Source organism: Zootoca vivipara, chromosome 12 (assembly GCF_965207765.1).
Source record: "Zootoca vivipara chromosome 12, rZooViv2.hap1.1, whole genome shotgun sequence".
Taxonomy (NCBI): domain Eukaryota; kingdom Metazoa; phylum Chordata; class Lepidosauria; order Squamata; family Lacertidae; genus Zootoca; species Zootoca vivipara.
This window is the reverse complement of record NC_142595.1, coordinates 17,395,228-17,466,268: the sequence shown is the minus strand read 5'-3', so window position 1 is coordinate 17,466,268 and position 71,041 is coordinate 17,395,228. Positions and strand designations below refer to the sequence as shown.

The window sequence follows — 71,041 nt, the reverse complement described above, 5'->3', positions numbered from 1 at the left end:
GAGAATGCGGCCCTCTGACTGAAAAGCATTCCCCGCTCCTCGAGGAAACCAATACTGAGCTAAGTGAACCAAGAACCAGATATGCTACCCAGCAGCCTCCAACATTCCTAAATTACCGAGTTTCTTCTTTTGCCGTTTCTGTGTTTTTATTATGTTGGTTTTAATAATTTTGATGTTTGGTTGGAGTTGTTCGTCTCTGTTGCTTCGTTTGTTTTGCCCTCTGGCACTTTTCTCTTCCGCTGTTTACTGTGGAATGACCCTCCCCCCCTTTCCCCCCCCTCTCCTTTCTTCCACAAATATTAGTACTCGAGCTCTACAGAGAGCCTGTAGGCTCTCAAAAGCTGTGTTGGTAACCACATCAGAAAAAGCAGCGTCAAACACCACTCTGAGTAGCTGCTGGGAGAGGGGTTGCTCTCAGAATTCCCAAGGAGACACAAACCAGCAATTGAATGCAGTCGAAGCAGGAGAGGTGCCGCATCCTCTCTGCATTCTGTTCTGCCTGTATTGTATTGCACCTGTGGCAGGGAAGCCTCTGGCACCAATCGGCTGAGCTGATCCACAGAATGCTCCCAACCAAGCTATTCAGAATGTTTGCAATCCAAATTCTTTGAGGAAAGGGAAGCACGTTAGCTTGACTCGGGTGGAAGCCTAATGGAAGTTGCACAAAGAAGGTAGTCCTGCCGGGTGCAGTTTCTGTTCTTGCTGCAGCGTTGTCACTTGGAAAGGTCTAAGGAAGGCAATGTCAGTGAAGAAGCAGGGAGGCATGCAATAAATTTGACACACTGGCGATGTATGTTAGTTCTTCAAATGCAGAATTCTACTTGCTGTTTTTATCTTTACTTTCGGCCCACAAGGACTCCCGGCAAGTGTATGAAATACTGTAGGCCCTAAAAGACGCGTTTTGACATTCCCAAAATGCCCCGATGTAGGCAAAATTCCTGGAAATGTAAACTTCTACCAGGTGGTACATTCAAGCCAAATATGAGGACTCTTGACTCCTTGCTGCCCATCCTACCTCACTGGGTTGTTGTGATGGTTAAAGGGTATGCCAATTAGAGCTCTCGGGAGAAAGGTCAGGGTATTTTTAAATGTCATCTATAATAGCTGTTAATAATTTTCTAATTTCTGACTGTGTTTTTAGGATAAAGAATGCTTTATATATTTTACCACCATCCTCCTGCTCCCTCCCTGCAGCTCTTCATCAACTGGCCAATGCGCTAAAAATGGCCATAGTCTTGAGCCTGCCCAGCAGCAAATGCCCCGTATACTTTGTGCAATGCTGCTGCTTCTTCCATGCATAAAACTTTCCCTGCTGGTTACATAACCAGTGCTTGCATCTCTCCCCCCCCCACTCCCTTTCAATGCTAATGAAGTCACATTAAGGAAAGTGGGGTTTTCAATGTGATCTTCCTCCTTCAGATTAGATGGGAGAACAAAGGTTTCTTTCTTTCTTTTTTGCCATTAACGATGTTTATTCTTTGCAAAGGGGGTAGATCAAAAGGGTACACACCAACCCAAATTATAATGTGCATTGTCTGCTCTGTGCAACTTAAATTCTGCTTCCAAGTCGGCAGCTTTTTGTGTTGTCGTTGCTTTTTATATTATTTTTAAAATGCGGAATTAGCCAGAGCATCTTGCTAGTACACTGGGCAGCGTTCTGTCCATTGCATGAGTGAATAACATCTTAGTGTGGTTTAGCTGCCTTCGGAGAATCTTGATTTTGTGGCTGCATAGTTAATTTCTCAGAGATCGCAGAGCACCCAGGAAGACATTAAATTCCAATATTAACAGCATGCTTTGCTCTCGCTTTTTCTTTTTCTTTTTGCAAAGAATGCATCATCCCTGTGATTCAGGGATGCTTTCCTTGTTGGGGGGGGGGTCCCTTGCTGTTGCAAGAGATTCCCTGCCTCCTTTCTATGCATTATACAGGCTATAATTTACAGTTCTAGGGAGCTGCAGCTAATGGTTTTGGCTAGCAAGGATCAAATCAAAGCCCTCCCCGCAAAAGCTAGCAGCATCCAGCCACTTACCTGCCCCCTGTTTCTAGAAAGGGAAAATAATAGCCTTGTGCTTTCATCACTCAACAGCTTCCTACCCTATGCCAGGTCGCTCTAACTGCTGCAGTTGTTAATGCCAAAGTACCCTATTCATGTAAACGACAGGTAAGCGGCTCTCTCGAGAACAAACATGCAGCCTGAGCTACCAGGTAAAAAAATCCAGCTTATTATCCATGCACAGGAGCAAACTCGGATGAATTTCCTGGCTCTCGTTGAGTCCATAGCTCAGAAATTTCCTTTCCCTTCCCCTCAGCGCACATACTTTTTGTCTCTCTTTCTTTTGAAAATACTTTTTTAAACAAATGCCCCTGTTGTCTTTTTGATAGAATTTCACATCATTTACAGTAGTGCTTCTCAAGTTGTCTGATTCGGTGGGCCATTGATTCCCACCCCTTCCAGTGCGCCAGGGATTGCTATCATACTTGGTCCCTGAAGCATCCCACACAACCTGGGCTATGGTGGTCACCCAGGAGTGGCAACTGATGGCTCACAGTCCAGCACTGCTGCACAAGCTACCAGTTAGAGTAAGGTAAAAGGTAAAGGACCCCTGGATGGTAAAGTCCAGTCGAAGGCGACTATGGGGTTGCGGCGCTCATCTCACCTCAGGCCAAGATGAGTTGGCGTTTGTCCACAGACAGCTTTCCGGGTCATGTAGCCAGCATGATTAAACTGCTTCTGGTGCGATGGAACACCGTGACGGAAACCAGAGCACACAGAAACACCGTTTACCTTCCCACCGCAGCGGTGCCTATTTATCTACTTGCGCTGGTGTGCTTTTGAACTGCTATAGGTAGGCAGGAGCTGGGACAGAGCAATGGGAGCTTACCCCGTCATGGGAATTTGAACCGGCGACCTTCTGATCGACAAGCCCAAGAGGCTCAGTGGTTTAGACCACAGTGCCACCCACTTAGCACTTATTCTTCACAGTAGGGCTCTGTTCCGATGGCATGAAGTAGTCGCGACAAACCGGTAGATCCCTATCTGCTGCAGCCTTCATCTGCCTTCACAGCTGTTGTAACATAATAATAATAATAATAATAATAATAATAATAATAATAATTTATTATTTATACCCCGCCCATCTGGCCGGGTTCCCCCAGCCACTCTGGGCGGCTTCCAACAAAATATCAAAATACAGAAATCCATCGGACATTAAAAGCTTCCCTGAACAGGGCTGCCTTGAGATGCCTTCTAAAGGTCTGGTAGTTGTTGTTCTCTTTGACCTCTAGTGGGAGGGCATTCCACAGGGTGGGTGCCACTACCGAGAAGGCCCTCTGCCTGGTTCCCTGTAACTTGGCTTCTCGTAGCGAGGGAACCGCCAGAAGGCCCTCGGCGCTGGACCTCAGAGCTTGTTGCCACCCACCTGTTCTGCCGTTGAGAACTTCTTGGATCATTCTTTGTCTAGCTCCTTCCCTTTGACCTTACCACCTTGGGTGACTCTGCTGGGAGTACGAGATTCCCGACGGCTTCACTCACAAGGGTCATAGGAACATGCAAGCCCACTCACCACGACAAGGTGATGATCCAGCGAGTATTGTCAGTGTAGACAATACTGAGCTAGATTGATCGATGCTCTGACTTTCTATAAGACAGCTTACTGTGTTTCACATTTCCTGGTACCTGCTGACCAGCGCAGGCAATTGTACCAGGCAGGAGATGACTGAGAGAAGGGGCAGTTCTAGGCTTCATAGGAGAGGCTGGCCCCTTTAAGACTTCCCACTTTTTCAGAAAGGGAAGAGGACCCTGGGAAGGGGTAGCCTGGCTCTGGTGCAGCTTTTACAAAGCAAAAGAAAGGAGCACCAAACTTGTGGAAGCAAAAGTCCGATTAGACTGAGCTACTGATGATCCTGCGAGGAGCTGTCCGCGGTACTGCAGCACCCAGAGTGGGAAGAGACCAGAGCATCCCGAAAGGAGTGATTCGGCAGAACCCTGGACAGGAACACTTCACCCAGCCAAAGGTTTCTTTGCAGGCCCCATTTGTAAATACTACTGCCCTGGCTATTCTCATGTAATAGTAATAGTGCCTTCCATAGGGTCGCCCTTGGAAACCACTCAGAAACTTCAAAATAGGCACAGCATTCCATTGCCTCCCTCTGAACAGGGCTAAGCTGGCAAGAGACGCGGGTGGCACTGTGGGTTAAACCACAGAGCCTAGGGCTTGCCGATCAGTAGGTTGGCGGTTTGAATCCCCGTCCCATTGCTCAGTCCCAGCTCCTGCCAACCTAGCAGTTCGAAAGCATGTCAAAGTGCAAGTAGATAAATAGGTACCGCTCTGGCGGGAAGGTAAACGGTGTTTCCGTGCGCTGCTCTGGTTTGCCAGAAGCGGCTTTGTCATGCTGGCCACATGACCTGGAAGCTGTACGTCGGCTCCCTCGGCCAGTAAAGCGAGATGAGCGCCACAACCCCAGAGTCGTCCGCGACTGGACCTAATGGTCAGGGGTCCCTTTACCTTTAAGCTGGCAAGGACGTATTGCACCAGTGCTGAAATGTCTGCATCAGTTACCAGTTGGTTTCCAAAGTGCTGATTTTGGACTATAAGGCCCCAATGAGTCCTGGGCCCTGCCTATCTCAGGAAATGCCATCTGCTAGATAAGCCCTCCTGTATTGATTGACACTGCTCTGCTCCAGGCCCCGTTGTTCTGGGAACTGTTGCAATTATTTCCAATCTACAGTAGGGGCTTCTTGGTTGTGGCTCCACAGCTGCAGAATTACACTCTCCTGAGGGGTGCATCTATGTTCTTGGTTTGGATTCCAAGACAAGTGAAAACCTTTTTTTTTCCCACCAGACATTCAGCATATAATTGGAAGTATGTGTTTTGCTTCATATGTATGTAGAATGTTTTTATATGTATCAAATTATTATTTGCTCTATTTTGCATAAGCTGCATAGCAATTTGCATTAAAGTGAAACTGAAATGTGGTCAAAACCTAACTGTGCGTTGTTGTTTCTTACTTGAGATGATGTCAGGGACTGGACTGAGGGGGACGAGACTGAGGCGGAATGGTGGAGACCGCCCCCCCCTCCTCCTCCTGAACCTTCCAGAGAAGAGGAAGTCAGTATTGAATTGCAGCAGTGGTTTGAGGAAGGTCACAGCTCAGAGACAGGTGAACAGAAGAGTTGGGAGGTGTTGGGAGAAGAGAAGGGGGAGACAGAGACAGAGCAGCCAGCTCACGTTATTACTGGGGAGAGCATTTCTGACCCCCCTTCTCCCAGAACCCGGCGTGCGTTGAAAGTGGAAGAGCGAAGGACTCAAAGACAATTAGCCCCTGGCGGCCACCATAAGGGGAAGTGCTGTTGCTAGGAAGGGAGGGGAAAGGAACTCTGTTGGAGCAATGCCAGGAACCTAAGAGGCAGCGTCAGAGCAGAGGCCTCTGGCTGTGAATATTGAATAAAGACTCTGTAAGAACTTCCTTGGCTGTCTGCCGTGGGAGGGGAGAGAATCAGAATTCACTGAAACCTGACAGGTGATGTCTTCCCTGATTGGAGGAGGAAAAGGTGTGTCTAGCCAATGGGGGCCTCCAGAAACAGCGTGCCCAGCCAATGGGTCTCCTGGACCAGAAGCCTTGTTGGGTTCAGTACCACAACAGAATGAAGGGTGGAAGAGGCTGCCTTTCTAAAGAACCCTTCTGTTTAAAGAAGCTTCTGTTTAAATAGAGGAAGAGCAGAATTTTCTTGCTCCGGTGAGCAGGCCTAAAACCAGTGGCTTTAGGGAAGCAGGTTTTGGCAATGCATCAGGAGAAACTCAACTCTGCTAACCCTCTTGAGATCAGAGGTGACCATTGTTCTCCATTTGTCTTCCACTCCTTTTCCCAGTACCCCTGCTTTTCTCTCTCTCCCCGCCCGCCCCCCCAATTGTCATGGTTCTTATTTAGATGGACAGCACGTTCACCAGGAAAGACGGGAAACATTTCTTTTTATTTGTCAGCTCGGTGCTTGACAAATGACAATTCGAAGATAAAGGGAGCAGAGTCCTGCCAAATCCCGACCGCAAGTTTCCCTTGCCACATGTTAATAGCTGGCTCCTAAACCAAAACCTCATTTCTTTGCCCAGGGTTTGCTTACGATACACAATCAAAAGGATGCTGGCTTGGTTGTCGCTTAACTTGCATGCCAGAGATAACAGCCAAGCGACCAATGGCAGGAAAGGAGGCAGAATAGTTCTGGAGCCAAGCGGAGGATTAAAAAGCTGGATTTCCCCCACTGGGAAAGATACCCATGTGGGTGCAGCTTAGAGAGGGAAGGCTGATCCCAGAAGGATGGGAAATCGCCCCTGCTCAGCGGAGTCTACTTGCAGCCTTGCACTTTGGGCTCGCTTCTTCTCCCCAGACACCCTCCATATGCAAAACGGATCGAAGGCAGCCAAATTGTGCGCCAAAGCCTATGCATATGTGGCACATCACCAGAGCCAGCTTCGGTGTGTAAGGAGGACCAGCTGGTGCCTGCCTTCTGACGGTGGCAACAAGAGACGGCAAACGGCAACGAAAGGTGGCAAACGGCAATAGTGCTTTGGTGAAGGGATGGTCCATTGTTCAGTATCTTTGTGTCCAAGAGCAAGCCAGCAGTAAATCACACTGCTCAAAGTTGGAGTTAACTCTTTATGAGCAAAACCACAATCGACTGAGTGTCAGGCCTAATGAGGATAGCAACTCCTCTCCGGTAGGTCCTACCCTATGCATCAGTTGCCAAGACTGAAAGTCCTCACCTCCTCCCAGCCATCAAGGTCCCCTCCTCTCCAGGGCTTTCCCCCAGTAACTGGAGACTGTGTCTGCAAGCAGTCAACCTCTCATCCACCCTTTTCATGCTTCTTCTTCTTTTGTGAGACAACGCAGGGAAGGGAGATTTCAGTGGTGGCTTCTGGTCCCTTGCTGGGAGCTACCATTTTACCTTCCCACAATGCCTCAGTGGAACAAGGCCAGGAACCAGCATTTTCTGATTTTATAGTTTAAAGCAACTATTATTTGCATTGCACTGTGTTTCTTGTACACTGCTTACCGTAGAGAAGATTGTAATTTATCTGTACTGTATATAAATTGTCTATTGGGACACAGGTGGTGCTGTGGTCTAGTCACTGAGCCTCTTGGGCTTGCCGATCGGAAGGTCGGCGGTTCAAATCCTCACGACGGGGTGAGCTCTGTCCCTGCTCCTGCCAACCTAGCAGTTCGGAAGCACGTCAAAGTGCAAGTAGATAAATAGGTACCGCTCCAGCAGGAAGGTAAACAGCATTTCCATGTGCTGCTCTCGTTCTGCCAGAAACGGCTTAGTCATGCTGACCACATGACCTAGAAAAACTGTCTGCGGACAAATGTCGGCTCCCTCGGCCAGTTAAGCGAAATGAGCGCTGCAACCCCAGAGTCGTTCACGACTGGACTTAACTGTCAGGGGTCCTTTACCTTTACCTTTAAAATTGTCTAAATAATAAATACCTTATTTTTCCGTGTATAAGATGACCCCTATTTTTTTATCCCAAAATTAAGAAATTAAGTTGTTTAGCTTTTGGGGTGTGTGGGGGGGAGGTCACTTCCGCCAATCGCTCACCCACCTACCCGCCACTGCTGATTGCTTGCCACAGCCACCAATTGTCTGCCTGCTCACTGCCACCAACAGCCCACCTGCCCACTTGCCACAGCTGCCAATTGCCTGCCCAATTGCAGCAGCCGCAGCCAATCGCCAGCAAGCCTTGCCGCAGCCACCAATCAACCGCCCAATTGCCGCTGCCAATCTCCTGCTTGCTGCTGCCATTAAGCGCACATCTCCCCCACTGCATTCGCTATCCGTGTACAAGACGACACCCAATTTTTGCCTAATTTTTTAAAGCAAAAAAACATCGTCTTATACACGGGAAAATGCGGTAACTATGCTGCTCTGCTTCCCACCACATTTCCACGGTCAATCCTTGCCACTGGTTTTAACCTTCAAAGCCCTATGTGGCTTGCTTGGAGCCTGCAAAGCTATCAAGAAAGAGAAGCAGGAATAGATGGTTTTTTAAAGCCTGTTTCAAAAAAACAGATCAAAGAGGCCAATCAAACTGCAGTAGTTTAATTTCATAGAAGTGGAGGCATTGCTGAAAAGCCACTCCTCCTCTCATGCCCACAAGCCTAATTGACCTTATGGGTGAGAATAGGAGGGACTTCAAAGCTGATCTCAACACACAGGCTAAGTGCTGTTCCACTTATATTGCCTCTCTGTTTATATCCTGTTTTGGTTTCTTCATTATTATCCATGCCTTTTAAACATTTATTACCCTTACAATCAAATTACACCAAGTTCGAAAATCAGCAACAGGGATACAATACACACAATAAACAAGTAAGGGGGGGGGCGGACCTCTCCAATGAGGAATAGATTCTGGTCAAAGATTTGTCTTGAGATTTACCATTCCAAAACACTGCAAATAAGAGCCATCTTTCAAGAAACCTGCTTGTCTGCTGTATGGCTGTTCTAGAATAGGCTAATTTTGATTGTGCGATGGGTCTAAACCACTGAGCCTCTTGGGCTTGCCAATCAGAAGGTCGGCAGTTCGAATCCTTGCAGTGAAGTGAGCTCCCATCGCTCTGTCCCAGCTCCTGCCAACCTAGCACTTTGAAAACACGCCAGTGCAAGTAGATAAAGAGGTACCACTGCGGCGGGAAGGTAAACGGCAATTCCGTGCGCTCTGGTTTCCGTCGTGCTGTTCCTTTGCGCCAGAAGTGGTTTAGTCATGCTGGCGACATGCCCCGGAAATCTGTCTGTGGACAAACGCCGGCTCTCTTGGCCTGAAAGCGAGATGAGCGCCGCAACCCCATAGTCGCCTTTGACTGGACATAACTGCCCAGGGGTCTTTTACCTTTTACCTGTGACTGACAGAGTAAATGAATGAATAAACAGTAGTCAGAAAGACCACAGTACAGCTCACTCTTCCTTGCTCATTTTTAAGGATAATTACTGGTTTTAATGAGGTGTTCTTGCTCCTCTGAGCTGTGAGCTCCCTAATATCCACAACCACCAGGGTCACTTTGAACAGCATGGTTCCCTGCACAACAGCTATGGGATAATATGTTTGCTATGGTGCGATGTGGCTTTTCCTGCATGTAGGTGTCCATAGGAAATTATCTTGTGTGAACCCTTCACCTCTCTGCTAAGAGGTTGGCGTTTTCCACAAATTTCTTCTCATAATCGTTGAATTTTCCCCAATCTTTATCGACTTTGTATTCAGATATCCCTTTAGTTTCTCCTGTTTTCCTTGCCATATTTTGATATCCTATTAATTTGATTTGCCAATCCTCTATCTTTGGTATTTGTGCACTCTTCCATTTCTTTGCTATGAGAGGTCTGGCAGATGCAGCTGCATACATAATTAAACACTTATCCCCTTCCCTAATCTCCTCACTTAATATTCCTAACAAAAACAATTCTGGATTTTTTTTTAAAAAAAGAATATTTCAATATTCTCTTTAACTCTATATAGATGTTTTCCCAATATTTCTTAATTTACAAGTCCACCAGTAGTATAAACCAGGCATCCCCAACCTTTGGCCCTCCAGATGTTTTGGACTACAGTTCCCCACCATCCCTGACCTCTGGTCCTGTTAGCTAGGGATCATGGGAGTTGTAGGCCAAAACATCTGGAGGGACGCAGGTTGGGGATGCCTGGTATAAACAATCAAAATATCCAAAAAGGCATACAAAAATTCTTCTGAGAAATCAATGTCGAAATAGAGAATAGGCTGGAAGTCACACAGCGGGGTGGGGGGGGTGTAGGGTGAAGGGTGAGAGGGAATTGTTTATTTTGATTTGTGTGGTAGTGTTTTTTTCTTTGTATTTTGTTGTATTATTATTTGTATTATTATTATTATTATTTGTATATTTATTTATTTATTTATTTATTTATTTATTATGTTTTGGAATTATATTTCTTTATTTCTTTTTTCTGTTGTATTATGAAAATTCAAAATAAAAATATTTTTAAAAAAATTAAAATAAAATAAAAAGGAAATTATCTTGTGTGAAGGTGGTCCAAAATCCCAAGCAAATCCAGCAACACCAGGAACTGGGAGACATGAAGAAGCAACAGTGCAACAGCCAAGCTAGCCTACTCAGAAGTAAGTCCTACAGAATTCAAGAAGGGTTAGGACTGCGGCCCAAGTTCTAACCAATCATGTCCTTAAACAATCAGCACTGGCATTTGTGGGGATTTAAAGCATTCCAGCTTTTAGATTACCAATATACAGTACTGTATATGAAATCAGTTTTCACGGTTGATGTCAGCATATTTTATTCTCCCGTTGCTGGATGTGTGATTGTTAACATCAGATGTCTGTGTTTACATTCCATGCTTGGAAAGTGTGAGAACGGAAGCCATTTCTATCTCTTCCGCTGTATTGTACTACCGTATTGTACTCTCTCTCTCTCTCTCTCTCTCTCTCTCTCTCTCTCTCTCTCTCTTGGAGAAGATGTGAGAGGATGCCATGATTGTTTTGTCCTGTAATATATTGCTTAATAAAAATTACTTAGAATGCCACACCTCAGAGCCACAGCGTTCCTGCTTTACTCTGCTGTTTGAGTGTGCATATAGCTTTGGATTTCATTTAACAAAATTTACATGCCACTTGATCGTAGTCAAACCTCTAAGCAGTTTAAAGTTATCATGAAGGCTTGGGTGATATTTTGGGTGGGAATTTTAAATGGAGTGTTTGCCATTTATTTCTGGTTTGGGGGCCCACATGAGCCCCCAAACTTCAGGAAACTTCTGTGCAAGGAAATTGGGACGTTTGGTGCCAATCAGGTTGACTTGTATTAATTGTGCTGCATTTGAAGAAACTGCTGGGCGTATTCAGGAAACACGAGGTTGAGTTACAAGAGCTTGAGTTTCAGACCAGATATTATTATTATTATTATTATTATTATTATTATTATTATTATTATTATTATTATTGCAATCTCCCCCAAACAAAGTGGTTTTCATTATTATGTCCAGACAGACTTGCACTATAATAAAATGCAAAAATAAAATATTAAAACTGGAGGAAGAAAAAACAACAACAACAGCCACCGGAATGAAAATCATAACCTTGAACCATTTTGGAAGAACTATTCTCTTGAGTGGCCAGTGATGAAAAAAACCTAAGAATGATCCCCTGTACATATCTGCAGCTGTTCAGCATTTGATTTCTTTCAGTTTATTATTTCAGGACATGATGTTCAGCTCTATACGACGTGCTCTCGGTTTATTTCTTTCCAATTCTCATCATCAGAGAATTGATCTAGGCTAGGAAGCCTTAATTTCCCTTCTTCCTTCCTCTTTAAGCAGATACATTGGCGTCCCGCTGAATTGCATTGAACAGTGACTCACAATTTAAACCATGTTCCTTTCCAGCACAGAGAAAGTCAAGTCTTAATTTAATGGGTCCACCCCTCCAATCAAGTAAATTAATAAAAAATACTTAACTATTTAACGTGTCAACATGAATAGAAGTTATTAACATTGCAGTTGTTGTATAAGGGATTATGATGATGATCGGAATGTAATTGAAATCAATAAGATTTTGGAACGCAGAAATAAAGACAACTGTCAAACCATCAATTCCAGCATGCGGGGGGCACTTTATCTAAATTACATAATTCAGTATTTGAACGATTGGTATTAATAATTGTATTATAAATTGGTATTGTTATAAAGGGGCTATTATTGGATTGTAATTGAAAACTAATAAAGATTATTATAATATATATATACAGTGGTACCTTGGTTCTCAAACTTAATCTGTTCTGGAAGTCCGTTCCAAAACCAAAGCGTTCCAAAACCAGGGTGCACTTTCCCATAGAAAGTAATGCAAAACGATTAATCTGTTCCCGACTTTTAAAAGCAACCCCTAAAACAGCAAGTTAACATGAATTTCACTATCTAACTAGACCAGGCATAGGCAACCTTGGCTTTCCAGATGTTTTGGAACTACAACTCCCATGATCCCTGACCACTGGCCCTGTTAGCTAGGGATCATGGGAGTTGTAGTTCCAAAACATCTGGAGAGCCAAGGTTGCCTATGCCTGAACTAGACCATTGATCCATCAAATGAAAGCAATAATCAATGTACTGTACTATAAAATAAATAAGACAGTATTGTAGGTGATAAAAATTAAAAGTAATTTTTTCCTCTTACCTGCATTGATGATAGTTTGGATGTGGCTTTTATCCATTTCCGCAGTCACACAATCAATCAATCAATCAGTAGCTGAAATGGGTTCCGAAGTGTTCGAAAACCAAGGCACAGCTTCTGATTGGTGCAGGAGCCCTGGAAACAATAGCCAACAACCGCATTGGATGTTCAGCTTCCGAAAAACATCCGAAAACCGGAAAACTTACTTCCAGGTTTTGGGCATTTGAGAACCAAGGCATTTGGGAACCAAGGTACCACTGTACTTAATTGAGGTTCTGCCCCCTCTAACATAAAGGCTGCCCAAACCAACATAAATCCTGGCTAAACCCATGGGTCCTCTTCTCAATGTTAAGTCTCAGGCCTGGAATATGCAAAATAATAAGAGTGCTCTGGAGTTGGGGGGGGGGGAGAGCCATTCTCTTGTTCCTGAGCAAATGCAAAAAAAAAAAAAAAACTCCACACACTGATGGGATGAAGGCATTGCTTTTCAGACAGAAGCAAGCTTGAGGCCCCTCGCTTTTGCTTTCCTTGATTTCGATCCAGAAAACTCTGGTGCAAATCAGGACTAGATGCTCAAAGGGGCAGATAAGAACAGGTGTTGACGGGAAGCAAAAAACGCTCCCTGTGAGCTAAAATGGAAAGGTGGCAGAGGGCAGATGAAGAGTGGAGGCAGGAATGAGCTTTGCAGCCTTGTCACCTGTATCCAAGCTGTTCTTCTGATTAGGAAATTGACAGATGTTGGCGCCAAGTAATTGAGCGTGCGGAAGAGCACAAAGGATACCGTAGGTGGAAGCCACAGTGCAACTCGGCTCTAATGAGATGTGCATCTCCTTTGTCCAACTTCTCCCCCACACCTCTGGCTCCAGAAAGTGCTCTGGTTTGAATTGAGCACTCCACAAAAAGGGACGTGAGTCCCAAAATGGCAAGGCACTTTTCAGAGAGCTTGACAGCAGAAAGCCTCCGGTTCTCAGCATGTTCGGTTCCTTACAATTCATCCGATCCTATATCGCTGTTATAGCGTTCCCTCTAGAGAGGAACAAGCTTGATTTGCAAAGAAATTAGATTGAAAACAAGTCGCTGGGAATCCTAGCCGATTCCACACTCCAGGGACCTCTCTGGCTGGCAATCAGGAACAGTATTTTGGGGGAGGTGAGTGTGGGGTTTAACAGGGGGGGGGGAGTATTGAATATTAATTAAGATCTGGTTTTACAGTTTTAGGCTGAGGAAAAAGGAGGGGCTGTGTTTCCTGCCCTCCCAACATATGGCAAGAGAAATAACTAGAGTCACAGCAAAAGACAGTGTCAGAATAATAACTCGATTCTGAGCAAGATTGTTTCATGGGCTTGGTTGCTGTAAGTTCTCTTTCGACCCATATATTGCACACTTATGTCACAGAGGAATGAAAATGGGACAGTATGCCCAGACAGACACAGCAGGGGTGCGTGCACCTATTATTCAGGTAGCCATAACATTGATGAGCCACTCTTCTGTTTACAACACTCAAAGCAATTTACATCCACTGAATCACAGCGAATGAGAGGAAGCAGAGCAGGTACCTAACATTTGTCTCCCACAGTAATTCGCGCTACCGGTTCCCTCTCCTACCTCCTTGATGAAGTCCAGACTTTGGCCTTTAGTGTGTGTTGGGGGGAACAACCAGTTACCGGGAAAATGTGGGGTCACCAACTTGCAGAATCAGACAGAAAGAAGATCATAGAATCATAGAATCATAGAATCATAGAGTTGGAAGAGACCACAAGGGCCATCCAGTCCAACCCCCTGCCAAGCAGGAAACACCATCAAAGCATTCCTGACAGATGGCTGTCAAGCCTCTGCTTAAAGACCTCCAAAGAAGGAGACTCCACCACACTCCTTGGCAGCAAATTCCACTGCCGAACAGCTCTTACTGTCAGGAAGTTCTTCCTAATGTTTAGGTGGAATTTTCTTTCTTGTAGTTTGAATCCGTTGCTCCGTGTCCGCTTCTCTGGAGCAGCAGAAAACAACCGTTCTCCCTCCTCTATATGACATCCTTTTATATATTTGAACATGGTTATCATATCACCCCTTAACCTTCTCTTCTCCAGGCTAAACATACCCAGCTCCCTAAGCCGTTCCTCATAAGGCATCGTTTCCAGGCCTTTGACCATTTTGGTTGCCCTCTTCTGGACACGTTCCAGCTTATCAGTATCCTTCTTGAACTGTGGTGCCCAGAACTGGACACAATACTCCAGGTGAGGTCTGACCAGAGCAGAATACAGTGGTACTATTACTTCCCTTGATCTAGATGCTATACTCCTATTGATGCAGCCCAGAATTGCATTGGCTTTTTTAGCTGCTGCATCACACTGCTGACTCATGTCAAGTTTGTGGTTAAGATGCTTAACCCCTCCCACCCTTGCGGATTCTCCCACGCAAATGCTTAACCCCTCCCTCCCACCCACGCCGATCCTCCGCCCTGCAAATGCCCTTTCGATTTCTTCCTTCGAGACAGGTTCCTAAAGTGGCTGGGGACTGGGAATGACATTGGAAGGGGCATTTGCAAAAGAGAACTGGAGAGCCTGGGTGCTAACCACACCTGCTCGCCTGTGAGTTCTCCCCAGGAAATGGCCCTTCCATGTTCAGCTTATCTGTGTGAACAAAATAAAAAAAAAATTCCTTCCAGCAGCACCTTAGAGACCAAGTAAGTTTGTCATTGGTATGAGCTTTCGTGTGCATGCGCACTTCTTCAGATACACTGAAACAGAGGTCAGTGTACCTGTAGCTTAGCTGTGTGAGTTTGGGAACATGCATTTGCAGAGATAGAATAGGCCCTATGGCACAAGGCCAGGTTATGCCTGCATTGCATGCAACACCTAAGCTCACTCTTATGAGCCAAAATGGAAGAGCTACAGAATCCAGTGCATTTATTTATTAAAACAGAACAGTGCAACAAAGAGACTAACAATTAACTTATAAAAATAGCACTCTGGAGCCATCTCCAAAAGCTAGAAAAGGGAGGTGTAAACTTGCAATAAACAATGGACTTACACACCATTTCCCCGCCCCCCCCCCAAGCAAGACTTCATAAAGATCAGCTGGTTAATGCTCTATGTTGGCATGCTTTAAAGTAGGGAAGTGAGCTATCAATATGATAAATTATTTCCCCCCCCCAATCTTTATAGAAAGATGTACCAGAGTTCAAAGCCTCTTTGAAAACCCTGCTTTCATGTGTTTGATTTGCAAAAGAAAGCGCTTCTTCCCAGAGTGCTAACTTGTGGAATTCATTGCCTCAGGATGTGACGACAGCCAGCAGCTTAAGAGTGGTTTTAAAGGAGATTCGAGGAACTGGTGGAAGAGAAGTCTATTCCCCCGTCACTTCTGGGCATGCTGGCTAAATAGAACCTGCATGTTCCGAAGCAGAATGCTGCAAAATGCAAGTGGCTGGGGGGCAAATGGTGTGTGTGAGAGAGAGCTGCCAGTGTTTTCCCATGTTTGTGGGCTTCCAGAACACCTTTGGGAACAGAATGCCAGGTTTCTTTGTGTATTTTTTTTTAGAGTGCTGTATATCCAGCCCTGAGTCTTCCCACTCAAGGTGATGCACATTCCTAATGGTAAGAGCTGTTTGACAGCAGAACTGCCTGCCACAGGAGGCGGGAGGCTCTCCTTTGCTGTTTTAAACAGAGGCAAGATGGGTGTCTGTCAACAAGGACCAGTTGTAACTACGCACCCTGCATGGATGCAGACCCTGCATTGAGCAAAGGGGCTGACGAGGAGACCTGCAAAGTCCTGCTCCAGCTCTACATACCTGTACCTGAGGCCTCAGGTGGCCCTTGCTCCCGTTAGGAAGCAGACCCCGACTCGCTTTGCTTCAACAAAGCGGTTATCCCGGATGCCCTCGGGCAAGAGACCTTCCACTAGATCCAGAACTAGTGCTGTTCTCCCACTCTGCTCATGCTCAGAGGCACTCCCTCGCGAGGCTGAGACCCTTGGGTCTCCCATTCAAGCCTAGACATCTATATCCTCCGGCACGACCCCCACCACCTCCTATCAATCTTTCCTTCTTTTGGGGGAAGCCCCTTTTTTGGGGGGGGAAATCTGGAGGAGATGGGAGGAGCCGCGGGTCCCGCCCCCTCTCACCTCACCAGCCCAGGCGTCAGTCTCCGCTGCTCTGCGTCTGCGGGGAGGGGAGGGAAGAGAGAGACCTCAATCCGAATTAATTCCTTCCAACTCCCCTCGACCCCTTTCTTACGCGGGACTTGAGCCACTCCCCCCTGGAAGCGCCCGCCTCCCGCGCTCAGCCGGCAGCTCCTTGCAGCAGCAGCTGCCGGCACCGTCCGAAGGGGCTCCTTTTCCCAGCTCGGGGGGCGCGGGGAGTCGCCGCAAAGACCGGGACGCGGGCAGGCAGACGCGGGAGATGCTCGTTGCGCGCAGGAGCCTCCGGCAGAGGCGCGCGGAGAGGAATGTTGAAGGTGTTCCGGCGGCCGCCAGGCGGCGTCGCGGCGACACCCTCCCCGCCCGCTCCGCTTTCCTGCACGTTTAGCAAAAACCTGGGACTTCTCCGAGCAGCCGCCTCCGAGCTGCTAGCCCGCCTGCTCGCCCTCGCCGCCGCCGCCGCAACAGCAGCCCAGTTTCTGGATGCGCTGGAGAATTAAGGACCTCCGCAGAGGTTTAAGTTTCCTGATCCCAGCGCGCTGGGGGAAGGAGCTTGGAGAGAAGAAAGGGAAAAGGTGGGGGTGGCAGAGAGAGAGAGAGAGAGAGAGAGAGAGAGAGAGAGAGAGAGAGAGAGAGAGAGAGAGAGAGAGAGAGAGAGAGAGAGAGAGAGAGGACTCTGCAAAGCCTCTTCTCCTCCTTCCCTTTCCTCCATCCCTCCGGATCGCCGCTGCCCAGGCAGCTCAAGCCCGCGGGATCCAAGAAGACAGCCTACCGCGCTCGCTCCCCCGCCCCTGCAAAAAGAGGCACCGCTCCCAACGCGTCGGGGAGGCTCCGTCCTTTGCCGAGAACGTGGCGAGTTCCCTCCGAGGTAGGTGGCGGGACGACGGGGCTTGTTCCCGGAGCGGGGCGCAGGGACCCGCTTCCAGGGGGGCGGGGCTGCTTTTCCCATTTAAAACAAAAGGATCCCGCTCCGGATCCAGCCAGGGATCCCTCGAGGGCAGCCCGTGTGGACCACACATCCCAACCCAAGGCTGTGAAGCCACGTGTGCGTGGGGGGGCCAGTTCTCATCATCCCCCAAGAGAGCCCCGGAGGACCCTCGCCAGCAGCGGCAGAAAGGTCTGCAGAAGTCGAAATCGGTTCCTGCTGGTAGAACCGGTGCCCATCCAAACCCCCGGGGTGACCATCAGTGCCCTGCCAGGCCAGCCCGGACCTTGGTGCTGCCACCCGCATCTTGCGAGAACCCTTCCCCCCTCTCCCAGTGTGCAAACGGACCACCCAAACTCAGCCAGCATCCTGCCATCCGTCATGACCAGCATGCAAAAGTGACCACCTTAGCAGCCAACCCAACTCGGGCTCTCTTGTCTGGCCATCGGGGTCCAGCTTCTGCTACCCAGCACAGCTTACAGGTCCAGAACCAGCTCACGGAAAGTGGGTTCCCCTGCCAACACCAGCCCAGAAATCCTCCAGCCTCGCCCGCCACAGCGCTCAGCCCAGACCATGCAGTGAGCAAGCCGGCTCCCAGCAAACTGAGAAGATAATCCAGAAAAGAGGAGACAAGCCTAAGTCCTGGGTGTGCAGCGGAGACGGACGCCTAGTCCGATTTTTCCTCTCCGGTGCAGGTGAGGAGGACGTGCCGAGCCGACAGGGCAAGCTCCCCTCCTCAGCACCAGAATGTCAGTGGTGCGCCGGAAGTTCGGCGACGAATACCAGGCTGTGGTGGGCACGGCGGCACGGCGGAAGCGCCAGCGCTTTGTGGACAAGAACGGCCGCTGCAACGTCCAGCATGGCAACCTGGGCAGCGAGAACAGCCGCTACTTGACAGACCTCTTCACCACCCTGGTGGACCTCAAGTGGCGCTGGAACCTGCTCATCTTCCTGCTGACCTACACGGTGGCCTGGCTGGTCATGGCCTCCATGTGGTGGGGGATCGCCTACTTGCGAGGAGACCTGGACATGCACCACGGGCACAGCCCCGGGCACAACCCCTGCGTGGCCAACGTCTACAACTTCCCCTCGGCCTTCCTCTTCTTCATCGAGACGGAGGCGACCATCGGCTACGGGCACCGATACATCACAGAGCGCTGCCCAGAGGGCATCGTGCTCTTCCTCTTCCAGTCGCTACTGGGCTCCGTGGTGGACGCCTTCCTCATTGGCTGCATGTTCATCAAGATGTCCCAGCCCAAGAAGAGGGCCGAGACCCTCATGTTCAGCCGCGCCGCGGTCATCTCCAAGCGAGACGGGAAGCTGTGCCTCATGTTCCGCGTGGGGAACCTGCGCAACAGCCACATGGTCTCGGCCCAGATCCGCTGCAAACTTATCAAGGTGAGTCGTTTCCTCCATGAGATCCCACCTTCACAGGAAAGAGGTGGCACTCACGTCCCGGGAAGCTAGAGAGCTGGATTTCGATGTGGGAGAGGCCTAGATTCAAATCTCACTTCTGGGCTCCTGGGCCCATGCCCTCGGTCTCAGTTCACTCATCTGTGAAATGGGAACATTAAGAATCATGTGATGAGCTTACTGTGAGCATAATTTAAAGGCCTTTGTGGATTAAAGTTGCCTTGTAGAAGATGCATAATAGCAGGCGCTGAACAGAGAGGGGGGAAAGAGGTTCCAAGGAGGATGAGCAGGTAGGATTGGGAGTTTGTGGAAAAGGCTCCAAAGAGGATGCCGAAATGGCTTATCCCGTGTCACGTGCTAGAGATTTTGCACAATTCTTTTCAGGTTAAGGAGACATTTAAACCTGGAGGTTTGGAGTAAGCAGGTAGGCAAGCCTAAAGTCAGACTACAAACAGTTTCTTACATTCAGTATCTTCACATCTTCCTCTCCCCCACCCCAACCGCCACCCCACATCCCTTAAAAACAATAATCTCAAAATCAATATCGTCTAAGGAAGTGGGTGTGGGAGGCGAATCAAATGAGAAGATAAGCAATCTGGAATTTTGGAAGCATGTTTGCGTTAGAGGGCCAGACAACTTTGCTCCCGAGTGGGCATATCAATTTTGTTAGCAAATGAACAAATAAAATAAAAACCAGGAGGATTTACTGGTGAATTCCCCCCCCCCCACGCTGCAGTTGGATTTGTGCATGACTCTATCTGAGGGAGGGCTCAGACCAGGAGCCTATTTTCAACGCCCATCCTGAAACATGAGAAATCAAGGTAGATGCAAAAGCGTATTATAAGCCTATTTGCAAATGACCTTAGCTTTCTACTTAGCTTACCTAGCTCAGTCAATCTTCAGTCAGAGCGTGAGACTCTGACTCTCAGGGTCGTGGGTTCAATCCCCAGGTTGGGCAAAAGATTCCTGCATTGCAGGGGGTTGGACTAGATGACCCTCATGGCCCCTTCCAACTCTGCAATTCTATTCTTCTACCAAGCAACCTTGGCCGGCACCTGCACCTGCCCTAGTGCACTGCTGAGTAAACGGCCAACCACTGACCTCACCAATCCATCACACGGTTGGAGAAAATAGGTTGATTCCAGATGCCATCAAGGACCATCTGTTTATGCAGCAAAGATCACCACTTTGAACCCTGAGTCACCATGATGCAATGGCCAAGGCAGCAGCAAGCCAGAGGTGGAGGGAATCCTATGAAAAGCAGATGTGTTGGTCCATTAAAAAAAACTGATCTGAAACTGCTTTGGGGAGGGGAATTGCCAGTGAAGTCCTTTCTCAGGATTCCAACCCGGCAGGGGAAAAGGTCACAGTTGCTTTGCAGTGAAGGGTCAGAAGAACCGATGGTTCTTTCATATGGCTCAGGTTGAGAGCCTGGCAAAGGACCAGCAAACATCAGGGGTGAATGCTGGAGAGGAGGCTAAGAGGTCTCATAGCAGAGTGTTTGGAAAGCAGAGCTAGATAAGGCAAGGCAAGCGACAAACACAGGGAGGAGGTTGAGAAGTGAGATCCTGAGCAGCACGGTTCCTCCCCCCTCCCCCCCCATGCGATGCATAACAAACACAGAAGCTCACGCTCATGGAAAGCTGTGGCGATAGTCAACAGCACGGGACGGGCAGAAATCGAGATAAATGCAGGAAATTAGCAAGTGAAGCCTTGGCATTCACTCCCAGAGACCAGCCAGAGGAAAAGGATAGTGGTGGCTGTCTCCATTTTGCCCTAGCTGTAAGCTACCATGGGGCATCTGGCTAGCTAGCCTCTGTATCAGAGACAGTGCGCAGGGTTTGATGGAGATTAGATAGATAGATAGATAGATAGATAGATAGATAGATAGATAGATAGATAGATAGAGTGCTTTTTTCTTTAAAAAAATGTTTAGGTACTCTCATTTTCCTACTCATATTGAAATACTGCCCCTCAATGAGGCCAAACTCAGATTCACAAAATGTTTAGGAGTATGCATACCCCTGTGTCCCCCCGCCCCAGAAAAAAAGCACTGGATAGATAGATAGATACCCTGTTTCTCATATTTTAAGACATACCCATAAAATAAGCCATAGCAGGATTTTTAAGCATTCAAGGAATATAAGCCATACCCCGAAAATAAGACATAGTGATAGGCACAGCAGCAATGCCGGCCGCAGCAGGAGGAGGAGGAAAAAAATAAGACATCCCTTGAAAATAAGCCATAGTGTGTTTTTTTGAGGAAAAAATAAATATAAGACATGTCTTATAATATGAGAAACACGGTAGATAGATAGATAGATAGATAGATTAAGGTTACCAGATGTCCCTGTTTCCCGGGGACAGTCCCCCAACAAAATCCATTGTCCCCGGATTCATTGAAAAAAAATTGGTAACCTTAAGATAGATGATAGATAGATAGATCTCACCGTGAATAAGAATTCAATATGTTCTTACATTTCGTCTCTCTTCCAACTCTTAGAAAACAAAAGGGTGGTCCTTTTCGAGGATCACTTTAATCAGTGCACAATATATTATTTCAATGTAGGCAAATGCTTCCATGCAAAAATAAACTACATACTGTACTGCATGTCTGTTACTGTTATTGCCTTGTTTTGTTCTTACTGTAATCCAATGTTCGCTCTTCCTAAATCTACACTGTATCACTGAAAGCCAAAACCTGTCAGGGATAGGTTCTCCTTTCAGCAGACAATAAATCAGATGCCGCTTTAAACAAAAGCATCGGCAAAAACTCTGGCTTCTCTCAATTTAACATAATTTGCTGCCGTCTTAGCAGCTCTAATATCCCCAATTCTGAACAACCTAGTTTCCGCCAGGGATTTTAACATCTTTCCAGAGAGTCTTGTCAATCATATTTTAGCTGCAACCAGGAAATATGGAATAATGCCCTGAAACTCCCTCCTTTACATAATCTTGAAAAACTCCCCCAACAACAGGGCCTCTGAAGTACCTAAAAGATTATAACCTATCACGAAATGAATAATCCATAAGATTTCTGCATGGACATCTCCACCACATATGAAAAACAATCTTCCCTTTTCTTCTACAATGTTTTTGTCAAAATTCTCTTCTCAATCCTATAACCTTATTTAATTTCTTGGGTGGGGGGTGTATAATGCCACTTAAAAATCACTGGGTAGTAAGATTTGTCCGGTGACAAATAAAAAAATTCCAGACCATTATTCCAAATATAATGCCAGGCATTCTCATTAATACAAACCAAGTTCCTTTCCTTGTCATTCTATACAGCAGGCATAGGCAAACTCAGCCCTCCAGATGTTTTGGGACTACAACTCCCATCATCCCTGACCACTGGTCCTGTTAGCTAGGGATGATGGGAGCTGTAGTCCCAAAACATCTGGAGGGCCGAGTTTGCCTATGCCTGCTATACAGCTTTTTAGGATTTGTATTACACACGTTTTCTTTCAACACGTTTCTTAAGAAGCTGTTCTTGACCTCCTTAAAATCACTGTTGCATATTTTCTCGGAAACATAATGGATATGATCTAGGCTGCAATCCTACGCACGCTTACCTGGGAGTAGATCTCAATGAGCTAAGTGGGAATTGCTGCTGGGTAGACATACGCAGAGAGTACACCCTAAGTTTAGCTGTACTTAGGTCCCCCTGAAATCAATGGAAACAAATAGTCACCCTTTAAGTCCCATTGATTTGAATAGCTCAGTTGGTTAGAGCACAGTGCTGTTAATGCCAATGTTGCAGGTTCTATCCCCGTATGGGACAGCTGCATATTCTTGTATTTCAATGGGGTTGGACTAGATGATCCTCAGGGTCCCTTCCAACTGTACTATTCTATGATTCTATAAAATGTTGATCGGTAATGTCTATTATTTCAGTGGGAACCATGTGCAACTGGCTTAGGTTGCAGCCCCAACCCTACTTGCCAGGTAGTAACACTCGTTTAATTCAAGAGAACTTACTTCTGAGTAGGCACAGTTAGGATTACGCTGAGCCTTGCCTTAATTTTTAAGAACCAATACAATTAGCAGTCTAGCCTCACTTCTGATCAAATCCTTTCATTTTATAGCAGGGGTCAGCAGCCTTTTTCAGCCGTGGGCCGGTCCACCGTCTCTCAGACCATGTGGGGCCGGAGTATTTTTTTTGGGGGGGGGGATGAACAAATTCCTATGCCCCACAAATAATAATATATTATTTATACCCCGCCCATCTGGCTGGGTTTCCCCAGCCACTCTGGGCGGCTTCCAACCGAATATTAAAAACAGTACAGCATCAAACATTAAAAACTTCCCTAAACAGGGCCGCCTTCAGCTGTCTTCTGAAACTACAATAGTTACTTATTGCCTTGACATTGCCTTGAAATAAGCCAGAGATGCATTTTAAATAAAAGCACACATTCTACTCATGTAAAAACACCAGGCAGGCCCCACAAATAACCCAGAGATGCATTTTAAATAAAAGCACACATTCTACTCATGTAAAAACACCAGGCAGGCCCCACAAATAACCCAGAGATGCATTTTAAATAAAAGGACACATTCTACTCATGTAAAACCACGGTGATTCCCGGACCGTCCGCAGGCCGGATTTAGAAGGCGATTGGGCCAGATCCGTCCCCTGGGCCTTAGGTTGCCTACCCCTGTTTTATAGGCATCCCTCTTCTTCTTTTTCATTTGGTAAAGTAAAAGAGGTATGCACCACAGTATGGGAAACCAGTACAAAAAGAAAGAAGGAAAAAAGGGCGCAGAAAAGATTAAAATTTACTCCCAAGTTCCTAAAGGGTTTCACTAAGAAGATACGTCAGTGTGTGATACAGAGTGAGCAATCGTCTCCTTCTTTCAGCTGATTATTGAAGGTTCTCAAGGGGAGCTTGGGGTGTTGATTTAATTCTTTTCGCCACAGTTCCCCTTTCCCAATAAACCCACTAAGCAATCAGACCCTCCAAATGTCCCAATTTTCCAGGGACAGTCCCAGATTTACAGAAGCTATCCTCGTTTCTGATTTGATTTACATCATAAGCCACCCTGGTTTCTCAATTGATCCTGGAGTGTCCCTATTTTCATCAGAGAAATGTTGTTGGAGGATATGGAGTCATATGACCCCTGAGCCAAGGAGATAAGTAACTAATAACTATAGAACCTTTAGAAGACAGCTTGTAGGCAGCCCTTTATAAGGAAGGTTTTTATATACAGTGGTACCTCGGTTTATGAACATAATTGGTTCCGGAAGTCTGTTCATAAACTGAAGTGTTCATAAACTGAAGCGAACTTTCCCATTGAAAGTAATGGAAAGTGGATTAATCTGTTCCAGACAGTCTGCGGAGTACTTAAACTGAAGCGTTCATAAACTGAAGCGAACTTTCCCATTGAAAGTAATGGAAAGTGGATTAATCCGTTCCAGACGGGTCCGCGGTGTTTGTAAACCAAAAATTCGTAAACTGAGGTGTTCCTAAACCGAGGTTCCACTGTACGTATGTTGGAAGCTGCTCAAGTTGGCCAGGGCAACCCAGTCAGATGGGCAGAGTATAAATAATAACGTTGTTGTTGAATCGGACAGCCCTATTTTCATTGCAGAAACATTGGAGGGTATGCTAACTGCAATTGGCAAGCATTGTAACATACTAGGTAAGCCCAGATCTGCTTTACTTATGGCTTCACTAGGAAGAACCTAGCAATGTATTCTTCTACAATGCCGATCCGGCCGCACAAAATCCAAAACTAGCTCTGGAGTGCGTTCTTGCACCGGTGGCTGGCATTTAGGGGAAATCTGCAGCTAGCCAGCCCTTGTTCCTCTTGGCAAGAGCTCAGCCTGCTGCTGGAGCCGCAGCCGCAGGAGTAGGAAGTGCCTCAAGCTGTCGCCCCGCATTCCTCTGCTGTCTTCGCAAGTTCCTGCATCCGCGGAACAAGCCGTTCTCTGACATGGCCCAAGTCCAAAACCCAGGCACTTTGACTATCAAAGGCAGTCGCTGCTGGACCGCTGAGCGATGGGAGACTTTCGACAGATCATACCAACAGAAGGGCGCGTGTGGGTCATCCTGGCAGCCAGCCCTTAAAAGCTGGCATCTTGGCACTTCTGCCAGCCTTGATTCTGAAGGTCATAAAAGGGGCAGCGTGCATTACTTTCTAAAGAGCTGCTGCTGCTGTCTTGTCGCAACACTTGAGCCCCCTGGGAAATGTCTGCTTTGATTTCATTTCAAAAAGTCAAGTCTCTAGTCCCCGCAGTATAACAGAACCTGTGCCTTCGTATAGTTTCAGAAGAGTTCCAGGAGGACTCTGGAAGCCCTGAGATGTAATATAAAATGGGGATCAGCCTCAGGGTTTGCTAGGGTTTAGCTGTGGGTTATGTTTCCGAGTGTTTCTGAGCACGTGTATGTTGCCATTCTGCCACCTCTGTGTTACCATAGCCAGCCCCCACACATCTGGGGTGATCAAGTAAGCAGGGTTTAATTTCTATTAATAATTTTTAAAAACAGAGGCACTCATTAAAAACAGAGGGACCCATTCAGGATACAACCTCTTCCTTCAAACCACTGTCTCCAATTCTGAACATGAGATACTGCCGTTGAGGGGGGATTTTACTTTGCACATGCTCAGAGGCAGCATGGGGAAAGTGGATATTCCCCCGCACCCTTCCTTGTTCCTAATCTGAGAACTAGCGATCACCCAATGAAATACATGGACGTCGAGTTCAGGACATACCCGTAGGAAGCACTTCAGGGCTCGCAAAACTGGTGGGAATCTGCTGCCGCAAGAGGTGGCCACAGCCAGTGGCTTGGATGGCTTTCAAAAGGAGATTCAACAATACATTCATTGAAGCTGCAAGTCTATCAGCTGTTGGAGTTAGCCATAGTTGAGTGGAAACTCCAGCTCCAGAAGCTGTCTACCTTTGAAGCTACCTGCTGATGGAGAACAAGGCAGGAGAGGTTTGTTTGTGTGGGAAACAGGAGATGGTCCTAAACAGACCTCTGGGAGCTTCTCCTTACTCTTCAGAGAGGACGAGGTTGCAAGCCCCAAGCTGGAAGTGAAGTGAGATGATATAGACTCTGGTGCTGCTGTTCCTTCCAAATTATTAATATTATTCCAAGTATTTATTGCTATTCATTATTATTATTTAAGATGGTAAAGCATAGTGCTTCTGCAAGCCAGCCAGACCCTTTTCCTTAGGGCTTTCTCCTTCCAAGTCTTCTCAGCACCGCAGCCAACTTCTAAAGGCCTTACTCTGCCCCCCTCAATAAAATATTTGAGAGGTCTCAGCCCCCCAAAGGTGATGGACATTCTTTGCCATTAAAATGGTGTCTGTCTGTGTGCCGCATTATGTGATTATGTGGGGCGGGGCTTACCTCGCCCCCTCTTTTTAATTCAAGTTGGCACCCCTACTTCCATGGCTATAGCCAGGATTTATGGGGGGGGGACACTCACCTGTCACCACCCTCTGTCTGTCTCTTGTCTTGCAGATTCATGGGCCTAGCCAGGGTTTTTGTTAGGGAGGCAGCAGCCAAAGTTGTCCAGCTTTTTCTAGATCACCCCCTAAAATAGTTGTTGAACTTTCTGGGGAAATCACAGGTAAAAAATACCCCCACTGCGGGAAGAAAGCTTTCATAAGGGGGAGGGGGGGCAGAACCTCAATTAATTGGGTACTTTCAATGCTTTTCAATAATTTTCGTGTTTGGGCCCATGAGCAGTTTTGGACTGAAATGTCTCAACAGTTGTTTTATCTTCCTCAGAAAAACTATATTTCTACAATTTCTACTTTTAGTTTAAGTATTGTTATTTATTGACTTGGTTTAGGGGAGGGCAGCTGTGCCCACCCTGGCTACGCCCATGCCTACTTCTCAGTGGGACCCAGGCCTATTCTGCGTGCGACCCCACCCCTCCAACCTGCTCCTGCCCAGCCTCCAAAACCCCGAAGGATCCTACTAGCCTCGCCGGGCACAACTCAGCTCCGGGCGAGAGCGGCGTGCCATCGGGCTTCCTCCTTCCCGGGCCACGTGCGGCTGAGCGAAGGCGGCGGCACCTCGCCGCTTCTCCCGCACCTGATTAGAGAAGCAGCTCCGTCCGCCGACTGAGCGAGCCCGGCCGGGAGATAAGGCTTATCGCGCCACCCGCCTTCGGGCTTCTCGCCATCCCTATCTCCGATAAGGAAGGCCGGCTGGTCCACGTGCGCCTGCTTCCTCCGGAGCGAGGCGGGGAGAAGCCGAGACCTTGCCGCGTTAGGAAGCAACCCCGCCATAACGCCGCTGCGCGCAAAAGGAATCTGGCGCGTAAAAACGCGCACCGACATTGCGCGCGCCGCAGGGATCTCCGCGCAACGTGCCGCGCCGGGAGCAGAGAACAGGGGGGGGGGGTTCTAGGGAACGGGCAGCTCTAGGGCTTGAGTCATTTGCAAGCTTCTGGGGCTGGAGGGGGAAATGGGGGGGGGAGAGAGAGAGAGAAATGAAGAAAGCACTCGCTTCTCAAAATTAAAATGACACCCATGCAGGGGTGCCTACTTGAATAAAACATTGCGAAGGGGGCGGATAAGCCCCATCCCGCATAACCGATCACAAGACACACACCATTTGAATGGCAATGCTCATAAACTTTGGGGCGCCCTCAAGTATTTTATTGGGGGGGCGGGCAAGGGACTTCGGCCCCCTAGGAGTTGGCTCCTATGGTTGCAGCCAACTAAATTAGACTCTGAGTAGACCCGTTTGAGTTAATGGGTCTGAGTAAGTCATGCCTCTTAATTGCAGTGGGTCTGCTCTGAGTATGACTGAATGGATGCCACTATTAATATCAGCATGTATGGTATGGTACTGTTTCTTGACGAAGCAGGATTGGCACTCATGCCCAAATCACTAATGTGGAAATTATTGAATCAGTGCAATTGGAGAGTATGCCTGTCTGCTGCAGACCCTCCAAGTGTCCCTATTTTCCGGGGACGGTCCCAGATTATTTACAGATGCTGTCCCAGTTTCTGATTTGATCCTGGAATGTCCTGCTTTTCCTTAGGACGTCTCTGTTTTCATCAGAGAAATGCTGGAGGGTATGGAGTTATGCGACCCCTCCCCCCAAACCAAGGGGATAAGTAATTATACAGTCTTTAAAATATGTCTGAAGGCAGCTCTGTATAGGGAAGCTTTTACAAAAGATTTGTTTTATTGTGTTTTTATATATGTTGGAAGCTGCCCAGAGTGGCTGGGGCAACCCATTCAAATGGGCTGGGTATAAAATTATTATTATTATTATTATTATTATCATTATTATCATTATTATTATTGAATACGACAGGTCCCTATTTTCTTTTCTTAATTCAAAAAACAATTATTCAAAAGTTATAATACAATACATTTTCAATCAATATATCCCCTCCACAGACACCTCTGTGATGATGGTGGCATTAAAATACTCTGCTCTTCTTCAATAAAAGAGAAAAGGGGAGACCAGATTGTGTCAAAGGTATCCTTTTTGGAGATTCCTTTGATTAGTCGCCGATGGTATGTGAGGCGTTCTATTAAAAGGCTCAGAACCCCTTACCTCAAGGACCGCCTCTTTCCATATAAACCTACCCAGACCCTGAGATCATCTTCTGAGGCCCTCCTTCGTGTGCCTCCTCGAGAGGTCCGGAGGGTTGCAACATGAGAAAGGGCCTTCTCTGCAGTGGCTCCCCATCTGTGGAATGCTCTCCCCAGGGAAGTTCACCTGACACCTTCATTATACACCTTTAAGCACCAGGGAAAAACTTTTTAAGCAGGTCTTTGGTTGATCCAATTTATATCCTATGCCCTTTTAAAATGTGTTTTTTTTGTGGGGAGAGAGGTATTGGGTTGCTGTTTTCATTTTCATTAGGTATTTTGTGGTTTTATATCTTGATTTTATTCTGTGAACCACCCTGAGACCCCCCGGGTATAGGACGGTACTGTATATAAATTCAAACAACAACAACAACATCAAGCCAATTTTCATCAGAGGAATGTTGGAGGGGATGTGACCCTCTCAGATCCAAGAGGCCTTCCCTTTTGAAAACCTAGATCACTGAAATCGGATTTAATTACGGGAAATAATCAGAAGCTCTGGCAACAACACTTCAGCCATCACCTCCTCCTAGAGGTGCCAAAGCCTTATTAACTCGCTTGTCAGAACACACACACAGAAATGCCCTTGTCTGCTGGCTGGGTCTGACGGCATTATAGTCCAAAATATCCAGAGGGCACTGGCTTTCTGAAGTCTTCTTTATACCACATTCTCACTCCTTTTCTTCTTCTCATGCCTCGTTCACCGTGCCTTACTCATTGCTCTGTTCCTCAGGGCCAAATTGCCCGCGATGCTGAGTCACGCAGAGTTTTCTTCTCCTCAATGTTTCCATTTCCCCCCCCCCTTTTTACAAAAGGCACTTTCTTGGAGGCTGCAGTTTTCCACAGATTTGAAGAGAAAGGTTGGGCCCCTTCACCCCTCAGGTTCCCCAGCCGCGCCACCATGCTGAAAATGGCCTCCGCTAACCTGATTTTCCTCCTACAGGCAAACAGATGCAGGTATCTGTGCAGCTGCATTTTGTTAACGTGGGGAAGGAAATATAATGCTTACTCACCCACTGTGAGCCTCAAAGCATTTCCTGAACTATCCTAGCATTGCCGTATCCAATGCCTAGGCTGCCCTCTGCTTCTCCTCCTTCTCCTCCACGGGACTCGGGACTCGTTTTGCCAAAATATTCACAAGTCGTGTTACAACTTCTTAAAGGTAAAGGGACCCCTGACCATTAGGTCCAGTCATGACCGACTCTGGGGTTGCGGCGCTCATCTCGCGTTATTGGCCGAGGGAGCCGGCGTGCAGCTTCCAGGTCATGTGGCCAGCATGACTAAGCCGCTTCCGGCGAACCAGAGCAGCGCACGGAAACGCCATTTACCTTCCTGCCGGAGCGGTAGCTACCGGTATTTATCTGCTTGCACTTTGACATGCTTTCGAACTGCTAGGTTGGGAGGAGCAGGGACCGAACAATGGGAGCTTACCCCATCACAGGGATTCGAACCGCCGACCTTCTGATTGGCAAGGCCTAGGCTCTGTGGTTTAACCCACATCTTTCTTAGCACCCCTCATTGGGGGAATTTGAAAGCTGAAAAATTCAACGCTCCATAATCCAGCCAGGCTGGTGAGAGGGATGTTTTCTGGCGAGAGTCTCAAGGGCCAGACTGAGCTCTGGAGGGCTGTCATTTCTGCCCTGCCCTGAGCTTCCTCATTCCTGTGCTAGATAGCTTTAAACATCCTCTGATTAGTCACATTGCTCAGAAAGGGGTTTTCTTTTTTCTTTATTTACCGTATTTCTTTTTTCGGCGTTGCATTATTATAGACCCGATCCTATGGAGCCATTCACACAAAACGACGCTTAATAATTTCCTTTCCTCCATTTCCAATTCTCATTTGGGGGTGTGTGTGTGTCAGGCCAATGTCCCATCTAGTCCAGCATCCTGTTCTCACAATGACTCGCCAGATGGCTGTAGGAAACCAACAAGCAAGAGCCTTCTCCCCCTCCTGCAGTTTCAGAAGCAATGCTGCCAGAGAGCATTGCCGTCACGGCCAGTAGGCCTCGCTTGCCATCCCTTCTGCAGCTTGAACCTCTCCGCTCCTGTCTTATTGTCAGCCTCAAATGAACCATGCTTTCTGGGAGCCTTTCCAAAAGCCCTTTGACCGCCCAGTTCCCTCGGCGGGGCAGGGTGTGCATGCGCAACATGGGTCAGGAATAATATTATTAAAGGAGCCTTGCCCATTCGGGCACAGAACATCACATTCGGTTAGCAGGCGAATTGCACCGTGATTTTTGAGCAGGAGAGAGGATTGACATGTTGGCTCATAAAGATGACAGTGAGCAAATCAGGGGACACATGTCTGGCTAATTCAGGTCGGCAAGGCATGCTGGTGCTTTCCTGGCAAAGGGAAGGAAAATGGAGAGGCGTTTGGGGAGCAGATTGCAGTGTTTGGGTGCGTCCAGAACAGACGCTTTAAGGTCCACAAGATGCTTTTTTGTTTATTTGATCAAATGTCTTGCAAGCGGGGGGGGGTGGGTTTCCAGCCCAAACTCACCGGTACCTGGTTCCGGCACCTCTCAGGTGGATGCCATTGCCATTATAAGAGAACAAGGGAGGCGTTCAGGGTGACGTTTCGGCACCCTGAAAAACAGCGCCGCTTGCAAGGAATCTCGTATATCACAGCTGTCGTTCTGCACGTTCATTTTCATTTGATTTCTCTCTTCCCTTTTTAAGATGATTCAGCCCATATCTGCTTCCGACACCTTGCTAATTCCCCATCCCTCCGCTAATTACCAGTAATGCACCAGACAGCCGCAATGTCTGCCTTTCCCCCCAGCAGCCACCACAGTCCAGAAAATTGCTTCTAGCCACGCAAACACGTGTGTTGTAATTCCTTCCCTGGGGGTGGTTGGGAGTGGGGAAGGGGCAGGGCAGGGCAGGCATCCAATCAGGTTCTTCCAGGCAGCCTTGTCCATGATAATATCACGATGGTTCTAAGTGATGCCCCCTGCAATATTGTTTGTGCCTGCGAAAGTTTCGGAGCAGACATAACTGCCCTGAGAATTCCTGCCGAAATCCCCTAACGTTTTAAAGCCACAAATGTTAGAATCATAGAATCGTAGAGTTGGAAGAGATCACAAGGGCCATCCAGTCCAACCCCCTGCCGAGCAGGAAACACCATCAAAGCATTCTTGACATATGCCTGCCAAGCCTCTGCTTAAAGACCTCCAAAGAAGGAGACTCCACCACACTCCTTGGTAGCAAATTCCACTGCCGAACAGCTCTTACTGTCAGGAAGTTCTTTCTAATGTTTAGGTGGAATCTTCTTTCTTGTTATAGGGTTGTTGGTTTTTTGCAAGGGGTTAGAGTTAGGTCTTTTCTTTTCTTTTTGTCCTGCTTTTGTTTGTTGCCCTACAGCTCAAGAAGATCCCTTCCCATGGCAATAATGTGGTATTGCATGAGAAGCATTGCAGGACAACTAATGAAGTGGAGTGATGTGTGGACATAGAATTATAGAATAGGAAGGGACCCCGAGGGACATCTAGCCCAGCCCCCAGGAATGCAGGAATCATTTGGCCCAACGTGGGGCTCAAACCCACAACCCTGAGATTACAAGGCTCATATTCTACAGACTGAGCTATCTGCTACAGGCCAGTGTAAATCCACCACTATTCCTCTATGAATGTGTCCATGACGTGCCAAAACAAAAGAGAGAGCAGAATCACCCATCCAGAAATAACAATTCCAGAACTGTTGCTTTTCCTAGTGATGGAAAACAAATATTGCAACACTTAATCCAGGCATAGGCAAACTCGGCCCTCCAGATGTTTTGAGACTACAATTCCCATCATCCACTGGTCCTGTTAGCTAGGGGTGATGGGAGTTGTAGTCCCAAACCATCTTAATCAGCACAGCTGGGTGTCCTTCCCTACGGTACTTTATTTCCATTCTTCAGTCACAGAGAAGCTTACAGGTGATGGTGTGCCGGGAGACAAAGGCAGCCCCTGCCCTGAGGCCTGCAATTTAAAAAGACACGACACAAAAGGAAAATGGATTGGAAGGGAGAAGGAAATCAAGCAGGGGTTTTAGAAATGCGGTTTGGCAGATTGTGGTGGCCAGGATTAAGTTAGTAAATCATATGGATGTTCTTCAGCTAGCAGGCAGGTCCCGTGCTGACAGGCAACGGCCTTGGGTGACCAGGAATTAGAGCTAACCACCATATATATTTCCCACAATGCCTCCCCCTGTAGCATTGCGACTGCAGGCAGTTGTGGAATGTTAAAATGGCAGTTCCGAGGCTCACCATGGAAGAAGGTATTGAAGAGGCAGGCATAATGGAAGTTGTAATCATACTAATTATCATCATCATCTGACTGGGTTGCCCCTACCATTCTGGGTGGCTCCCAACAAAATATTAAAAATACAATAAATCATCAAACACTAAAAACTTCCCTATACAGGGCTGCCTTCAAATATCTTCTAAAAGTCAGATGGTTGTTTATTTCCTTGACATCTGATGGGAGGGCGTTCCACAGGGCAGGCACCACCACCGAGAAGGCCCTCTGCCCGGTTCCCTGTAACCTCACTTCTTGCAGTGAGGGAACCGCCAAAAGGTTCTCGGAGCTGGACCCCAGTGTCTGGGCTGAACAATGGGGGTGGAGACGCTCCTTCAGGTATATTGGGCTGAGGCCGTTTAGGGCATTAAAGGTCAGCACCAACACTTTGAATTGTGCTCGGAAACATACTGGGAGCCAATGTAGGTCTTTCAGGACCGCTGTTATGTGGTCTCGGCAGCCACTCCCAATCACCAGTCCAGCTGCCGCATTCTGGATTAGTTGTAGCTTCCTGGTCACCTTCAAAGGTAGCCCCACGTAGAGCGCATTGCAGTAGTCCAAGCAGGAGATAACTAGAGCATGCACCACTCTGGCAAGACAGTCCGTGGGCAGGTAGGGTCTCAGTCTCCGTACCAGATGGAGCTGGTAGACAGCTGCCCTGGACACCAAATTGACCTCCTCTGTTCTCACCGGCCACTGGCACACAGCTCAGAATGATTCCCCCTCACCCCTTTTGGAGGGAGAAACCCAGACCAGTCCTCTGGCTGATTGGGCTCTTCCGCCATGAAGGTGTGGATTACCATTGATTTGCCTGAGAGAGTCTTGCACCCTGATCTCACCCAGACCCAGGTTCAGCTCACCCCACTCAAAATCCCCTCCCTCTCTCTCAGCTTAAATTCCAATGGAGTGTCCGCAGCTTGCAAGGTGCTCCATTCAGGCACCCCGAGAAAGTTCCTATCATTTTGCTGCTGTAAGATTTGCTCTCGACTCAGTGGGACTTCTCTCTCGCTCTCGCTCTCTTTAGTCACGACAGACGCCAGAAGGTGAATTCCTGCCACTAGACCAATGCGAGCTCGATGTTGGATTCGGAACTGGGGCCGACCAACTGTTCCTCGTCTCTCCTCTCACCATCTGCCATGAAATCAACGAAAAGAGCCCCTTTTTTGCCCTCTCGCAGAGATCACTACGGAGCGAGCAGTTCGAGATTGTCGTTATCCTGGAAGGCATCGTCGAAACTACAGGTACAGTGCTGAATAATAATAATAATAGTAATAGTAATAATAGTAGTACCGTAGTAGTAGTAATAATAATAATCTATATGTATAAAAATGGTGAAGGTGCATGTGTGTTATTCCCCACTTTTCTCCCACAAGCACTTAGCCGATCGTCCTGAAATTTGGCCACAACCTCAGAGTCACATGAGAGCAGGTAATCATGCACTTACACTGAGCAGCTGACACACCTAACACAGGTAAAAACCTGGATTTGTGGTCAAAAAATTGCGCCCTCCAGTGGACAGCCAACAAACAACGGACAAACATATCCATTGCAGGGGTCAAAATGGAGGACACGGATAGGTAAGTTCTTCCCTGATTGGGATGGGGGGGGGGGGTCTGTCAATAGGTGACAGGGATAACTAAGACCTTCCCGGGGATGGGTCGCTACAGAGTGTGGGGAGACACAGGTATGCCCCTATCTAAACATAACACAGGGGGGACTCTGATGGTCTGGGGAATCTGAAGGGGGGACTCTGACCCGCCATTTAACAAAGAATGCCACAGCAACGCGTGGCAGGGCCAGCTAGTAATAATAACGATTTACGTAGTGCAAAGATGGGGGCACCTGTGGGCTTTCAGGTGCTGCCAGAATACATCTCCCAGGGTTAGCCCAGCCAGTCGAGCATGAGACTCTTAATCTCAGGGTTGTGAGTTCGAGCCCCATGTTGGGCAGAGAGATTCCTGCATTTCTGGGGGTTAGATGACCATCACGGTCCCTTTCAGCCCCACAATTCTGTGATTCTATCCTAGACCACTAGCCATGCTGACTGGGGCTGATGGGAACTGGAGTCCAGCCACATCTGGAGGGCCACAGCTTCTCCATCCCACTGTTCCCTGGGAAAAGGGGTTGGCTGTTAAACCACTCTGGGAATTGTAGCTCTGTGAGGGGAATGGTGTTGTCACGGTCCGGTCGGCAGGCGGTTGAAGCCCTGGCTAAGGACGTCAGGACCAGAGGCAAGATGGTGGTGTAGAAGCAGGAACAGGTGCAGGGCTGAGGGTCTAGCAGCAGGCAGTCGCAGGGTCAAGGAGCAAGGCAGAGGCGAAGGTCCAAGGGTCGAGGAGCAAGGTGTCGGCAGGCGAAGGTCCAAGGGTCGAGGATCAAGGCGTCGGCAAGGCAAGGGTCCACGGAGCAAGAATCAAGGCGTCGGCAAGGCAAGGGTCCAAGGAGCAAGGATCAAGAGGCCAGATGCAACCAGGCAGGGATAGCGTTGCTGTGGCAAAGAGCTGAAGGGAAATGCTGAGCTTTTATCCCTCCCAGATCCTGCCACCAGGTGCAGTGAGGTATCAAGTGGCCTCACCTGAGTGACCACTCCTTGCTTCTCCAGCACAAGTTGAGGCAGGCCCCAGTCCTGAAAAGCACTACAGGCCCCAGAGCCTGACTTCTGCCCATACTCCTGACAGGGGTCTCCTAAGAGCTCTCAGCACTCTTAAGAAATGACGGTTGTTTTGTCTTTATGTGGCAGTTCAAAGTGGTATCATATTGCTTTAAAGGGGTGGTGTGTTTGTGGCCCTAGAAGTTCGCCAGAAAACAAACACCCGTTCTCCGCTTCTTCTTAACCCACCAAAAAAACGTGGCCAGCTTCTGCCAGCTCTCCAAGAAAAGTCCTTCCCTGGTTCTGCCCATTGAATCAGGTGTTTTCATCATCGCAAGCTAGCTGGATGGCTGCCACTCTCCTTCTGCCCTGGCGCTCTCAAGAAGCGAGGAAGAAAGGGAGCCCTGGCTTCTGTTAGAAAAGTAGGGCACCCTAGTTGTCGGAGGCTCCCCATTCCTCTGTGTGTTTAGCCTGGAGGCCTATCTGCTTCAGAGGGAAAAGTCTAGCAAATGTGACGGTTACAGAGAAATTAATGATGTGACTTCCCCTTCTGGCGCTATAGTAATGAGCCTTGGTTCTGTACTGTACAGCACAGCGCTGGAGATAAGTGGATTTCTCTTTTAAAGAGCTCTCATTTACAGTTCTTGAAAGAGGAGAGGTCCTGTTCTATTGGGATAGGGAAGCAAAGAGCGGCCTCACGTTACTCCAGGGCTTAATTTGAGCCAGCCCACCTCAGGTGTCAATTGGAGAATCTGCCAGCTCAGCCCCAGGACTAGCTTTCAAGTTCGGCACCAGTCTCCCTGCTGCACTGCCTTTGAAAACTGTTCTGTGTGAAGTTGCAGGAGCTCTAAAGCCAGCTAGGCAAGCAAAATGTGTGGGATGGTTTATCAATGGGTAGGAGAGGATATATTAGTTGCAATTTATCCCTCCCATGGGTGTGGGGGTTAAGTGGAGTATTAAAACCTGACGCTTGGCAGCAGAGTATAGAAGACTGAAATGCTTTGATGGTGTTTCCTGCTTGGCAGGGGGTTGGACTGGATGGCCCTTGTGGTCTCTTCCAACGCTATGATTCTATGAAACTATGCTGAGAAGCCTTTCATTTTATGAGCTGGTCTCAGCTAACAAAATAAGTTGGCTTCCCCTTTGTTTCCCTCTTAATAAAAGAATTAGGCAACAACTTATAAAGTAAGCTTAAAATAGATTGTTTACTTACCGGTACTTGACAGTCTTGCACGGGAACACAGCAAAGGCAACAGCAAAATTTTGCAGGTAAAAAATACTTCTTGGTTTCAACAGCCATAGTTAAATACAGAAATGGAGTCTGCGCTCAGGGAGAGTACAGATAGATGTCCGTCTGCATCAAAGATATTGTGAGAAAGAAAGAGAGAGAAACAGACAGACAGAGGAGGAGGAGGCTTTATATCTCCCATTTCTTCCCGCCACTGGAAGCAGGGGAAATGACATCACACAGAGCCCTCTCTCCACTCCACCAGTTACATTTCTATGGTCAAAGCCTGCCTATCTAGAAATTTGCAGCTCTGTGGTCATTAGCTACTAGACTTCCCAATCGTTATATTTTGACTGCTAATCTACAAAATGCTCTTCCACTGACATGTCCCTCATGGTGGTGGTGTTTTTTAAAATTCAATCTTTTTAAAAAATTCAATATTTGAAATATAAACAGCACTGACTTTAATATAAGTCAGCTGACTTGCACAGTCATTTCTTATGACCAGGGGCTGCCATCGCTCCTCACTCTGCTCACCAACTCTGCCTACCCACCAAGCCCCCACATTGGCCAAACCCACCTTACCTTTATACCTCACCCATCCTATTGCCTATCCCCACAACCACTTTTAAATGGGGAGGTGCTTCCCCCTGCAATGAATACAGCTGCAGCCTAGGCCACCTGACATCCTGTGGTCATGTTGGAGCTGATGTGGCCACCTATTGGTGGTCACATGAACTGGAACATGACAACAGCCTTACATTTCTATGTATATAGGAAGATAGATGGACTATCCCCCATTTGGCCTCTGAAAAGCTTTTCTTAGCAGGTGGTGGCTGTGCCCTGGGGGTGCTTTAACTCTTTGGCTCTCCTGCATTGAGCGAGGGAGTAGACTAGATGGCTTATAAGGCTCCTTCCTCCAGTTCTTAGACATCATCCTATGACATTTATGACCCTATGACAGGGGTTCCCAAGCTAAGGCCCGGGGGCCGGATGCGGCCCAATCGCCTTCTAAATCCGGCCCGCAGATGGTTCGGGAATCAGTGTGTTTTTACATGAGTAGAATGTGTCTTTTTATTTAAAATGCACCTCTGGGTTATTTGTGGTGCCTGCCTGGTGTTTTTACATGAGTAGAATGTGTCCTTTTATTTAAGAAGCATCTCTGGGTTATTTGTGGGGCATAGGATTAGTTCATATTTTTTTCCCAAAATATAGTCCGGCCCCCCGCAAGGTCTGAGGGACAGTGGACCGGCCCACGGCTGAAAAAGTTTGCTGACCTCTGTCCTATAATATTAGTGAGCACACAGGGAAATGAGCCCTTGATAATATGGGCAATATTGTTGGGCCTCATCAAATTTAACCAGAGTTAGCAGAGTAGATGAAGGGAAAGAGTGGGTGTACTTATTTATTATACTTTTGTCCCACTCTTTTCCCAGCAAGCTCAGAGTAAGGCACATTGTTCCCTCCCTGCCCTCACCACCCATTTTAGCCTCACAACAACAACCCTGCAAAGTAGGGCTCGCAGCCCAAGATCACCCACAGCTGAGTAGGGATTTGCGCCTTGATCCAAGTACAACACATTAGCTGCTACGCCACTTACCGAGTGTATGAAGAATACAGCACAAATCCAAGCAAAGGGAATATTTGCTTGGCAAAGGATTCTCCTGCCGTTTTCGTCCAAGTCCTGAAAAACACAGTTCAGTAGCTGAATGTCAAAGGCACGAGAAGCTCAATTAATTTTGTGGATGCATTCCAGCCCAACCATCCTTGCTGCGTAAGTGTCATTTGACATTTTAAATAGGAAATTATACGTTAATCAAATGTAACGTCAAGCATAATTTACACGTCTTAAATCAGGTGCAGGGAGCCTCCAGCCCCCAGGCAGAGTGCAGCCCTATAGGGAAACTCTGGGCTATCCCTCTCTTCCCTAGATCTCTCCCTGGCCTGCTCTGCACCCTCCTTCAAGCACTTTTCCCTGGCCAGACTGTATTTTTGATCTGTGATAATGCATCTTCCTTGCCTGGATGGAAGATGAAAATATTGGCAAGGCAGGAGGGTGGGGGCTATAGAAACACCTGGCTTCCATATGGCTGGAATGTAGCTTCCTGTACAGAGGTAAGAGTCACACCTATTGCTCCACCCCCTTTTCCCCTGGCCCCGCCTACCAGTGACATCCAACACTTGCTCAAGGATTGTTCATGAGATGATGTGGTCCAAAGGTCCACCTGGGGGAACAGCAGGTTCAGCTGTTCATGTTGTGCGGATGCCTGATGATCGTCTTCCAAAGCAAGTACTCTATTCCGAACATAAAAATGGAAAGCGTAATGCTGGTGGTCAACAAAAGAGATTTAAAGACTCTCTCAAGGCAAATCTAAAAATACGTAGTATAAACACTGGCCTGCGAGCGCTCCAATTGGAGAACAGCCTTTACCAAAGGTGTAATGGGCTTTGAAGATGCTTGAACTCAGGACGAAAGGGAGAAACGTGCTAAGAGGAAGGCACATTTGGCAAACCTTCACAGTGATCAACTCCCACTTGGAAACCTATGTCCCCACTGTGGAAGGATGTGTGGATCCAGAATTGGCCTCCACAGGCGCTTACGAACCTACTGTTAGAACCGTGTTTATGGAAGACAATCTTACTCGGCTACAAGTGATCGCCATAGAAGAAGACACTTGCTCAAAGATTGTTCATGAGATGATGTGGTCCAAAGGCTGGGGAAAGGTTCTCCCAACTGGGGGAACAGCAGGTTCAGCTGTTTAAGCTGTTTTTGTGTATAGCTGGGACCCAGGTGGCTCTGTGGGTTAAACCACTGAGCCTAGGGCTTGCTGATCAGAAGGTCAGCGGTTCGAATCCCTGTGACGGGGTGAGCTCCCGTTGCTCGGTCCCAGCTCCTGCCAACCTAGCAGTTCGAAAGCACATCAAAATGCAAGTAGATAAATAGGAACCGCTACAGCGGGAAGGTAAACGGCGTTTCCATGTGCTGCTCTGTCATGCTGGCCACATGACCTGGAAACTATACGCCGGCTCCCTCGGCCAATAATGCGAGATGAGCGCGCAACCCCAGAGTTGGTCACGACTGGACCTAATGGTCAGGGGTCCCTTTACCTTTACCTTTTTATCCTCCACACTAAAAGGTGGATGGTGTAAAGGCTTGACACTGCTGGGAAGGAATACATTTAAAGCAAATTGCCCACCCCTAAGAAAACAAATATTGGGTGCTGGGAATTGTAACACTGTGAGGGGTAAACTACAGTCCCCAATATTTTTCGGGGTGTGTGTGTGCTTTAAATATATATACACAGCCCTTGGCCACATTCACACCCTACATTTAAAGCACTCTTCTGCCACACGAATCCTGGGAGCTGTAGTTTGCTAATGGTGCTGCTGAGAGTTGTTAGGAGACCCTTACCAGTGGTCGGGGAAGATGGGAATTGTAGTCCAAAACATCTGGAGGGCTGAAGTTTGGGGGTGCCTGCTTTATCCCAATCCTCCCTCAATACCTGTAAATCAGATTGGTTTGTTAATAACAAAGATTTTTATATGCTGATGGCTTTTTGTTGAGGGTTTTTTTGTTGTGTAAGAATTAATCAACTGCTTCAGGATCTCTGGGGGGCTCTGAGGTTGTAAAAGCTGTGGGTCCGTAGATGGTGGTGTAAGACATTGTCTTAGCAGGCCGTTTAAGTGTCCTCATCATCATCCCCAAAAGTATGGGCTAGGCTGCAAGAGCTACCACTAAGTGGTGGTACCTTCTAGGCCTTCCTCTCCATCATCACCTAACTACCAGGTAGAGAGAACAAAAGGAGTGTATTGTGTGAGAGAACTGGGCAGATGGCAGGCCGGGAAGCTAGAGACAGAGACATGCTTGATTTGTGCTGCATCCAAACATGCGGTGGATGAAGGAGCAAGAATTTGGAGACGTAAATGCTGAGAGCCCCTCTATAATATGCTCAGGTTGCAAACATGTGTAAATAAGACAATATTATAATTGTAATGATAATTTATTATTTATACCCCGCCCATCTGGCTGGGTTTCCCCAGCCACTCTGGGCGGCTCCCAACATAATATTAAAAACACGATAAAACAACAGACATTAAATACTTCCCAATACTTCAGGTGTCTTCTAAAGTCAGTTAGCCGGTGCTTTTTTTTCTTTAAAGAAAATGTTTAGGGGTACTCTCATTTTCCCACTCATATTGAAATACTGCCCCTCAATGAGGTCAAACTTAGATTCACAAAATGTTTAGGAGTATGCGTACTCCCGAGAACCCCCAGAAAAAAACCACTGCAGATAGGTGTTTATTTCCTTGACATCTGATGGGAGGGCATTCCACAGGGAGGGAGCCACTACCGAGAAGGCCCTCTGCCTGGTTCCCTGCAACCTCACTTCTCGCAGGGAGGGAAGCGCCAGAAGGCCCTCGGAGCTGGACCTCAGTGTCTGGGCTGAACGATGGGGTGGAGATGCTCCTCCAAGTATAGTGGGCCGAGGCTGTTTAGGGCTTTAAAGGTCAGCACCAACACTTTGAATTGTGCTCGGAAACATGCTGGGAGCCAACGTAGGTCTTTCAGGACTGGTGTTATATGGTCGCAGCGGCCACTCCCAGTCAATATATCCTAAAGACCCCACAATCTCTGCTGACCTCTGTTCCATGGAAACCAAACCCTTGGAACCCCAAGAGCTTCCCACTGCTTGGAGATTGGGACGGCATGACCATAGCCCTTGTCTCCTAAATCCTAGAAGAATTCTGGGGCTGAGCAGCAGGAGGAAGAGCTGGCTATGATTCCTCTGCAGGGCCTCTGTGTTCAGACGTCCCCCGTGTTCTCCAGAGGGCAATCTCTACTATTCAGAACCAGCTCTTGGGCTTGAACAAAACCCCTGAGCAGCATGCACGAAGACGGAGAAAGACTTTCCTGATGTTTTATCTTAATGTGCACTCCGCGTCCGCTCGCGAGAGCATCCTTCTCCATTATGCGTCTTGCAACCTTCAGAACCGCCCGGCTGAATGTGGCAGTTAAAAGGGGGGTTAATGGAAAGCACATAAGCAAATCTAGCAAAGTCAATAAAGGCCGCCTGGAGACTGACTGTCACCAGATGGAACAGCAGGTGATTTGTTACCTCCATAGGAAACAGAACTGATGGATGAACTGTGCAAACTTACCTCTTATTTGCTCGCTCTCGCCCCCCCTTTGTAAAGTCATATGCTGCCCTTCCTGTCTCCAGGCATAGGCAAACTCGGCCCTCCAGATGTTTTGGGACTACAACTCCCATCATCCCTAGCTAGCAGGACCAGTGGTCAAGGATGATGGGAATTGTAGTCTCAAAACATCTGGAGGGCCGAGTTTGCCTATGCCTGTGTTAGCTAGTCCCGCTGAAATCGGTACCATGGCTAAAGGATTTCAGAGGGGCTACCTTTGAGTCCCCCTGGGATGTGGGTGGCACTGTGGTCTAAACCACAGAGCCTAGGGCTTGCCGATCAGAAGGTCGGCGGTTCAAATGCCCGCGACGGGGTGAGCTCCCGTTGCTCGGTCCCAGCTCCTGCCCACCTAGCAGTTCGAAAGCACATTAAAAGTGCAAGTAGATAAATAGGTAACGCTCTGGCGGGAAGGTAAACGGCGTTTCCGTGCACTGCTCCGGTTCACCAGAAACGGCTTAGTCATGCTGGCCACATGACCCGGAAGCTGTACGCCGGCTCCCTCAGACAGTAAAGCGAGATGAGCGCCACAACCCCAGAGTCGTCCGCGACTGGACCTAACAGTCAGGGGTCCCTTTACCTTTACCTATACCTTACCTTTGAGTCCAGCCCTGTAGTTCTAACCATAGCTGTTTAGGGCAGCTTTTAGGGGAAGGCTTTTTGTGACAACGTTGCAGTGGGACTTAAGACAGACTTAGGTTCCTGTGAATATTGCAGTTTTGCAGGGGCACAGAGCAGGGTTCGGGACTCAGAATGTAGCTCCCTGAGAATCAGAGTTTCTTTCTTTTTCTTTTTTTTAAAAGCAAACTTTGAGCCCTCAGGATATGAAGGCACACCTGAAGGCATGTAGGCAATGCCTTACTGGAATCAGAAGCCAGGGAGGTAGCTAAACAACATTCATAGCTCCTCATCCTGCTTATCCACAATTCAGGATAACGGTGCAATCCTGTGCACTCAGAAATAAGTCCCATTGAGTTCAATAAGACTTACTCCCAAGTCAGTATGTATGGCAGGTGTGGGGAACCTCTGGTCCTCCCGATGTTGCTGAACTACAACTCCCATCAGCCCCCACAAGCATGGCCAATGGCCAGGGATGATGGGAGTTGTAGTTCAGCAACATCTGGGGAGGGGGCTAGAGGTTCCCCACACCTGGCGTATAAGATTGGAGTCTAAATTATGCAAGATAGTTTTTTTCGAAACCGTGCAAAATAAAACAACACATCATCTAAAATAAAACTGCTATGTTATGCGGTTTCTTTTGTATTTTTGACAGCTGTTAAATGCTTTCCTTTCTCAACAAGCATTCCAAGCAGATATTTTTATAACAGTCGGAATCTGAATTGGATTTGAAGTTGTGTGGTGTTCCCCCCACCCCCTAAATATGCAAAGGTTTTTAATTGTTATTACAAGTGTGATTGTTTTATGTATGTTTTAATTGTATCACGGATTCAATTCAAGATGCTTCATAAGAAGCGGCCTATGCACAAAACAGATAAGCGTACAATATAAGAGCAGGCATTAAGCAAAGCAAGAGGAGATATTAAAATAGGTTTGATTTGCATGATTTATACAGATCACCCCACAGAGCTTTTCTCGGCACGGGATTAGGGCTGCCTGGGTGCGGAATTTATTAATGTTGTTAATTTTGTAGTTATAATTATTTTTCATCTTGGCGTATGCCCAGCTCAGAAGGGACTTAGTCTTCTTCGAGCAGAAAGGGCTTTCGGGCAATTGCTCAGGCGAAGCTAAGCATGCCTTTATCACGCCAATCCTGAGAATCGCAGAAGAGACGGACAGGCTGCTTTGCGCACTGTTGTACCAATGGATAACGCCAGCAGCACAAACTGGTGCATAGTTTTCTATGCAGGGATCAGAATGGGGAACTACATACGTTGATGCAGTTATTTCCAAGTTGCTGGATGCAATTTTGCACACACACAAACACACACAAAACAAGCTGATGCCATAGCTGCCAAGTCTCCCGTATTCCCCGGGAAATCCCTGTTTTTCCAGCTTTTCCTAGCTGAAAAAACGAATTTTTTGTTTTTTCCCAGTTTATTCTGGCGTGGCGGCCATTTTGGAACTGGGCAGAGCATGCTCAGAAGCGACTTTTGATGCTGCTCTGCCCAGTTCCAAAATGGCTGCAGTACGACTTCTGGCGCGACAGCCATTTTGGAACTGGGCAAAGCAGCATCAAAAGTCACTTCTGAGCATGCTCCACCCAGTTCCAAAATGGCGGCAGCGCTACTTCCAGTCTGCTACTTCCGGCCCGGTCCCTTATTTCTCCGACAGCAACTTGGCAGGTATGGCTGATGCACACCCAGTATGTCAGATCCACATATGCAAACTCCATTCTCTGGATCAGGGCATTTCTCCCTAATATGTATATTTATTACTTAATAATCTGGTGAATGTTTAATATAGGATGTGACACACTAATAGCCATATTTTTTACTGCCAATGCTAATCTCAAACGACAGGATAGACACGTCTTTTCCCTTCCCCAAAGATTCCTGCGGTCTTAGATCATCAATCACTCAGTGTCATTTGTTGCCATCGGATATTACAGCAGACTCTTCTTCGGGCTGTGTCTCCACGAGTAGCTCATATTAACCGGGGGTTCTCTAATAGCAGGGAAGATGAACGACAGAGTAGGTACTTCATGGATTTGCATAACATCTTTGCGGGGGGGGGGAGAATAGGAAGGTAGGATGATGATGATGATGATGCCCCTTGTAAGAGTGGCATTCGCACATGGGTTTAGCTGAAACTAGAAAGGAAAGGGTGTGGGATGTGATACATAAGTAGCAGTCAAGTACAACATTCCTTGTTTTCCTAGAGTGGACATGCGGGGGGATGTTTGGTCCAGCCAGTTGAAAACTTCCTGTTTCCTCCTGGCTGGGTCATACTTCCTTTGCATGTGACTAGAGGTGGGCGTGACCTTACCTGCCCAGGTAACAAAGGACAAGGCACTTAGCACACTCTGTCTCTTTTTTTACTTCCTCTGTCGTTGGAGCAGCTTTTTAGCTAGAAATGCTCTGTTGGCTTTCTAGCCAACAGAGGACACTGGGATTATCCCCATATGGGATAGATCCACGTGTATATACTTTGTAACTAAGTCTGCTTTCAGAGATCCAACTGTAAACTGATGATGTGAGTAAACTTCTTTTATATACTTTACACAAGATTGTGGTGTGTTTATTCTTTTAAGAGGGTTTAAAAGGGAATTTACCAGGAACATACAATTCAATACTGAATTGTACAGTGGTACCTCGCAAGACGAATTTAATTCGTTCCAGGAGTCAATTCGTCCTACGAAAAATTCATCTTGTGAGTCGTGGTTTCCCATGGGAATGCATTGAAACTTAATCAATGTGTTCCTATGGGCTCCGGGGGACTGGCAGCGGTGCTTGCTCGCTTGGCTCAGGGAAGGCAGGCAGGCGGCAACAGCCCCGGCAAGCAGCGCCCTTTGCTTGGAAATTAAAAAAAGGGTCTGCTGGTTTCTCTTTAAGGTTTCCAGACTCAAAAGAGAGCAGGGCAATTAAAGGCACAGAAGTCCTGTCCTCTATTGAGTCTGGCAACCCTAGTCTAGGGCCCAGAACTCATGAAAGGGTTAGCGGATGAAAACAGCAGCAATTTGTCAGGATCTAAGAACAGGAGTTCAGTGGAAGGGGATCAGTGAACCAGAAGCCTTTTTTACTAGGAATTCTAGATGAAGAGATACCAAAGGAGAAGAAAAGATTATTCATGTATGTGACGACAGCAGCGTGGATACTACCGGCCCAGAGGTGGAAAGAAGATCCCGACCAGAGACGAATGGTTGATCAAGATCAGGCATCCCCAAACTGCAGCCCTCCAGATGTTTTGGGCTACAACTCCCATGATCCCTAGCTAACAGGACCAGTGGTCGGGGAAGATGGGAATTGTAGTCCAAAACATCTGGAGGGCCGAAGTTTGGGGATGCCTGGACTAGGCAGAAATGGCGAAAATGACCAGGGAAATCAGAAACCAAGAAGATAGAAACTTTAATAAGAAATGGGGGGAGGGATCATAAGTTATTTAAGAGAACACTGTAAACAACTAAAAACTTTGGCAGGATTTTAGCAACACTTGTCATGTATTAGAAACTAAGGTAAAAATGGATTTTTAAGAAAAATTGAGAAATTATAAGATGCAGTAGGAAAAGATTGACAATGGAATCCATGGAGGGCTGGAGGATTTAGGGAATCCTATATATTTATGATTATTATTGTTGTTGTTTGAATTTAATTGTATAACGCAAAAATGAATTAAAAAATTATTATTATTTTTAAAGGAAGGGGATCAGGGGGTAGCAAGGTTAGGCAGCTGTCAGCACCTCCAAGCCAACAGAAGCCCCACTTGCTTGTCAATTCTCAGGGTTTTGGGTTCAAACTCTAGTGTTTGACCCAGTGTGGTGTAGTGGTTAAGAGTGGTAGACTTGTAATCTGGGGAACCGGGTTCGCATCTCCGCTCCTCCACATGCAGCTGCTGGGTGACCTTGGGCTAGTCACACTTCTTTGAAGTCTCTCAGCCCCACTCACCTCACAGAGTGTTTGTTGTGGGGGAGGAAGGGAAAGGAGAATGTTAGCCACTTTGAGACTCCTTCGGGTAGTGATAAAGCGGGATATCAAATCCAAACTCTTCTTCTTCTTCTCTACTTTGGGCAAAATATTCCTGCATTGCAGGGGGTTAGACTAGATGATCCTTGTGTTGCCTTCCAACTCTACAATTCTATGATCTTACGGCAATGCTTCCATTTTCACTTTGCATGAAATATCCAAGAGGATCAGCTGCGACATGCAATAGCTTGCAGTTTGCTTGCCCCATCTCTTCTTGGTTGTGAGGGCAGGCTCTATGCCCAAGATCCCCTAAAATCCTACAGCCAAAATTGGAGGTTGGGGGGGTGGGGTTGGTCCTGAGAAATTCCTCTGCTTCAGGTAGAAAGAATTAAAGGAGCTGTCCAGCACAGGAGTGGGCCGGGGATCTGGGGAAATAGCATTTTCCCATGCCACCATACTTTGAAAATTAAGCCACATCCTTTCTCTTGGTCTCTTAGGGATGACGTGCCAAGCCAGGACTTCCTACACAGAAGATGAAGTTCTCTGGGGCCACCGGTTCCTCCCTGTGATGTCGCTGGAAGATGGTTTCTTCCGCGTGGATTACTCTCAGTTCCACGGAACGTTTGAAGTCCCCACTCCCCCCTACAGCGTGAAAGAGCAGGAAGACAACCTCTCTCTCCCTTCGCCTTTGAACACCCCTACGGGGAGCAACCGAAGCAGGAGGGAAAAGATCTCCTCCCTCGATGGCCTGGATTTTTTCGAAGAAAAGGGCAGCAGGCTCCCCAGCAAATTCCAGAAAATCTGCTCCGGGAAACGTGAGCTCCACAGAGGGGTCCTCAGCCTTTGCTCCAGCAACGTGGAGAAAGCGTGTAGCACAGGAGATCTGCTCAAAATCCAGCAGATCACCTCCGTCTGCGGCACAGAAGACGGGGGCGAGAAGTTGATGTCGGCAGCCTTCAAAACCAAATCGGAGCTGCTGGCTCGCTCCACCGGGAACCTCGAACTCCAGCAAAGGCCTCAAACCTTGCTCACCTTGGGAGCGGCGTTAGATCATGAGAATTTGCCCGCCAAGCTGCGGAAAATGAACTCGGGGCACCTGTCCTAAAAGGGAGCAGAAGCCCAAATGAGACGCAGTTTTCCTTTTTAACTCCTGGATTTCTCGGGTTACTACTGTGAAGACCCCCTGAGCTATGCCCATGCGCTAGCAATGGCTGTCCAATTTAAACAGGAATTTTAAAAAATATGTTTTTAAAAAAACCACACACAGAGAGCTTCAACCCACAACCCATTGTAGTTATGTAACAGGGGGTCGGTTGCTTACGTGGCAGTGTAAGTAAGAAAAAAAAATCTCTTACTGTTGGGTCTTCTATTTTCTTTTCTTTTCTAAAGCATGCCTATTTAGCACCATTTTCTCTGACTTGCCCCTTTAAAGAAGCAATTATTCTATAACAAGAGTACCTCTGAGTATGTACAGAGGGCTGCTCTCTCAAGCACCTGCAGCGTGTCCTTGAACACTTATGAAGGGCCTACTTTATGGGCTTTTTAAAGAAGCTACGCACCAGCCACACCCCTCGGGAGCCTCTCAGGAACCCACAGAGAACTTTGTGCTGTTGTGCTGCGTGAGGCGCCACCACCGATAAGGCCCCGCCTCTGACAGACACACATCTTGCTTTCGCCAATACGTGCAGCCATTGTACACACAGGGATTAAATGAACATGATCGAAAAGCAAAGAACAATCTAAAGAGGGGGGGGGATTATTACAGACCAACATGGCTTCCTTTGCTTTTTATGTGCCTTGAAGATTACTGAATCTAGCTGTTCAGAAGCAAGAAGCAAGAGTCAAATGAAGATGGTTTTTCTACCACCTCAAGGGGGACTTGTCAAGGACCATGTGTCCTCCAGCCACTAGGTAACGCTACCAAATTTAGCTTCACTTGACTTTATCGCCTGAAATAAATCTCCAGCTTCGCTAATAGGAAGACTGCCATGCTCCTCTCCACCAACTCAATTCTCTGCCTTAGACGGAGCCAGTGTGTTTCGCTTTTAAGGCCTGAGACAGGGTAACGGCTGGATTTAGAATGAACAGAAACAGGGTGATTCCCCCATTGCCACTTTGTCTCTTGCAACACCTAGAAAAGGTTGATCCAACCAAGTTTGCCATATTAGGACTGAATGTAGGTGCAGAAAACTTGGGGCTAAGCCAATAACATGTCTCCTCTTCTTCTCTCTCCCCGCCCCTTCGACTGCTTTGCGTAGCATCTCTCCCAATGAAGAGTTTCTGGGGAAGTTGAAAGCTCGCTCCCTATTTTGTGGCCGGTCCTCCTAAATAAAGGTCTTGCCCTACTGTGAATTTGGGGGGTGGAACTGAAAAGGGAGAAAGGGGGAGGCGAACAAAAACGAGCGGGTGAAGTGAGGGCGGAAGGTGACTCCGCACTTTACAAAGCAAAAGCATGTCCTTATCTAAAATATTGTTACAAAAGCTGGGTGCCTCGCCCTCTCTCTGCCGAGCGGCGGCAAGAGCCCTGGGGGTTCCCGGCACTCACCCGGGGTCTGTGTTCCTTTGGAGAATTGAGACACAGCAGAGACTGCTTACCACCCTATCCACAGATTCCTCTTAAAGGAATCCATTGGACTTCTGGTTGGTATTCCCCAAGTGGGGTTGTGCCCTCTCCAGAGCTCTGGGCACACATGGGGAATCAGGGCCTGGCGGCGGTAGTCAGGACCCCCCCCCCATCCCAGGTGGATCTGGTTCCGATGCACTGTGCCGGTGAAGAAGGCTCTCTATGGACATGGGCAGCGCTTAAATAGTGGTCCATCTGACTCTTTGATTGGCATGCCATCAGCCCAATTGCACCCGGTCAGATGGACCACCAATAGGGTGTTGCAGCTGCTCCAATTGTCCCCGCCCCAACACCTAGACCTGGTTGCCGGGACCCACCAAAACGCATGCCCTCTCTTGGAGGGAGGACCCGATTGAACATTTAAAAATTTCCCTATGCAGGGCTGCCTTCAGACTGTCTTCTAAAGGTTATATAGTTCCTTATCTCCTTGGCAAAGGGGTTGCATAACTCCTTACCCACCAACATTTCTACGATGAAAATAGGGACATCCTAAGGAAAAGAGGGGCATTCTGGGATCAAATCAGAAACTGGGATTTCTGTAAATGCAGGACTGTCCCTAGAAAATGAGGACAGTTGGAGGGTTTGCTATATATATATATGCCACCTTGAGGTCCCTGGAGGAAAGATGGGATATACAAAAGTGTGATGAATCAACTAAAAGAAATACAATAGGAAGTAGAGAGAAAACAATCACACCCAGCCTTTTGAACTGGTTCTGGTGCGGGGGGGGGGCGCGAGAAGAGAAAGGGAATCTCACGCTGGCTGTGTACACATTCCCGTTTAATCTGCTTCCAGTGCTCTTCTGCAACTGGTTTCATAAGCGGTGCACATAAGATACTCACCACAACCCAGATCTATCCTGTATCCAGCCTGTTGCTTCATATGACGCACTGCCTTTTGACGGTTCCTTCCCCCCCCCCAAAAAAAACCAGTTTCCATCTGATTGAGAAAAGGAATAGCCGAGCTGTGTTTTAAGATACACATTGCCTGCGCAGCTCCTGCCTTGCTAAATACATAATAAATAAGAGTGCGCTTTGAACTCCTGGAGAAGATGAGGAGAGAGATTGCTTTCAAGTACTTTGGGGGGTTCTTCTATACTGCCTGCATTTATTTCTTTTCCGAATCCGTTCCCAACCCCACTTCCCCCCAATGCTACAGATGATGGCGCAGTCTGCTAAGTATGTAATCTCCTGCCCTTCCGCAGACAAAAAGTCTTGCCCCCATCTTAATAAGCAGGCACCCCTAAAAGCCAACAGGGAGATCTTACCGGAATGCAAGAGCCAATCCGAGTACATCCATGGCCACAGGAGACCAGAAGAAGGCCTAGCTTTGAAGGTGAGATGTTGAGAGGTTAAAGTCCGCAGCCAAGCAGCCTGAGAGAATCGGGGGGGGGGGGGCCTGCATGACGCCAACTGTGGTGGGGAGGAAAGCATGCAGAAATGCAACAGGCCTTTGCGAAACATCTCGGATCGACAAGTTCCTTCTGCAAAGCACTCCTCGGCTGCCGCCATCACTTTGGTCAGGGAAAGCTGTTTGGGAATTGGAAGAGGGGTGGGGGGACACACCCCTTCTCAAAGCAGAAAGAAGCTGGTTTTAAAAAAAAACGAGGACAGCTCACTCTGCCCCCGCCCCCCCCAACAAAAATTAGAATCACAGAATCAGAAGGAAAATTTAAAAAGCTGCAAAAAATGGGTACCTCCCCCCCCTCTCCGCCGAGTGGTAGCAAGAGCCCAGGGGGTTCCAGGGCCTGAGTGCCTCTGCAGAATTCAGGACACGGCGGAGATTCTCGTAGCTGTAAGAAATAGGGTTCATTCACCTATTTACACCTTCAGTCTGCATAGAGGGAGTCCAGATCTTATAGCATGGTCAAAAGGGGCTTGACCCCCACAGCAGACCTGGAGCCCAAGGCATCTTTCCCAGCCAGCCTTCAGCCAGCCTGCCCAAGATGGCTCCCAGTCCTTGTTCTTCTCCTTCCCAACACACCTTGCTAAAAACTCTATTCTCCTCTCTCTCTCTCCAAACCCACACACCCCATCATCTTCACAAAGTCTGTCTCTCCAGGCCAAAGGATTCCTCTCAAATGGCCCACCAACCCTTTTTGTCACGTTACAGATTTGTTTTTCCCTGGGCCAGCCCTGCAGGTTTGCGTAAGCTAGCCCAGGGATTCCTTGTCTGGCACGGTTATGCAGTTTGTACTTTCATCCGTATCCCAATTCAACAAAATCCTACAGTTTATTAATTTCTAGGGTTTGGAGAGTCCTCTCCCCACCCCGAAAAAAACACCAGTATACGAAAACCAACCAGCAGCGCTGTGCAATGGAGTCAACCGATCAATGAAAACGGAGTCAGTTAATGTCAAGGTGCAAAAACCTGTTGTGAGATGTATTGCTTGCACGAAACAATACAGAATCGACATTATTTGAGGCTGAAAAGGAGGGAGGGCACCTGTAGGGTGCCTGTTATCTAGGGGGAGACAACATGGTGGTCTGAAGATGTTGATGGACTGCAACTCCCAGCCAGCATGGCCAATGGCCATGGATGATGGGTGTTGTGATCCCACAACATCTCGAGGTGGGAGCAACATTGGCTACCCCAGTTGTAAACTGTGGGGAGAATAATGGAGGGGGAAAGAGCTCCAAGTCTGGGGCTGTTCCAGTTGCTGGCAGTGTCGGAGCTGATGGAGAGGAGCGTGGTTAAACGTGATTGCAAAATTCCCTTTTAATCACATTGAATGATAGAATTGTAGAGTCGGAAGGGACCCTCGAGGGTCCTCTAGCCCAACCCCCCCCAACCCCGGCAATGCAGAAATCTCAGCTAAAGCATCCACGACAGATGGCCATCCAACCTCGGCTTAAAAACCTCCAAGGAAAGAGATTCCGCAACCTTTTTCACGGTTGAACAGCTCTTGCTGTCAGAAGGTTACTCCTGATGTTTCGCCGGAATCTCCTTTCTTGTAACTTGAAGCCATGGGTTCGAGTCCTACCCTCCAGAGCAGGAGAATCTCATTGAACATCAACACACATTTATCACAGTACAATATTGCTCTAATTCGTACTTTAATTAAATTTTAAAGGGGCCTTTTCGGATGGGTAGCCTTTTGAGTTAATTCCCCCCCTTCCAGTCCCAGTCTGTCCCAGTCAGCATAGCCAAGGGGGAGGAGTTCTGGAAGTTGTAGCTCGACAACATCTGGAGGGCCACAAGCTCCCCTTCCATGAGGTCCTAGATCAGGCATCCCCAAACTGCGGCCCTCCAGCTGTTTTGGCCTACAACTCCCATGATCCCTAGCTAAGAGGACCAGTGGTCAGGGATGATGGGAATTGTAGTCCAAAACATCTGGAGGGCTGAAGTTTGGAGATGCCTGATTTACATAAACCAGCTCTACACAGGTGTAATTGTATATAGGCTCCCATCGCTGCATTTCCGATCACCAGGAAAAGAAAGGATGGAGAAGGAATAGTTGGTAAAGTGCGCCCTCTGGTGACAGCGAACCACAACTGCAGAAGATAGATACAGTACTACTGCACTTCAGGCGATTAAAATGTAAACTGAGAAAGCTGTCAGAAGAACTGACACATCCGCTAACACAATATTTGCCTTTGAGGTACAGCTTCCCTGAGCATTTTTTTAAAAATGGAATTGGATTTTTTTAAAAAATAAATAAATGCAATATCCACCCATTAAGGCAGTTGCTCCGGCAAATATCGTCTGGTGGTTATCTGGCCACATTTTGTACAGTGCAGAATGCGCTATGGAAATATATAGGGAGGCATCAGGAAGCAAAGGGCGAAGGGGCCCTGGAATGACGAGCAAGGCAGAGGAAGCTAGAGAACCGCTCCTCCCTCCCAGAAAAGATGGGCATGGGATGATCCCTCTGGGATGATAAGGTTAAAATAATAAAAGACTGGTGTTGTTGACAAGGCTAATGGATAAAAAATTAAGAGAGATGCTGGCCATCTTCGAGGCCCGGGCAGCAGCCTACGGCGCCATCATTGCTTGCTGTGAAGGGAAAAGCGGAGCTGAACTGAGAGGAAATGTATAGAGAGCAAGGGAGATCGAGTTCCTTTATGTAGCAGAGTTACATTCCCCTTTTTTACATTCACAGCAGATAGCTGGTTGCAGGCTCGTGTGAGTCTCTCACTGTTATACAATTCAATCTGTCTCAGATTGAATTGTATGTTCCTGGTAAATTCCCTTGAATCCCTCTTAAAAGAATAAAGACGCCACAATCTTATTCGAAGTCAATAAAGGAAGTTTACTCACATCAGTTCACAGTTGGATTCCTGAAGGCAGACTTAGTTACAAATATGTATATGTGGTTCTACCCCCTATGGGGGAATAATCCCAGTGCTTCTGCTAGCTGAGAGCTAGCAGAGGAGTCCTAGCTAAAAGCTGGTCAAACAAAGAAGGAAGTAAAAAAAAAAAGCAGGGGAGGGGTGCTGCATGACTTGTCCTTTTCTTACCTGGACAGGTAAGGTCACGCCCACCTTCTATCACATGCAAAAGGAAGGATGCTCCAGCCAGGAGGAGCAGGAAGTTTTGACTGGCTGGACCAAACATTCCCTCGCATGTCTTCTCTAGCATTACAAGGGATGTTGCACTTGACTGCTTCTCATGGATCACATCCCACAAAAGCACAATTTGCACAGGAGGGTCAGGTCCAATGAGCACAGCAACTCATCTCTGGCTACCAAAACGAAAAGTCCCTGCCTCCCCACAGCCATCTAAGTGCCCTTCTCTCCAGGGCTTTTTCTAAGCAATCTGAGATTGCACCTGCATAAACCCAACCTCTCCTCCACCCTTTTCATGCCTCTTCTTGTTCTGGGAGACCAGGGGAAAGGAGAGTTTGTTGCAGCAGGAGAGGGAGACACTTGTGACTCTTCACCAGAGGCTAGCGGATCCCTACCCCTGGCTTATTTCACAATAGATCTGTTAGCCCTTTAGGTGTCACTTCTCCTTTGTATGTTTGCAAGCATGAACAGAGCTTTAGAAAAGAGGCGGGGCTGGCTGGCAAGTGCGGTTGCCCTTGCGTAACCTCACTTCACATTTCCAATCCGAAGGCAGAAGATTGAATGGGGGCATTTGAGCTCTTTCGGCAGATAATTGCAGCTTGGCTGGAGGAAGCCGCCTGATGTACAAAAAAAGGGCAATTGCCTGGGTCTCTCAAATTAATCGCAGAATGTATTTTGAATTGTGCTGACTTGAAGATGCACTTCAGAGTCTCAGGGCTATGGAAAATGAGCACTTGACTGGAATAACGACATTGGCTTGGGGCATGAGATAGTCCTTACATTATTTTCTTTTTCTTTTTAAAAAATCAGTTCTCCAGCAGTACATTTGATGTTCATTTTCCAAATCAGGAACATGGGCAAAATAGATCCAGGGAATCTTAGCAGCAGCTGTGTTCCCACTGCAGTCCCTGCGTCTGGTGTGAAACAGCGCCTGGTGTGAAAATGTGGGCTTATGGAAACATGAATGGGATAAGATGAGGAATTGTGCCTGCTTTATAGTGGGTGCCTCTAGATCAGAGCAGACCTCAGGCTTGCAAGATCTGCTTCATGTTTTCCTAGCACCCTGAACAGAATCAGAGGCAAAAAAATAATAATTCACTGTTTTAGACCCTATGCATAACCACAGTTCTAAAACATGCAGAGAACCTCCAAAAGATGCAAAAGATTCTCACTGATGCGGTTCCAAAAGAAAGCAGAGCAATACTGTGTTTCTCTGAAAATAAGACACCGTCTTATATTTTTCCTTTAAAAAAAAACCCCACACAGTGTCTTATTTTCAGGAGGTGTCTTATTTTTTTAAAGTGCCGGTACAGCTGGGTCCCACTGGCTCAGGACGCTCGGCGCTCTCTTCCACGCGCTGCTGGGTGCTTTGTCGGCGCTGCTAGTTCCGAGCGCCTGCAGGGGCGGTTGGGTGGTGGCAGTGCTTTTAACCCCCAACCCTGTAGAAAGCAACGGAAGTTATGGACCGTAACAATCCTTAAGAGGCGCAGATCTTAAAAAAACCCTTGAAGCACAGCCTCCCAAAGCCAGGGGGGAAGAGGTCCGTTTAGGCAAAGGAAAGGATCGGGGGTGATGCTGCGCCCCGGGACCCACAGAACTACTTTAAAAATCCCGACCTAGGGGGGGGGGTGTCAAATAGCGAAGCCCCACAGCCCCGTAGCAACAGGGGGAAAGCGCTTAGAACCCAGAGAATCCCGCTGAAAAATGTGAAGCGGCAACAGCAATTGCAGCTCGCAGCCGACGTCGGAGGCTTATTCAATCCGTCGCTACAATGGTCCTGATTCTGCGTCGGCTCTGCGTGGAGAGGGGAGGAGCAGGGTAAGCCGCAGCGTAGGGAGACACTTCTAAGGACGGAAGTGGCTCTCCAGGCGCCTGCCTCCTCCTGCCGCATCTGGTGTTGCTGCTGCTGGGTCCTGCTGGCTCGGGGCGCTCAGCGCTCTCTTCCGCGCGGCGCCTATCACTATGGCTTATTTTCGGGGTATGGCTTATATTTCTCAAATGCTTAGAAATCCTGCTACGGCTTACTTTATGACTACGTCTTAAAATAAGGGAAACACGGTACGTTTGGCTCCAGCTTGGCTGCAGGAGTTGCTGGAAGCAGGTATCCCATTCAACCGTCTTAGGGACCCTACTCTCTGGATTTACTCCTTAGCCTTTCATCTCTCCAAGATCTCCCGCAAGGTAGCCGAGTTTTAGGAACAATGTTTTAACAATTCAGAGTCAAAAATCCCTGTGCGTGTATTTCAAATCGCTCAGAGATCTACCAGCAGATTCCCATCTGTCCTCTTCCCATCCTCAATCTAGATCGCATCAAGTGCTTGAATAATGGGAGGAGCTGTCTCCTCCCATGATCTTTTGTGATGTCCTCTGCTTAGCATCTGTTTTAGGAGGCTAAAGGCAGCTCCCAATGGGGATCAGGGAGAGGCAAGGACTAAGTACAGTGGTACCTTGGTTCACAAACACCTTGGTTCACAAACGCTGAAAACACAGAAGTAAGTGTTCCGGTTTTTGAACATTTTTCAGAAGCCAAACGTCCGATGCGGTTGTCGGCTATTGTTTCCAGGGCACCTGCACCAATCAGCTGTGCTTTGGGTTTCGAACATTTCGGAAGTCAAACGGACTTCCAGAATGGATTAAGTTTGACATTTTTGTTTTTGCTATTTATTTTGCTTTTTTGTTTCTGAGGCTTTTTCGGTTAATTTGTTTTTGTGGCTGTGTGGAACCCAGTACTGATTGATTGATTGATTGATTGATCGATTGATTGTGTGACTGAGGAAATGGATAAACAATGACTATCATCAGTGCGGGTAAGAAAAAATAATAATTTAAATTTTTATCATCTACAATACAGTACTGTCTTATTTGTTTTATAGTACAGTACATTGATTATTGCTTCCATTTTATGGATCAATGTCCTCATTAGATAGTAAAATTCATGTTAATTTGCAGTTTTAGGGGTTGTTTTTAAAAGTCTGGAACGGATTAATCTCTTTTGCCTTAGTTTCTATCAGGGCCATTTTACCCATGGGCGGTAGGGGTGCGGGGCGCCGGGCTCTCAGGGGCGCCAGACTGAGAATCTGGGGCCTGAGAGTTGAGTCCGGGGAAGAGCCCGCCTGTCGGTCGGAGCACTGTGATGGGTTCTTCTTCTGCAGGCAGCTCTGTGCCGCGAGTTCGGAGGCGGCCGAGCCAGCGAGACACTGAGGTGGCCAGCCAGCTACGCCCTCATGTGCGCCTGGGACTGGGCAAACTGGGGGCACTGGGCGAATCTTTGCACCCCAGCACCACATATGCTTAAGACAGCCCTGCTTTCTATGGGAAAGCATGCCTTGGGTTTTGGAACACTTTGGTTTTGGAATGGACTTCTGGAACGGATTAGGTTTGAGAAGCAATGTACCAGTGGACCACCACTTATATCACAGCAGGGATGATGACATAATCCTCCCGGGCGCTATTTACCAGTGCTCTACATGCCAATTATTTATTTATTCTTCTTGGCTGTTGGACAAACCCTTGGTCTCATCCACACAATCCGCTGGAGCCTGTCCTCATGTGCAGTGTTAAATCCCTAACCCACCCAGGGTTTGAGATCCATTGGCTACCATCACCTGGTTTAAGCTGAGGGATCAATAAAGGCATCATAAATAATGGATCCTAGGGAAAAGAAACCATCAATGAGAAACACCATCAGTTTTCAAATATTTAATTCCTGCGCTAGGGCAGTATATTAATACAACTAAATGGAAATCACCAACCTACTGAGACTGGAAGAGAACCCAAGGTGGATTTTTGTACAGTGGTACCTTGGGTTACAAACGCTTCAGGTTACAAACGCTTCAGGTTACAGACTCCGCTAACCCAGAAATAGTACCTCGGGTTAAGAACTTTGCTTCAGGATGAGAACAGAAATTGAGCCTCGACGGCGTGGCGGCAGCAGGAGGCCCCATTAGCTAATGTGGTGTTTCGGGTTAAGAACAGTTTCAGGTTAGGAATGGACCTCCGGAACACATTAAGTTCTTAACCCGAGGTACCACTGTAGTTGCAATTTCCGGGTCACCTTCAAAGGTAGCCCCATGTAGAGAGCATTGCAGTAGTTAAGCGGGAGATAACTAGAGCATGCACCACTCTGGTGAGACAGTCTGCGGGCAGGTATGGTCTCAGTCTGCGTATTAGATGGAGCTGGTAGACAGCTGCCCTGGACACAGAAATGTTGGCCCTCAACTCCAGAGGGAGGCCAGACGAGAAGGTTCATATGAGGTATGCATTTCCTAGAGTCACCTTCTCAAGGAGAAGAAGTGAGTGTCGCGGGGCAGTGATTCCACACAAGGCCAGCCTCATCCTGACATTTGTTTACAGGGCTTTAGATAGGGCGGAGCTACGACTGCAAGGAACGAGGGGGGTAGGTGGGAATGGCTCCAACCTCATAGCAAATAGGAAGGCCCAGAGTTATGGATGAGAGTAAGACAGAGCTTGAAGAACACCAGAAGGCCAACTTCTATCACTTAGTGGTCCCCCTCCCCACGACCCCATCTCATTTCTCCGAGTCAAAGGGACCTTCAGGTTCATTCCAGTTCTTGCCCTGGTTCTTCTTCCTGTTCCTCTCTGCCATGACAATGGCAGCGATCACCGTCACCAAGACGGTGACAGTGATAACCAGGACAGTGGCGGTCTCTGCCACGCACAGCTGACTGTCCACAGACGTGAGGGGTGACCCAGCCAGCTGCCAGGGGCTGGCGCAGGTGATGTTCTCGTAGTCATCCACGTGGAGGTGCCGGACACTCATGATCTTGCCGAAAACACGCTGGAGGTCGCAGTCGCAAATCCACGGGTTGCCTGCAAATTGGATATGGGTGCTGATGGTCTGGATGTTCAGGAACGTCTTGAACTTGAGGTGGATGAGCTGGTTGCCCGTCAGGGACAGAAGCTTCATGTTGTGCAAAGAGATGAAAGCCTCTAGCTCAATGGCGCTGATGTTGTTGTTGCTCAGCAAGAGGACCTCAAGGTTCTGGAGCATGAAGGAGAAGCCATTGTAGAGCACCGTAAGCCTGTTAGACTGAAGGTAGAGGTGCCTGAGCCCGGAGAGGCCGCGGAAAGTTCCTCTCTCAATCGAAGTCACCCGGTTGTGGCTCAGGTCCAGCTTTTCCAAGTTCTCCAGGTACTGCAAGCTGTTGAAACGCAAGCCTCCAAGGTGGTTGTAGGACACCTTGAGTTCCTTCAGAGAAGTCAAGTCGTCCGAGAAGTAGTGCGGCAGGTGGACCAGGAGGTTGTGGCTGAGGTCCATCTTCTCCAGGAAGCTCAGGGTCCTGAAAGCATTGGGCCATATCCTCGCAATGGGGTTGTGGGACAAGAGGAGAATCCTCAGGGACCACAGGGCATCAAAGCCGCCTCCCTCTAGCCCACTCAGGTTGTTGTGCCTCAGGTCCAGCATCCATGTGTCGTGAGGGACGCCTTGGGGGACTTGGGCCAAGTGGCGGCTGTGGCAGTCCACAAAACTGGAGGACTCGTAGCAGGTGCACGGGTGGGGGCAAGCCTTGGAGGCACGGGCCACCAGGGCGCACGACAAAAGGATGGCTACGGAGAAGGGAGACATCTCCAGAAGGCCTGGTGGAACGTCCAGCTTTTGCTGTGCGCTTGCAAAGCCCTCAGCTGAACTGGTAAGGAATGGAGATCACAGCACCAAGCACTCCTCATTCGATCCAGAGAGTCATATTTCTTCAGAGGAATCCATAACAAAGAGCTCTTTGTCGAGTGATTAGCTAAGAGCTTCCTTGGACTTTCGCCTTCGGAGGACAACAGGCAACTTGAGCAAACCAGAGGGGAAGAAACGGATCAGAGAGGCCTGTAACTGGAGCAGCGGCAGCGGCACTTTCTGCAAGATGTGTCAATCATACCTTATCTCCTTGGTCTCCTCTCTATTTCCAGTTTCAGTAGCCTGGATCCTTGAAAGCCTAACAAGGCGGCAGGGAACCAGAGCAGGCTTTTTCAGCTCGATCTTCCAGAGAGAGAGGCACTAAATGAAAGAGAGGGGAAAGGCAGCAATGACTGGCATTATCGACAGGGAAAGGTTTTAGCCCAGGCACCCCCAAACTCGGCCCTCCAGATGTTTTGGGACTATTATTCCCATCATCCCTGACCACTGGTCCTGTTAGCTAGGGACGATGGGAGTTGTAGTTCCAAAACATCTGGAGGGCCGAGTTTGGGGGTGCCTGCTTTAGCCTGTCATCACTTTAGGGGTCTAGGTAGACGAACCCCTAACCATTTTCTCTGTTTTACCCTCCTTTGGTTGCCAGACCTTGAAATCAGAGCACTCCCTACACCAAGCAATAGCTTCACCTGCTAACGGTTAAGATGGCCTCACACAGTGTACAGTACTTCCATGCCCTTTAAAGTTGTAAATGAACTTTAATGCACCAAAGGAAGCAGCAGAGGGTGTTTGTTTATTCTGGGAGGGGTGCCCCCCCTCCAATAGCACCCACATGGAGCCATTGGCATCAAAATGCCAGCCTATATTGTTTTACCCATGTAATCAAGAATGGCCAGCGCCCTTAACAAACTCCTCTTCCCTCCCAGCGCTGCCACACTTAGAGAAGGCAAGAAAGTGTTATAAGGATTTTAAGGTCTCAAATATAAAATGAAGATTCATAAATGCACACGTATCTAAATATATGAACCATGTGTCTTAAATAGTATGGGAGAGCAATCCTGAAGCCATTTTGACTCTCAGATATTCCTCTGCAGTAAGGGAAGCAAATGGGGAAAGCCTTTTTGCTTGCAAATCCTGCCATAAAGGGCGTACTGTATTTGTGTATGAATAGGGTGAGCCTGTGACCTGGATTCAGGAACTAAAGTATTAACCATCACAAAAGAATGGCCAGACTGCCCAGGTAATGCCATCAGTGACCATTATCAGGTATCCTGGCAGACAGGATGTCTGCTGTAGACCCGCCTCCTTCTGTGATGTATGTATGATGTTTTACGGGGGTGGCCTTGGGCTACGGGGTGGGCAATTTCAAAAGTCTATACTGTATAAGGGCTTGCGCACCATTGTTCGGGGTTCTCCTCCCTCCTGCTTGTGGCGAGTGGGGACTCCGTTGCAAGAGTTCCTTGAATAAAGATCAGGCTTACTGGCTGCTTTGCTTCTCAATATACTCTGGTGGGCCTCTGTTTTCTCCTGCCGATAGGGAACCCACTTTAGGACTCTATACAGGCACCAGAATACCCCATCAGGGAAAGGGAGCAGTTTTTCTTATAACAAAAGCAAGCAGCAACGCAACAATGAGGAGGAGGAACAGCAGGTCAAGGGTTGGCTGAGGGTCCCCTGTCGAAGTGTGTGGGCCTTAAGTGGGGGCTCATGGCCCCTATAGCCTGTGAGGTCCTCGTAAGGCACGCTGAGGCAACCACCAGGGCCCCAGCCCCACTACAGTGCCCAGCAATCAACACGGAGGAAATGAGGCACCATTTTGGTTTCCCAGAATGCTCCCCTCATGTAACACTGTACCAAGGCATTGTGGGAAATGTAAGCGTCGGCTCACTACCGAATACGGATCAGGGTACTCTTGCTGCTGCCCACCACTGCGAGGAAAGCCCGCTGGACCCCGTCAGCTCCAAAGGAAGGGATCCATCGGAGCACACGTTGCCAATGGCTCCCTCTGTCCTAGAGCCATCCTTGAAAGCAGGACAGATTGTCACAGAAAGGGCCTGAGTTCAGCCTATGCTTATATCAAGATGGAGGCTGGAGAAGGAGAACGAGGCTGACCTTCGTGCAGATTTTTCACCAGCTGCTGCTCCAGAATGTGCACATATGCAGGGATTACGGCTGGCAGAGGCCAAAGCTGATCAGCTGCAGATTCAAACCTTCAAGCCCCAGCTTGTTCACACATCTGGGATGTTGTTAATCCCCAAGAGGAGGGTGGATGAGTAGGGACAATGAGGGACCCAAGCAATGGCACTTGGCCTTCAGCATACAAGACACCAATGAGGTCAATATTGTGCCATTGAAATTACATACCCTCCAACCTTTCTCCAATGAAAATAGGGACGACCTATTCCATAAGAATAAGAATAACAATAATGATAGGTGTGAGGGACAGGGGATATCGCGAAGTCCCTCCCCTCCTGAGTTCAAGCCCGTCCCCGAGCAAAGGGGAAAGCAGGGAGAGTTCCGATTCCAGTGGGGAAGCAGGAAGTCGTGTCCGAGGCTCAGGCAAGGTAGAGGAGCCAGGGTCCCAGGTGGGACAGGAAGGGGCAAGCAAGGGGGGAAGACCCATCCCCCCAACTCCAGAATTACGCAGGAAGAGGAGGGGCAAGAGGATGGGTCTGCCAAAGCTTTTGTGTTGGAGAAAGACGCGCCAAAAGCCATTAGGAGGTTCTGAAACCGACTGACCACATCACTCCGTGTAAATAGCAATGACTTGAGCACTGTAAATACGCAGCACCAATAAAAGAATAAAATGCAGAGCTGCGTGGCGTCGTTACTCTGAAGTAGTCCACTCCGGCCACCGTGACAGCAACCTCCTAATCATTTTTGGGCTACTTTGGAGTTGCCGGGATGAGCGTGTCAGAGGCGGAGAAGTGGCGGCAGATCGCGGAGCAAGCCCAGCTAGAACTGCAGCAGCTGTCGCTGCAGGCGCAGGGAGAATTGAAGGCAGCTAAAGAGGAGACTAAGAAGGTCCAGGACGACCGGCTACAACTTGCGGAACAGGTGAGAGAGCTTCAGGAAAAAGAGCAGCAATTAAGGGCGGTGGCGGTAGACCTCCAAAACAAGCTGGATGCAGAGAAAAACAAGGCGGAAGGGGCACCCCAAGTCCAAGTGCTGCCAGGAAGGAGAGCTGGGACCCTAGTTAGCAAGTTCAATGGAGACCCGAAGGAATTTCAAGGCTTTGAGACTGAGATTGTGTATGCTCTTGAGCTGCACCACGATGAGTTCCCTGATGATGAGCACAGAGTAGCGTTTATTGTGGAGCACCTTACCGGGGCAGCCAGGGAGTGGCTAAGACCGTTAATTGCAACAAGGAATCCTTGCATGAAGAATGTCAAACTATTTCTAGAAGGTTTGAAAACGATGTATTCGTCCGATAGTCATATGGACCAGACTAAGGAGGAACTTCATAATTTACGCCAAGGAAATATGACAGTTCGCGCGTATTGGGCGAAATTCACCATGCTGGTGCACAGATTGGGGTGGGAACTGGGGTCCCCCCCAATGCAAGCGGCGTTCTACTTGGGGTTGCATGAGGAGGTGAAGGATGAGCTCTCGAGAGGTCCAAAGCCCAGTGATATGGATCAGCTGAGCAAAGCGGCTCTGGCGGTGGGGGTGAGACAGGAATCCCGGTGGAGCGGCAAACAAGCAACGCGCGCAAAGCGGGCTTGGTTCCCACGGTCGCAGGAGAAACCACTCCCCCAACAACCCTTTCAAGCCACGCCTGGGGCCAGCCAGGACCAGGAACCCATGCAGATTGATAGCGCGCGCGCGCGGGCTTTTCAAACCCCAGCGGCGCCAAGACGCAAGGAGGGAAAGGGCGGGAATTGCTTTCTCTGCAACTCCCCCCAGCATCTCGTCAGAGACTGCCCACATCGCAGGGAGTGGCAAGGAAGGGCGGGAACGGTGGTGCCCTCCCCCACTGACGCAGCACCACAGCAGGGAAACGGGAAAGCCTGGCTGCAGGAGACAAGGGGCAGCAGCCAGGCACAGTCAGCAGACAACAGCCCCAGCCCACCCACCCGCACAGAGAGGAGCAGAGCCAGCCCACCCCTCCCAGAGCAGGAGTGGTTCTAGAAGTCACGCTAACGCTCCCAAATGGCTATCCCCTGACAGTCCTTGCCTTAATTGACAGTGGTGCCTCAGCGAACTTCTTCTCGAGAAACTTTGCAGAAGAGCACCAGATCCAGCTTCTGCAGCTGGATTTTCCCCTTCACGTGGCAACCATTGACGGCAGAGAGCTGCTGGGGGGGGCCATCACTCATCAAACCCCCCCCATGAGAATGACGGTGGGAAGGCACTCAGAGACACTGGCATTCAACGTCACCACCATCTCAGACCCCCCCATCGTCTTGGGCATGAGCTGGCTGGCGCGCCACGACCCCTCCATCAGTTGGCACCAGAGATGCATCACTTTTGGATCGGACTTTTGCCTGGAACATTGCATGCAGCACCAACCAGGGGAGGGGCCTCCGATAGCCACGGTGGCCACCATGCACGTCAAAGGGGGTGAGGCGATACCCAAGCCGTACTGGGACCTGCAGGAGGTCTTCAGCGAAGCGGAGTCCGACCACCTACCCCCACACAGGCCTTTTGACTGCCAGATCAACCTGGTGCCAGGGGCAACTATACCCCCAGCCAAGCTGTACGCCATGTCAGACCAGGAACTGGAGGATCTGCGCGCTTTCATCGACAAGAACCTCAAGCGGGGGTTCATCAGAGAAAGCAAGGCAGCAGGGGGCAGCCCGGTCTTCTGGGTGGACAAGAAAGACACGCAACAGCGCCGCCTGGTGGTGGATTTTAGACGGCTGAATTCGGTGACAGAGCCAGTGGCTTTCCCCATGCCCAGAGTGGATGATCTCCTGACAGCAGCACGCAGGGGCAAGATTTTCACCAAGCTAGACCTGAGGGGGGCATACAACTTGATCAGGATCCGGGAAGGCGATGAATGGAAGACCACGATGTTCACGCCTCTGGGCTCTTTTGAATATCTGGTGATGCCCTTCGGGTTGCAAGGGGGCTCAGCCTGCTTCCAGGCCTTCATGCACCACGTCCTGGGGTCCCTCCTCTTCAAGAACTGCCTGGTCTTTCTGGATGACATCCTTATCTATTCCAATGACCCAGTGCAGCATGTGAAAGATGTCAGGGAAGTGTTGCAGCGCCTGAAGGAGAACCACCTGTATGTGAAGCTGGAGAAGTGCAAGTTTCACACCAAGGAGGTGGACTTCCTGGGCTACAAGCTGTCAGACAAGGGGCTGACGATGGACAAGGACAAGGTGCAGGCCATCCTGGACTGGCACAGCCCCAGGACGCGCAAAGATGCCCAACGCCTACTAGGCTTCGCCAACTTCTACAGGAAGTTCATCAAGAACTTCTCTCGCGTTACGGCTCCCATCACTGACTGCCTGAGAGGCAAGCAGAAGTTCAGGTGGACACCGGAGGCGCAAGCAGCGTTCGAAAGCCTCAAGAGGGTGTTCGCCTCGGACCAGAACCTGTTCCACGTGGTCCAGGACGCGCCCCTACGCATTGAGACAGATGCTTCTGAGAAAGCTGTGGGCGCCATTTTGTTGCAACTGGACACCAACAGGGAGTGGAGACCCTGTGCCTTCTTCTCCAGGAAGTTGACACAGCCCGAGCGCAACTACACCGTGTTTGACAAAGAACTTCTTGCGATCCACGCTGCGTTCAAACATTGGAGACACTTCCTGGTGGGCGCCAAGCACCCCATCCAGGTGTGCACAGACCACAAGAACCTGGAGTTCTGGAGAACTGCCAGGGTGCTCAACCAGCGGCAGATACGGTGGGCAGAGTTCTTCTCGAACTTCAACTTCTCCATACACTACATCCCGGGAGAGCAGAACGTCAGGGCGGATGCCCTCTCCCGCAAGCCAGAGTACATGGAGGAGGAGGAGCCACCAGCCCCAAGGCACATTTTCCCCCCGTCGGCATGGTCCTGCGGAGCAGCAGTGGTGAGCGAGGCAGAACTCACAGCACTGACGGCAGCGGATGACTTTGCCAACCGCATCTTCAGAGAACTGAGAGGGGGGAGGGAGCAGGCAAAAGACTTTGCAGAACGCAGAGGGCTGCTTTTCTACAAGGGGGCACTGTACCTGCCCACCACCCAGCTCAGACGTACGGTCCTCAAACAGATGCACGACAACCCAACGGCGGGGCATTTTGGAAGGGACAAGACCACTCACCTAGTCATGAGACACTTCTGGTGGCCAGGGGTGAGGGAAGATGTTCGAGACTATGTACGGGGCTGTGACACCTGCCAGCGGGCAAAGGTGGTCAGAGCAGCGCCACCAGGGTTGCTGGAGCCCTTAGCCACGCCACACAGGCCGTGGGAAGTGCTGTCCATGGACTTCATCACAGATCTGCCTTCTTCCCGGGGTAAGACCGCAGTGTTGGTGGTGGTGGACCTCATGTCCAAAATGTGCCACTTTATACCGTGTGCCAGGGCAGTCTCTGCAGAAGAGACAGCCAAACTGTTTGTTGATCACGTTTTCAGACTGCATGGATTACCTTTAAGGGTTATTTCGGATCGTGGCCGCCAATTTGTTTCCAGGTTCTGGCGGCGGCTCATGAACCTCCTGCAGGTGGAGGTCAGCTTGTCGACGGCTAGACACCCGCAGACCAACGGACAAGCGGAGAGGGTCAACGCCATTCTGCAGCAGTACCTGAGATGCTACGTCAGCCAGAGGCAAACGGACTGGGTGGATCGCCTGCCACTAGCAGAATTTGCCTACAACAATGCAGTGCACGTCTCCACAGGGGTGTCGCCCTTTAAGGCCAATTACGGGCGCGACCTCAGATCTTTCCCAGAGAGGGAGGGGGAGGAGGAGGAGGAGGGCCCACAGGCTGAGGATTGGGCAGAGGAACTGGAGACGGTGCACCAGCAGCTCAGAGAACACTTGGAGAGGGCCAAGGAAGCGTACAAAAAGGGGGCAGATCGCCACAGGCGACTAGGGGAGGTCATCAGGGTGGGGGACAAGGTGTGGTTGTCCTCGGAGGGCCTTCCCACCAGAGGGAGGTGCAAAAAGCTGGCACCCAAAAGGCTGGGCCCCTTCACGGTCACGCAACAGGTCAACCCGGTGGCATACAGGCTGGCACTGCCAGAGGACATGAGGGTGCATCCAGTGTTTCATAGATCGCTGCTGTCGCCGTACAGGGAAAGCAGCAGGCTCCGAGACAGCGAACAAACCCCCGAGGGAGGGGGGGAGAGGGAAGGCAGGGAGCAACTCAATGAGGCCACGGCCATCCTGGATTCAAGGTGGGGGGTGGGGGGACTGGAGTACCTCATGGCATGGGAGGATGCTCCACCGTCCCAGAATGAATGGGTCCCAGCCACTCAGATACAGGAGGAATTCTTGGTGGAAGAATTTCACGCCCTCTTTCCCCACAGACCCAAGCCCTGGCACATGGAAAGGGAGGGGGAGGAGGAGGAGGCACGGGAGAGCAGCTCACCATGGCGCTGGGAAGCGGAGTTTGAGGAACCAGAGGATGAGGTATGGGTGTCACCGAGATCCACCCAGTCAGAGGAAGGAGCAGATTGGCAGAACATTTTTACCCCTACCAGCTCTGACGCCACGGACTTTTTGGGATTCCCGTCCGCCCAGGCGGAAGGGGGGGGCTCGCAGGACTGGGGGGAGGTATTCACACCAACGGGCTCGGAGAGCACTGAGTTCTTAGGCTTCCAGTCGTCACCGACACATGGGGGGGGGGCCTGGGGAGGGGTGAAGGAGAGCTTGGGAGGGGGGTGGATGTGAGGGACAGGGGATATCGCGAAGTCCCTCCCCTCCTGAGTTCAAGCCCGTCCCCGAGCAAAGGGGAAAGCAGGGAGAGTTCCGATTCCAGTGGGGAAGCAGGAAGTCGTGTCCGAGGCTCAGGCAAGGTAGAGGAGCCAGGGTCCCAGGTGGGACAGGAAGGGGCAAGCAAGGGGGGAAGACCCATCCCCCCAACTCCAGAATTACGCAGGAAGAGGAGGGGCAAGAGGATGGGTCTGCCAAAGCTTTTGTGTTGGAGAAAGACGCGCCAAAAGCCATTAGGAGGTTCTGAAACCGACTGACCACATCACTCCGTGTAAATAGCAATGACTTGAGCACTGTAAATACGCAGCACCAATAAAAGAATAAAATGCAGAGCTGCGTGGCGTCGTTACTCTGAAGTAGTCCACTCCGGCCACCGTGACAATAGGTGTCACAGATGTGACAATAGGTAAATGTAAAGGTAAAGGAAAAGGAAAAGGTAAAGGTAAAGGGACCCCTAACCATTAGGTCCAGTCATGACCGACTCTGGGGTTGCACGCATTATTGGGGTTGCTCTTGCATTATTGGCCGAGGGAACCAGCGTACAGCTTCCAGGTCATGTGGCTCACCGTAGACCCCCGGTGGCGCAGTGCACCATGGCGCGGGGCTGGTAAGTTGCTTCGCCGCGCGGAAACCAATTGCGCCCTGCGAGGGCGGGGCGGGCGGCAGAGCGATCTCCGCCCCTCAGCACCAGGGCGCGCGATCCGCTCAAGACGGCCCTGTGTGGCCAGCATGACAAAGCCACTTCTGGCAAACCAGAGCAGCACATGGAAATGCCGTTTACCTTCCCACTGTAGTGGTTCCTATTTATCTACTTGCATTTTTGACGTGCTTTCAAACTGCTAGGTTGGCAGGACCAAGCAACAGGAGCTCACCCCACCACAGGGATTCAAACCGCCGACCTTCTGATCAGCAAGCCCTAGGCTCAGTGGTTTAACTCACAGTGCCACCTGGGTCCCTTGTAACAATAACGATAATGTTATTATTTATACCCCACCCATTTGAGTGGGTTGCCCCAGCCGCTCTGGGCAGCTTCCAACATATATAAAAACATAATAAAACGTTTAAACATTTAAAAACTTCGCTATAAAGGGCTGCCTTCATATGTTTCTCCTTGGCTCGGAGCTCGCGTAACTCCATACCCTCCAACATTTCTCCAATGGAAATAGGGGCACCCTAAGGAAAAGTGGGACATTCCGGGATTAAATCAGAAACCAGGACGGCTTCTGTAAATCCAGGACAGATTTACAGGGACACTTGGAGGGTCAGCTTCCAACTCTACAATTCTATGATTCTATGAGTAGGTGGTCTAATTTGACCTAATCTTACAGGACTCTTCTTATGTTCGAACCCAATTGAACAGTTCCCCATGAAGAAATTCGTGGTTTTGCGTTTGGCCGGGCCACCGGGGCAAGTATCTCATAAACTTATCTCCCGCTCTGCATTTATCCCCCTTTTACGGCAATTGCTACGGTAGGTTCCCCCTGAGCTGATTCAGACCCTCGCTCAGCTGCTTCCTTTACCCCTTTGAGGAGCACAAGGTGTTCTAACTGTTCACAAGAAGCACAAAGTGCCTCATTCAGCCACACATCTGAAAGGGCCGGGATGATGCACAGAACAGGTGGGTGGTTTCGAGGCAGCCCATTCTCCATCGCTGAGGGTGGTGAGTGGTGATAGGAGACCAGGAGAACAGAGACTCCATGAGTCACTCACACTCAGAAAACTTAAATAAATAAATAAATGTGTACTCCTTTATTTTTTGGGGGGAGCTGTTTGTGGGTTCCAAATAATAGTACAGTCATACCTCATGTTGCATCCGCTGTGGGTTGCGTCTTTTCAAGATAAGAACGCGGCAACCCGGAAGTGTTTACTTCCGGGTTTTTCCGCGTGCGCATGCACAGAAGCATTCTGCGAGCTTTTGCACATGCGCAGAAGCGCTCTAGCGCGCTTTCGCGCATGCGCAAAAGTGCCACTCTAGTTACGGACTTTTCGGGGTGCGAACGGCACTGCGGAATGGATCAAGTCTGTAACTAGAGATACCACTGTATGGGACCCTGTATGCTTTTTCTCCAGTATGTAAGGTTAAAGGGAAAGGGAAAGGGAATGGGACCCCTGAACATTAGGTCTAGTCGTGACCGACTCTGGGGTTGTTTAGCCACCTCCCTGGCTTCTGATTCCAGTAAGTCATTGCCTACATGCTTTCAGGTGTGCCTTCATATCCTGAGGGCTCGAAGTTTGCTTTTAAAAAAAAGAAAAAGAATGAAACTGTGATTCTCAGGGAGCTAAATTCTGAGCCCCGAACCCTGCTCTGTGCCCCTGCAAAACTGCAGTATTCACAGGAACCTAAGTCTGTCTTAAGTCCCACTACAACGTTGCCACAAATAGCCTCCCCTACCTTTTTTAAAAGCTGCCCTAAACAGCAATGGTTAGAACTACAGAGCTGGACTCAAAGGTAAGGTAAAGGTAAAGGGACCCCTGACTGTTAGGTCCAGTCGCGGACAACTCTGGGGTTGCGGCGCTCATCTTGCTTTACTGTCTGAGGGAGCCGGCGTACAGCTTCCGGGTCATGTGGCCAGCATGACTAAGCCGTTTCTGGCGAACCGGAGCAATGCACGGAAACGCCGTTTACCTTCCCGCCTGAGCGGTACCTATTTATCTACTTGCACTTTGAGGTGCTTTCGAACTGCTAGGTTGGCAGGAGCTGGGACAGAGCAACGGGAGCTCACCCCATTGCGGGGATTCGAACCGCCAACCTTCTGATCGGCAAGCCCTAGTCTCTGTGGTTTAACCCATAGCGCCACCCGCATCCTACAAGGTTAAGTTGACCATTAAGCAAAATAAGTATGTGCTTAGGGCATCAAAGGAAGGGGGCACCACAGAAATCTTCCATTGCTGGATTTTTAACATTAATGGTCACAAATAGCTCAGCTGAGCATTCATTTTCTCAGTTGAAGTATATTAAAAAATCCCAACAATAGAAGTATGCAACCCGGGCAGGCTGGGTGCCTTATCTCTACTGAGTATAAAAGCAGGTGGGTTACGTAAGATTGGTTTTGAGGATCTGATTTTGCAACTAGAAAAAGAAAGAGAACATTTTTCAAATATAAATGAATTGGAAATATACCAAAATAAACGTTATTTTTCCACCTTACTGTAGGTTTCATTTCATTTCGGGGGGGAGGGAATTCCCCAAATTTTACAATTTATTATTATTTATTTACAGGATTTTTAAAAAATATTACGGTTTTATTTACTTTTTTATTATTTTACTTTTAAGTGTTCATCTAGAAAGGAACACGTACAAATCTGTCCTTTTTTAAAAAAAGAGAGGGAGCCATACATTGCCATTCTATTAAAATAGCTTAAGAACATGGGTTAGCCAACATTAAAAAAAAAAAAAGCATGGTTCATAAGTGTCAGGGGGTTGTTGTGGCTACTCCTGAGTAAAGACGCTCCAGCCCGTTCTGCCTTTAAAGGTTTTATTGCGCATGCTATTTACAGTGCAGAGATAGCAGAAAACATGACCTCCTAGTCACTCTCAGAATCCAGCAATGGCGCCCGTCTGCTCCGGGGCCAGCATAATAACCTGGGCACCTCGAAACATCGCCCCCTAGCCCTGTGTTTGGGCGCAAGCCTCAATTTGGGCGCCAGAAGGAGCTGTGCCCCTTTCCCCCCTTGCTGGCTGGGGCAGTGCCCCCCTGAGCCGTCCCTCCTCCCAGTGGCAGAGCTTCATGCTCCGGCACTGGGGGCGGGGCTGGTGCCCATTCTGGGGGCGGGGCAACATTCCGGGGTGTGGTGCGCCTCCCGGAGGGGCATAACAAGCATTCTGGGGGCAGGGCACGCATTTGGGGGGCGGGGTGGGCACCCACAATGGCGCCCCTTGGAGCCCCCCGCTCGGGGCAGCCCCCCCAACCGCCCCTATCTTCCTACGCCCCTGCCTCCTCCACTTGTTGGTCAGAGTGGTGCAGGGGCTCTGATGCCTCGCTGAGCCTTCCCGCTTCCCCCTGACCCGCTGCTAGTGCTGTCGCTGGGCGAAGTGCTGGTCAGGATGATGGGGGGGGGGCGGCTCCCTGTAGGGAGTCCCCCTGACAATAGGATAACCAGGTACGCAGCAAGAAACAAACCAGACCTCTTCCTTCCCCCAAAGCTATGCTATAAACCAGGCACCCCCAAACTCGGCCCTCCAGCTGTTTTGGGACTACAACTCCCATCACCCCTAGCTAACAGGACCAGTGGTCAGGGATGATGGGAGTTGTAGTCCCAAAACAGCTGGAGGGCGGAGTTTGGGGATGCCTGCTATAAAC

The 71,041-nt window shown here is 48.7% G+C and overlaps 2 protein-coding genes across 2 annotated transcripts; one reads left to right on the top strand and one right to left on the bottom strand.

The window, feature by feature from the left end:
• Positions 1 to 16,961: 16,961 nt before the first annotated feature.
• LOC118094798 (G protein-activated inward rectifier potassium channel 1-like) lies at positions 16,962 to 47,350 on the top strand. Its single transcript, XM_035135476.3, has 3 exons — positions 16,962 to 18,645; positions 33,537 to 33,753; positions 46,601 to 47,350. The coding sequence occupies exons 1-3, from the start codon at positions 17,995 to 17,997 to the stop codon at positions 47,206 to 47,208; spliced, it is 1,476 nt and encodes a 491-aa protein (XP_034991367.3). The 5' UTR covers positions 16,962 to 17,994; the 3' UTR covers positions 47,209 to 47,350.
• A 10,403-nt stretch (positions 47,351 to 57,753) lies between these two features.
• LOC118094601 (uncharacterized) lies at positions 57,754 to 58,821 on the bottom strand. The gene has a single exon (XM_088655889.1). The coding sequence runs from the start codon at positions 58,819 to 58,821 to the stop codon at positions 57,763 to 57,765; it is 1,059 nt and encodes a 352-aa protein (XP_088512015.1). The 3' UTR covers positions 57,754 to 57,762.
• Positions 58,822 to 71,041: the final 12,220 nt, after the last annotated feature.

What these genes read in the sequence shown, in the direction of transcription:
- LOC118094798 (XM_035135476.3), top strand. Translation starts at nt 17,995, where the DNA reads ATGTCAGTGGTGCGCCGGAAGTTCGGCGACGAATACCAGGCTGTGGTG. An exon ending in TCCGCTGCAAACTTATCAAG is followed by an intron (nt 18,646 to 33,536) that starts GTGAGTCGTTTC and finishes CGCTCTCTTTAG; the next exon opens with TCACGACAGACGCCAGAAGG. An exon ending in AGGCATCGTCGAAACTACAG is followed by an intron (nt 33,754 to 46,600) that starts GTACAGTGCTGA and finishes TTGGTCTCTTAG; the next exon opens with GGATGACGTGCCAAGCCAGG.
- LOC118094601 (XM_088655889.1), bottom strand. Translation starts at nt 58,821, where the DNA reads ATGTCTCCCTTCTCCGTAGCCATCCTTTTGTCGTGCGCCCTGGTGGCC.